Source organism: Rattus norvegicus, chromosome 9 (assembly GCF_036323735.1).
Source record: "Rattus norvegicus strain BN/NHsdMcwi chromosome 9, GRCr8, whole genome shotgun sequence".
Taxonomy (NCBI): domain Eukaryota; kingdom Metazoa; phylum Chordata; class Mammalia; order Rodentia; family Muridae; genus Rattus; species Rattus norvegicus.
The window spans coordinates 106,299,974-106,372,062 of record NC_086027.1 but is presented as its reverse complement, the minus strand read 5'-3'; the positions used below and the strand labels follow the sequence as shown (position 1 = coordinate 106,372,062).

Genomic DNA, 72,089 nt, shown 5'->3' with positions numbered 1-72,089 from the left:
GTAGATAGCTTCCTCTGCATCGTGGCAGAGTTTAGCGATGTGAGCTGAGCCTTGTGAGAGGAAATATCATTGCACATTCTCAGTCCGGTTCAGTCAGAAAGTCTGCATCGTGGAAAGAATAAAAAAGTAGCCAGTAAAGATGTAATGACGGAAAGGGAGAAGAAAGGAAAGGAGGTACCGCCATGCGAGTTCTAAAGACAGACGTGTGGACTAACAGTTCCTTAAACATGAAAAGGTAAGAAAGAGATCCTTCCCGCAAGTCTCAAGAGGAAACGGAAACTCAACATGAATTCAGTTATGGGACTCTGACATTCAGAATTATAAATTGATACGTTCTTGTTATTTTATAAAAACAGCCAATGAAAGCCTCCTAATTGGTTACAACTGTTAGAGAAGGTGCTTCGGTGACAATATCACACATGTAAGCGCTGCTGATAACGTATCTGCATGACCTTTAACTCACATTAATTATGATGGTGTGTTATCTATAAAGACATGAAATTCAACATCTATCACCTCATTCTCCCTCACAGCTCTTCCAAATTGATGGTTCACGGATGTCATGTGTCAAAGCAGTAGATGTCTGTTCACACCAATTTGGTCACTATGACATTCATTTAATCCATTCAGCCTTAACAGCACTAGTTCAGTTCCATGACCAGGGAGACAGGAGGTTTGGTGCACAGTGATTCATTCACGTGTTTTCCTTTAAAGTGCTGCTTAGCCCAAATGGGAAAGAGAGAGGGCATGAAGCCTCAATTGGTTGACAAGCTCATGCATACCTATTTATTTTTTCCAACTGCAAGAACATCATTATAAACTGTGGAAAAATTACAATTTTTCCACTTAATATTTGTTTCAAAGTCACCCTCTTGCTCTTCATAAAGCCTACTATAATCTGATAAATCGGTTTAATTTTTAGAAAATGAACCATTTGGCAGGTAACGTCTCATTTCTTCCTTCCCTCAGGCAAAGAAACAGAATATGGTTTCCTTTATGCAAAAATATATATAGGTAATAAATATGGAATACAAATTATTTTTCATATCTATTGGCCCACTGGGCATTATTCATTAATGTTGAAGTAGTAATCAACTGAATTCCTAGATTTAATTTATTTATTAATATAGAAAAATCAAACTTAGGGAAAAATATTAAAAAGGTGTTTGCCTTGGGACAGTCACTTGTCTGCTACAAAACCATTTCTTTATATCAAGCTGAAGTAACAGTTTCTGGACAGCTAGTAAAACATGTAGAAATGTTGAACATGTGGTAATACGATTCTTTAATAATGATGCCAACTGTTTCTAAGATGGAAAAATTGGCTTCACGTTCACAATTACAAAGATGCAAAACAGGATTAAACCCAAGATTGCTGATCTAAATGATTTCCAAATTATTTAAACAATTGATGTCCTTACTACGGGGACATTGATGAAGCACAATGAAGGTATCTTACCATGAAATAATTCTTGTTCTGCTGGATAAATTACAACATTCCCAACATAGTCCCACACTGCTCTTTATCCTCAGTATCCCTGCACAATGCGAGCATTCTAGAAGATGTGTAGTTTATATGTAACAAAATGATACTCAGTATACATACAACATATTGTTATTTAATTTTATGTTAATTATATAATGGAGTTTTCATTAAATCACTTTCAATCATATGTTTAATATGCCTTACCTTAGGATGTGTGTGAGTGAGTGAGTGAGTGAGTGTGTGTGTGTGTGTGTGTGTGTGTGTGTGTGTGTGTGTTTACAGAACACTAGGGTCTCCAAAAATCTTAATAACCTAATTTACTTTTATGAATGGATGAATATGTAGAGAATATGTAGAGTCCATCCTCCTGGAAGGGTAGTCATGTGGTAGCCAGAGAAGTCATGTGGAAGCCAGGTAACTTCATCCATTGCTCATGTTATTCCCTTGAGGCAGTGTCTCTCATTAAACTGAAAGACCACTGTTTCTAGTAGATTCATTGGCAGGAGAGCTCCTGGGAGCAGCTGTCTCTGCCCGTCTACTGCTGGTGTCTCAGTGAGACACAGAAACGTAGAGCCAAAGCTTTTTATCTGGATGTTTGGACTGAAGCCCAGGACCTTGTGCTTGCAATCATGTTACCTGACTCAGTAAGCTATCTCCATATCCCTGTTGACAAAGTGTTACATATTGAGGAGACTAGAAACAAAAGAAATTAAGGAATTCTACTAACCTGAGGCTTGCATTTAGTTGTAGGATAAGAAAGGAATGGCAGCAAACCTTAAGATGTTATAAAATATCGTGCTGTAGCATGGCTGGTGTGTGTTGAAATAATAACCCACATGGTAACAGTATTAGAATAGAAAATGTCATAAGGAGATAAGACTCTGCCCTCATGGGATTAGTATTCACTCAAGAAGAACCAGATTGCTAGATCCCTCGTTCTGCCACATGTCCACGCAAGGAAAACTCCATATATGAGCCTAGAAACAGAGTCTCACCAGACATTAAATATTCTAGCACCTTAATCTTTGAGCCCCTAAATTCTGAAACATTGGAAAATAGTATATACAATTAGCCGGTACATAAAATTTTGTAAAAGTAGCCTGAATGGACTGAAACACCAAGGATAAATGAATTAACGAAAATAAAATAGTGGTATAAATTGGGTGAATGTAAAAAGAGATCTCTTATAGACAGGCTACATAAAGTATTTCTGAGAAAATGACATTGGACCTAAAACATGCTTAAAGAGAGATGATGAAAATTATCTGGAGTTCAGTATTCCAACAAAGAAGAGGTGAAATAGACACCAGCTCAGGATGATGTAAATTAGGCTTCTCCCTCTGCCAAGTCTGCTTGGTTCCCCATACAGAAGGACAGCTAAACATCTGTCTCCCATATTCCTTCTAACTTCATGTTAGCTCAGACACTATTTCAAGATCACAAGAACCACTGGATCAGGAAACATGAAGAAGTGCTGTAGTTGAATCCGGTCTATATCTTTATCAGCTTTCAGGTAGCTGTTTTGAGAATGAATTAGAAGAGGAGGCAGGACAGGAAATCGTAAATATGACCATTATGTTTCATTGCATGGCAGCAGAGATCAATCGAGTACTACTATTTTGGGTAGAACCTATAGGTTTTGGACAATAAATAAGACATAAGGACTCAGAGGGAACTGATTTGGCTAATTGCTACATTTTCCGCAAAACAACTTTAATGTTGTGGTACAGGAAGCAGCCTATTACATTTATGCGTTACAATGTGGTTTTTTCTACTACAGGTACCATTCATGCTAACGACTGGAGATGTCCCTATGATGTGTCAGTTATTTCACTGACATAGTGGTGGTTTGGGTTGGTTCTAGATGGCTCATTTGTTAGGTATGTTTATTCAAAACAAATATTTCTACTCCTCATTGTAGAACGTCACGGAGAGGGTTGCTAATTGCTTGGTAACTTTAGCCAGTATTTAGAAATAGTTTAGTATGCAAAATATCTTCTGGGTTGTTTAGTTAGTAAAATTTTGAATTTTTCTAATACACAGACAGTTCACTTCTCCATGCCTACTCTGACACAGTATATAGTTTGCAAGCCAAACACTTTCTTACCTTTAAACAAATTCTTGGAAAGGTAATAAGATTGCATGTTCTTCATACAAAACTCAAAAACTTACTTAAAAATAGGTCATAAAGATTATCTAAGGTTCAGTATTCCAGCAAGTAAGAGGTAAAATAGATATGAATTCAGGATGCATCAAATTAGGCTTCTTCTTGTGGCAAATCTAGAGAAATAGGATTCATGATATACGTTTATAATAACAGGGCAATTTCTTTGATAAACAAAATTCCTTCAGAGAATTTCCCATTTGATGTGACATATTTTATACATCTATTCATGATTTTCCCTCCTGAACATCCATCAAAATGATGAGATGGTAGCTTTGAAGGAAGACAAGGTTAAAACAATGAAATAAGAATTGGTAATGGATATCAACAGATGTTCTGGAAAGGAAAAAATGAGTAAGTTGTAACGTGCCTGATTGTTGACAGAGACCAAAGATGCTATATCTCACACTGAGGCACACAGACCCCTTCAGCAGAGCACGAGAGGGTCCTATGGACACTTAAAACCCTCAGCCAATAGAACTTTCTGAGTGGCGCTGAAAGCCAGAGTATGTTTCACAACTTGCCCAACAATCTACATCCTTAGCCCCAGACCCTTCCCTCAGACTGCTAGGCAACAGCTTCTGTAAAGAAATGGAAGACTTCGTTCATCAAAAAGTTAGACCAACTTAGAAAATAGGGAACGTTGATAGAAGACCACACCAAGAACAATAAAGCTGAAATTCACACACTGAACAGCGAGTTCATAATCTTCTCTTAGCTTGACTTTTACTGCACCAGTAGCAGTTACCTATTTAAGGAGTGAATTAACATTAGAAGAAAAAGGTCAACAAAAGAAAGACAGGTATGACCCCCAATAAAACTCCCAAGTCTCTTTGTATGTACTTTTAACCCACACTTCCTAGATTAAAAACATCAGACACTTTCCAAACAGTTTCGTAAACCATACTCCTACATTTGAGTATGTTAGGGAGCCCAACAATGTGAGAAAGGAGACAGAAGACTTGACAGAAATAGATACATTGGAAGGCAGCAGTATATATCCATACACTTAATCTAAGGCCAGATTGGAGCTAAAAGGTTTACTGATTTAAAAAAGAAAAGAAGGGGCTGGGGATTTAGCTCAGTGGTAGAGCGCTTGCCTAGGAAGCACAAGGCCCTGGGTTCGGTCCCCAGCTCCGAAAAAAAAAGAACCAAAAAAAAAAAAAAAAAAAAAAGAAAGGTACTTAAAAAAGAAAAGAAAAAGAATGTTTCCCGTCCACCTCTCTCAGTCTACTTTTTTTTTTTTATTATTAACTTGAGTATTTCTTATATACATTTCAAGTGTTATTCCCTTTCCCGGTTTCCGGGCAAACATCACCCTCCCCTCTCCCCTTCCTTATGGATGTTCCCTTATCCACCTTCCCCCCATTGCCGCCCTCCCCCCAACAGTCTAGTTCACTGGGGGTTCAGTCTTAGCAGGACCCAGGGCTTCCCCTTCCACTGGTGCCCTTACTAGGATATTCATTGCTACCTATGAGGTCAGAGTCCAGGGTCAGTCCATGTATAGTCTTTAGGTAGTGGCTTAGTCCCTGGAAGCTCTGGTTGCTTGGCATTGTTGTACATATGGGGTCTCGAGCCCCTTCAAGCTCTTCCAGTTCTTTCTCTGATTCCTTCAACAGGGGTTCTATCTCAGTTCAGTGGTTTGCTGCTGGCATTTGCCTCTGTATTTGCTGTATTCTGGCTGTGTCTCTCAGGAGCGATCTACATCCGGCTCCTGTCAGCCTGCACTTCTTTGCTTCATCCATCTTGTCTATTTGGGTAGCTGTATATGTATGGGCCACATATGGGGCAGGCTCTGAAGGTGTTCCTTCAGTCTCTGTTTTAATCTTTGCCTCTCTATTCCCTGCCAAGGGTATTCTTGTTCCCCTTTTAAAGAAGGAGTGAAGCATTCACATTTTGATCATCCGTCTTGAGTTTTGTTTGTTCTAGGGATCTAGGGTAATTCAAGCATTTGGGCTAATAGCCACTTATCAGTGAGTGCATACCATGTTTGTCTTTCTGTGATTGGGTTAGCTCACTCAGGATGATATTTTCCAGTTCCAACCATTTGCCTACAAATATCATAAAGTCATTGTTTTTGATAGCTGAGTAATATTCCATTGTGTAGATGTACCACATTTTCTGTATCCATTCCTCTGTTGAAGGGCATCTAGGTTCTTTCCAGCTTCTGGCTATTATAAATAAGGCTGCGATGAACATAGTGGAGCACGTGTCTTTTTTATATGTTGGGGCATCTTTTGGGTATATGCCCAAGAGAGGTATAGCTGGATCCTCAGGCAGTTCAATGTCCAATTTTCTGAGGAACCTCCAGACTGATTTCCAGAATGGTTTTACCAGTCTGCAATCCCACCAACAATGGAGGAGTGTTCCTCTTTCTCCACATCCTCTCCAGCATCTGCTGTCACCTGAGTTTTTGATCTTAGCCATTCTCACTGGTGTGAGGTGAAATCTCAGGGTGGTTTTGATTTGCATTTCCCTTATGACTAAAGATGTTGAACATTTCTTTAGGTATTTCTCAGCCATTCAGCATTCCTCAGCTGTGAATTCTTTGTTTAGCTTTGAACCCCATTTTTAATAGGGTTATTTGTCTCCCTGCGGTCTAACTTCTTGAGTTCTTTATATATTTTGGATATAAGGCCTCTATCTGTTGTAGGATTGGTAAAGATCTTTTCCCAATCTGTTGGTTGCCGTTTTGTCCTAACCACAGTGTCCTTTGCCTTACAGAAGCTTTGCAGTTTTATGAGATCCCATTTGTCGATTCTTGATCTTAGAGCATAAGCCATTGGTGTTTTGTTCAGGAAATTTTTTCCAGTGCCCATGTGTTCCAGATTCTTCCCTAGTTTTTCTTCTATTAGTTTGAGTGTGTCTGGTTTGATGTGGAGGTCCTTGATCCACTTGGACTTAAGCTTTGTACAGGGTGATAAGCATGGATCGATCTGCATTCTTCTACATGTTGACCTCCAGTTGAACCAGCACCATTTGCTGAAAATGCTATCTTTTTTCCATTGGATGGTTTTGACTCCTTTGTCAAAAATCAAGTGACCATAGGTGTGTGGGTTCATTTCTGGGTCTTCAATTCTATTCCATTGGTCTATCTGTCTGTCTCTGTACCAATACCATGCAGTTTTTATCACTATTGCTCTGTAATACTGCTTGAGTTCAGGGATAGTGATTCCCCCTGAAGTCCTTTTATTGTTGAGGATAGTTTTAGCTATCCTGGGTTTTTTGTTATTCCAGATGAATTTGCAAATTGTTCTGTCTAACTCTTTGAAGAATTGGATTGGTATTTTGATGGGGATTGCATTGAATCTGTAGATCGCTTTTGGTAAAATGGCCATTTTTACTATATTAATCCTGCCAATCCATGAGCATGGGAGATCTTTCCATCTTCTGAGGTCTTCTTCAATTTCTTTCTTCAGTGTCTTGAAGTTCTTATTGTACAGATCTTTTACTTGCTTGGTTAAAGTCACACCGAGGTACTTTATATTATTTGGGTCTATTATGAAGGGTGTCGTTTCCCTAATTTCTTTCTCGGCTTGTTTCTCTTTTGTCTAGAGGAAGGCTACTGATTTATTTGAGTTAATTTTATACCCAGCCACTTTGCTGAAGTTGTTTATCAGCTTTAGTAGTTCTCTGGTGGAACTTTTGGGATCACTTAAATAAACTATCAGATCATCTACAAATAGTAATATTTTGACTTCTTCTTTTCCGATCTGTATCCCCTTGACCTCCTTTTGTTGTCTGATTGCTCTGGCTAGAACTTCAGGAACTATATTGAATAAGTAGGGAGAGAGTGGGCAGCCTAGTCTAGTCCCTGATTTTAGTGGGATTGCTTCAAGTTTCTCTCCATTTAGTTTAATGTTAGCAACTGGTTTGCTGTATATGGCTTTTACTATGTTTATGTATGGACCTTGAATTCCTATTCTTTCAAGGACTTTTATCATGAAGGGGTGTTGAATTTTGTCAAATGCTTTCTTAGCATCTAATGAAATGATCATGTGGTTTTGTTCTTTCAGTTTCTTCATATAATGGATCACGTTGATGGTTTTCCGTATATTAAACCATCCCTGCATGCCTGGGATGAAGCCTACTTGATCATGGTGGATGATTGTTTTGATGTGCTCTTGGATTTGGTTTGCCAGAATTTTATTGAGTATTTTTGCATCGATATTCATAAGGGAAATTGGTCTGAAGTTCTCTTTCTTTGTTGGGTCTTTGTGTGGTTTAGGTATAAGAGTAATTGTGGCTGCATAGAAGGAATTCGGGAGTGGTCCATCTGTTTCAATTTTGTGGAATAGTTTGGATAATATTGGTATGAGGTCTTCTATGAAGATTTGATAGAATTCTGCACTAAACCCGTCTGGACCTGGGCTCTTTTTGGTTGGGAGACCTTTAATGACTGCTTCTATTTCCTTAGGAGTTATGGGGTTGTTTAACTGGTTTATCTGTTCCTGATTTAACTTCGATACCTGGTATCTGTCTAGGAAATTGTCCATTTCCTGAAGATTTTCAAGTTTTGTTCAATATAGGCTTTTATAGTAAGATCTGATGATTTTTTGAATTTCCTCTGAATCTGTAGTTATGTCTCCCTTTTCATTTCTGATTTTGTTAATTTGGACACACTCTCTGTATCCTCTCGTTAGTCTGGCTAAGGGTTTATCTATCTTGTTGATTTTCTCAAAGAACCAACTTTTGGTTCTGTTGATTCTTTCTATGGTCCTTTTTGTTTCTACTTGGTTGATTTCAGCTCTGAGTTTGATTATTTCCTGCCTTCTACTCCTCCTGGGTGTATTTGCTACTTTTTGTTCTAGAGATTTTAGGTGTGCTGTCAAGCTGCTGACATATGCTCTTTCCTGTTTCTTTCTGCAGGCACTCAGCGCTATGAGTCTTCCTCTTAGCACAGCTTTCATTATGTCCCATAAGTTTGGGTATGTTGTACCTTCATTTTCATTAAATTCTAAAAAGTTTTTAATTTCTTTCTTTATTTCTTCCTTGACCAGGTTATCATTGATTAGAGCATTGTTCAATTTCTACGTGTATGTGGGCATTCTTCCCTTATTGTTATTGAAGACCAGTTTTAGGCCGTGGTGGTCTGATAGCAAGCATGGGATTATTTCTATCTTTCTGTACCTGTTGAGGCCCGGTTTTTGACCAATTATATGGTCAATTTTGGAGAAAGTACCATGAGGAGCTGAGAAGAAGGTATATCCTTTTGCTTTAGGATAGAATGTTCTATAAATATCCGTTAAGTCCATTTGGCTCATGACTTCTCTTAGTCTGTCTACGTCTCTGTTTAATTTCTGTTTCCATGATCTGTCCATTGATGAGAGTGGGGTGTTGAAATCTCCTACTATTATTGTGTGAGGTGCAATGTGTGTTTTGAGCTTTAGTAAGGTTTCTTTTACGTATGTAGGTGCCCTTGTGTTTGGGGCATAGATATTTAGGATTGAGAGTTCATCTTGGTGGATTTTTCCTTTGATGAATATCAAGTGTCCTTCCTTATCTTTTTTGATGAATTTTAGTTGAAAATTGATTTTATTTGATATTAGAATGGCTACTCCAGCTTGCTTCTCCCGACCATTTGCTTGGAAAGTTGTTTTCCAGCCTTTCACTCTGAGGTAGTGTCTGTCTTTGTCTCTGAGGTGTGTTTCCTGTAGGCAGCAGAATGCAGGGTCCTCGTTGCGTATCCAGTTTGTTAATCTATGTCTTTTTATTGGGGAGTTGAGGCCATTGATGTTGAGAGATATTAAGGAATAGTGATTATTGCTTCCTGTTATATTCATATTTGGATATGAGGTTATGTTTGTGTGCTTTTCTTCTCTTTGTTTTGTTGCCAAGACGATTAGTTTCTTGCTTCTTCTAGGGTATAGCTTGCCTCCTTATGTTGGGCTTTACCATTTATTATCCTTTGTAGTGCTGGATTTGTAGAAAGATATTATGTAAATTTGGTTTTGTCATGGAATATCTTGGTTTCTCCATCTATGTTAATTGAGAGTTTTGCAGGATACAGTAAGCTGGGCTGGCATTTGTGTTCTCTTAGGGTCTGTATGACATCAGTCCAGGATCTTCTGGCCTTCATAGTTTCTGGCGAGAAGTCTGGTGTGATTCTGATAGGTCTCCCTTTATATGTTACTTGACCTTTTTCCCTTACTGCTTTTAATATTCTTTCTTTATTTTGTGCGTTTGGTGTTTTGACTATTATGTGACGGGAGGTGTTTCTTTTCTGGTCCAATCTATTTGGAGTTCTGTAGGCTTCTTGTATGCCTATGGGTATCTCTTTTTTTAGGTTAGGGAAGTTTTCTTCTATGATTTTGTTGAAGATATTTACTGGTCCTTTGAGCTGGGAGTCTTCGCTCTCTTCTATACCTATTATCCTTAGGTTTGATCTTCTCATTGAGTCCTGGATTTCCTGTATGTTTTGGACCAGTAGCTTTTTCCGCTTTACATTATCTTTGACAGTTGAGTCAATGATTTCTATGGAATCTTCTGCTCCTGAGATTCTCTCTTCCATCTCTTGTATTCTGTTGGTGAAGCTTGTATCTACAGCTCCTTGTCTCTTCTTTTGGTTTTCTATATCCAGGGTTGTTTCCATGTGTTCTTTCTTGATTGCTTCTATTTCCATTTTTAATTCCTTCAACTGTTTGATTGTGTTTTCCTGGAATTCTTTCAGGGATTTTTGTGTCTCCTCTCTATGGGCTTCTACTTGTTTATTTATGTTTTCCTGGAATTCTTTCAGGCATTTTTGCGATTCCTCTCTATAGGCTTCTACTTGTTCTCTAAGGGAGTTCTTCATGTCTTTCTTGAAGTCCTCCAGCATCATGATCAAATATGATTTTGAAACTAGATCTTGCTTTTCTGGTTTGTTTGGATATTCCATGTTTGTTTTTGTGGGAGATCTGGGCTCTGATGGTGCCATGTAGTCTTGGTTTCTGTTGCTTGGGTTCCTGCGCTTGCTTCTCGCCATCAGATTATCTCTAGTGTTACTTTGTTCTGCTATTTCTGACAGTGGCTGGACTGCCCTATAAGCCTGTGTGTCAGGAGTGCTGTAGACCTGTTTTCCTGTTTTCTTTCAGCCTGTTATGGGGACAGAGAGTTCTGCTTTCGGGCGTGTAGTTTTTCCTCTCTACAGGTCTTCAGCTGTTCCTGTGGGCCTGTGTCTTGAGTTCACCAGACAGGTCACTTGCAGGAGTAAAGTTGGTCTTACCTGTGGTCCCGAGGCTCAAGTTCGCTCGCGGGGTGCTGCCCACGAGCTCTCTGAGGCGGCAACAACCAGGAAGATCTGCGCTGCCGTTTCCGGGAGCTTCAGTGCACCAGGGTTCCAGATGGCGTTTGGTGTTTTCCTCTGGTGTCCGAGATGTGTGTGCAGAGTGCAGTCTCTTCTGGTTTCCCAGGCGTGTCTGCCTCTCTGAAGGTTTAGCTCTCCCTCCCACGGGATTTGGGTGCAGAGAACTGTTTATCCGGTCTCTCAGTCTACTTTTTAAAAGCAAAAGCAAGTAAAATAGTGTTTGCTTGAGAGAAAAAAGTAGTTATTTAATTTTTTAAAATAAGATACTTCTGCAAGGATCCTAAAATAGAAATAATCTATAAAATTTGACATAGAGCGACTAAATATAAACTTCAGTTAAAATCTTGGAAGGTTTAGCTGACTCAAGCTTGCATAAAAAAATTTGAAAAGTGAAAAGAATGAGGAAATAGAATAAGGAAATTATGGGTCAAGGTAAGAGATTCTGGAATGAAAAATGATAAGCAGTTGTTCCTACAGCTGATGTTTAGCTACTGTGCTTTAGCTGTTTGTTGTTGATGTTGTTGTTGTTGTTGTTGTTGTTGTTGTGATAAAATACATGACAAAAACCGACTTGAAGAAGAACCAGAAATCGCCTCATGTTTCCAGAAGGATGAATGGAGGCATCAATGTGAGAAGGCTCGACAGAAGGTATTAAGTGCGCAGAAGCAGGAGGAGAAGCCAGCTCGTCTGATCTTCCTCGAAACACAGGAAGGAGGGAGTCAGAGCAGGAAGTAGACCTATAAAATAGAGCAGGCTAGAAACCCTCAGAGCATGTTCCCAGTGACGCACTTCCTCCTACAAGGAGAGCCTTCGTACAGATTCTGTAGGCTCCTCATGCAATGGCACTAACTTGGGATCAGATGTTTAAATACAGGACCCTACCAGGGACATTTCTTGTTTACTACATTGGAAACAATTATGAAACTATGGACTACACTGAATGCAGGAAAATATATCAGCAAAACCCAGAATGTTTATTTAATAGATAATCTACATGATGCAGTCTCTACCAATAATAGCTATGAGACATGCTTTAAAAAATAGTAACAAGAGCTGGGTGTGGTAGGATAGCCCTCTAAACCCAGGCAATGGGAGGCAGAGGTAGGAAAATCCCTGAGAGCTCAAGTTCAGCCTGCTCTGCATAGCAAGTTCCATGCCAGCCAGGGCTACAGAGTGAGACCTTGACGCTAAACAAAAACAAAACAAACAAAATTCCGAGGAAAGACTGAACATTAAAACTATGATTTTATAATTAGCTAAATTGGGGGATGTATAAAAGGCCATGATTAGCAAGTCAGTTTAGCCTCTTTACCTGCATTTATGGAATCTACTAGAAAAGAGAGCCAACAAATGGAGGTAGAATGAAGAGAGAGGAAGTAGAAAATAAGGAAAACCGGAAACAGATTACAAAGGGAAATGGAAAGAATGTTTGATTTTTAAAGTAAAGGCTCATGAACACAGTGTGCTTCAGACTCGGTAAACAACTCACGCCATTTGCAAGAAGAGTGCAGGGAGCAGCCAGGACGAAAGGGATTGTACATAGAACCAGGTTAGTGTAGAGGTGGGCAGCCACGCACCCACCTCAGAGTGCGTATCAATGCAGACTGGAAACGGGCTGCACAAAACATCTTGTGCACAGAGTGAAGCAGGAGGGCTGCCTCAGACACTTTCTGATTTAAAAAAAAATGCCACTGAATCACTGAGAGAGAGAGAGAGAGAGAGAGAGAGAGAGAGAGAGAGAGAGAGAGAGAGAGGCAGAGAGAGACAGCGAGAGAGAGACAGAGAGAGAGAGACAGAGATAGAGAGAGACAGAGAGAGAGAACAAGAGAGAGAGCATAATGTTATTCCTCTGAGAATCAAGATTTGGATGCATGCCGTGAGAAATCGCTGCCACTTGTTTTAAATAAGCAGATATTAGTATTACTGAGATAAAAATTAGAAATAACATTTTGAAAGTGCGAGAGTCAGACATTAAACCCCATTGTTCCTGTTTTGATTGCAGCTTGTAACGGCATTATTTTAATCTATTGATACTGCTTTAATGTCGTGATCTGCGACATGATTAAAATTTGATCAGTGGAGATTCATGATGAGCAAGTTATTTTTCCCAAATCCTAAAAGCATCTTTTTTGTCTTTGTCAATTTCTTTTAGAAAATAAAATCAAAAATAAATAGGGCTGATTACGGAGTATTAAGAACAGATGGATAATGTTCCCATCAGGAAGTGGACCAAATGGACATCTTCCCCCCCCCCCTCCTCCCTTTTTAACGCTCATCATCTGCACTGGATGTGAGAACAAGCAAATATACATATTCATAATGCGGATATTGACAACATTTCTAGAGTACAGGTTCAAAATAAAAGGGACAGTTTTATTTTCCTTCCAGGGACTCTATACAAATGACAAAGCAATCTTCACATTTCTTAATGAGATCCCAAGGTAGGCATGATGGTCTCGAAGGTGAAACAGTTGAATAGCTGAATTTAAACTAAAAGTTTCTTCCCCTTTTTTCTGTTTTAGAACCTTCTTGTGTTTAAAGAAAGAGTGTGGTGGACATCATAGAAATAGGGCATTTTCACATTTTTGGGAACATCAAGATTTATTATCAGGAGTACAGCATTGATTAATGAGATCACAATGAATACCGAAGGGAGCGAAGAGATTTGTTGCTTATTACAGAGAATAGTCATATTTGTTTTGGTTTCTTGCTGTGGGTCCACAAAACCAGGGTCATTACTTTCTGAATGAAATATTGCATATATTAATGAGAGGGCATTTGGTGATCCCCAGCTCCCCGGATTATCATCTATGCAATGTGACTTGGGGAGAGAACTGAGTGAATTGTTTAGGACTCTAGAATACTTGAAGTGATAGCATTGCCCAGGGCAAGACACTGTCCCCTCAGGCCACAACTTCATTGTATAACTGGAAATGTCCCTCAGGCCTCACTTGAATCCCTCTCTATCCCAGATTTATTTAGCTCCCTGCTTTTGGTGGGTCAAGGGGTTATTGTGCTATGAATATACATTCATTTCTGCCTTCCATGTGACTTATATTGGGTGAATAAAATCATATACTTAAATTTCAATTCATTTAACTTAGCAGAATGCTTTGCTCTCTATCCAAGGACATAAATTTAAAAGGACACAGGAGCAAATGGTGGATACAAATGCTGGGGAAGCTTAAGTTTATTTTACTAGAACTTAATTAAGAGAATTAAGGATGTAGAGGAAGCAACTGCTTCCAACCCATGCACTCCCAACTGAGACTTAATTTCAACTTCCTGAAGTATTCCACTGTTATAGTCTCTGCCTTATTTGACTTCATAAGTGTGTAATATATTACCTGTTTTATTCCTATTATTTCAAATATTTCTCTCATAAACGCACACACAGCCACTAAGTAGATTTCTAGAAATCTTGTATCAAAATGATTATTTTCCAGCCCTACTAAACAAAATTTCAAGGCCCCTAACAATGACTTTATGATTTATTCAAGAAGTAGAAGAGAAAATTATGTGGCTAAGTTGTAGGGGGTTATATTTGTTTGATTGTTTGTTTGGCTGACATCTTAAACCAAATATTTATATCTAAGAGGAAGAAAATTGTCAGCCTCAAATAATCACAATGAAAATAAATGTAAGTCTTTAACTACACGTGGTAAAACTAAAATTACATGATATGTATTTAGGAAATAGCCAACGAAGAAATAAAGTGTTCAGTCATCAATCAGAACCCACAACATCCACAAAAGTGTCATGACATTGGAAATCTGTTATTGCAGGTACTGGGGACTGGGGGATTTTTATCTTACTCATTATAGCTTCATCACTAAACAAACCAGAGCTCTTACACTGTCAGTGTATGACAGGACTTGTGACATGAATTGACATTCAACTTGAGTGTCTAAGACCTTACTGCCCTTGGATCCATTTAGTCCTGGAGAACTGCTTCTCCTGAGGGAAATCTGCTAATGCTAGCCTCCCTACCCAGCTGTAAACAGGTAGGTGCATTGAACCATCTTCATCCCAAAGTGCCTGAACATACTTGGGGTGGAATGTGTTTCATGTAAATTTTGTCTGTGAAGTAGGAAACACACACACACACACACACACACACACACACACACACACACACACACTCATCTATTTTATAAACTTGATCTTATTTTATCATACTTTTTTCTCAGTCTGCTAAAAATGGAAGTGACCAAGACAAGACACTTTGCTGAACAAACTCCAACTCTCATCTCTCTTAGATGCTTGTTGTTTGGAAGTGGATGGAAGGAGATTTGTCACACACCAGCTTACGCTTCCCCATGGGAGAATTATGGCACCAAAGTACAAGAGAAGGGGGTCCCACTACATGAGATAAGCAAATCAAAGTGAATATCAGAAGGAAGTGAACATTCCAAGAGAGAACTCCCAAAGATCAACCCCAACATCTGATCATCCAGTTCCTGTCAGGATTCCCTGTCTGTAGCATTTTGCCATCTTCTTAACAAGCTCCCACAAATTTGAAGGTTCCAAAACAGAAATACAGAAATACTTAAGACTAATGAAATGTAAGAGAGAGAGAATGAATTCAAAAGTATTCAGAGAAAGCGTAAATTGCCTTAAGGTAGGAGAACAAGGGCGCTCACTAATGTCTAAGGGAATCCTTGTTCTCTGAAGATTCTGATTTCTTAGTTAAACTCCCAATGAGAAACACTCTTGACCTCTTTGTTATGCCATTCTATGTGTGTTTACTAAATATCTAGTGTTGGGAAGCAGTCGAATATATATATGCTAGATGCATATACTCTATCCCATCAAAGAACTTAGATCCTAAGAACCACAATGTTTTGTTTTGTAAACTCAAAGAATCTTAGGATAGAGCAAAGGCAAGAATTTTCTATTACCTGAAGGGAGGTTCCTGCTGGTGTGATTCTACAATGTCAGTAAATATTTGAACTAGGATACTTTAGGATGTCTATGGTATACTGCAAATTAATCAGGCCCGTGGGAGGTTAATAGAATCCCAAGCAGGAATGAGGCCTACGTTCTACAATGTGATTAGTAAATAGTTAAAAATCAGATGTAGCTATATTTGCAGAACTGTGGAAATGGGGGAGGGGGCAGTATTTCCTCCAGAAGCATAAATAATATTCACAGGACCAAGAAAATACCCAGCAACTGCTGTGGGGAGTTTGGGTTCTAATGAAAGGCAGCTGCTGAAGAAAGCTTTGGAGTGGACAGGGATTACACTGTTCATACCAAGATTGTCTCAGATAATTTACAAGGCAGGAAGTCAAAGAAAAGTTACACAAGTTTTGATGTAGCCAATCTGTCTCCAAGGGATAATCACGATGGTCGTACGTAGAAGTTTTCCTCTTCCGGTACCCAAGATCTCATTTTACAGCCAGATGAAACAAGTTACATTTCCAACCAGATGAAACAAGGTCAATCTAATGGAGGCATTCTCCAGCTGAATTTCTCTATTCTGAGGTATACAGAGCTGACTGCCAAAATTGGGTGAATTTGGTATGCTTTTAAGAATACTAACAAAACATTTACTTACTCCGTCCAAGCAAAAGTATTCTCATTAATCATTACAAATGCCTCATCTATTCAAATTAGTTGAAGCTTTCGGTTACAAGTTGAACTTAACATCTGAACACAGGCATCAATTTAAGGTCCTTCTAAGCACAGACTTTCCCTTTGGTGATTCCTAGCACAATCTCAGTCTTCTTTTGCTCACTTTATGTAACTCCTGGCACACAGGAGTGTGCCAGGATTCCTTTATCTGCAAGTTAATGACACTGGTTTTTACCATTAATGGGAGAAATACTTTGAGTGTAAGCATATAAGTAGGGCTGATTTTTTTTTTTTACATTTTCCAGATGCTTGAGAATTTTAGCACCAGCTTCATGGGAGCTTCCAAAAGTAACTTTGCCCAATCATAGGCATTTCAGACGATGTAAAGGCAAAGATTTTTTTTTATGTGTGTGTGTGTGTGTGTGTGTGTGTGTGTGTGTGTTAGAAAATTCATCTGCAACAGTGAGACTTCTCCTGTTATCTAAGCTGACTCATGCTCTAATCTCTCACATTTCCCTGGTTACCATGACAGAGAGAAAAGAACATGGCTGTGTGCATCACTACTTAAATGCTTCCCTCTCTGAGTGGTTCATTTCTTTTTATTTCTTCCCCTGTCGTTTTGTTTTGGACATTGCATGTATTTACATTTCAAACGTTATCCCCTCCCCCATCCCATTCCCCCTCCCTCCTCCCCCTCCCCCTGCTTCTATGAAGGTGCTCTCCTCCATCCACTCCCACTTCATCGCCTTGGCGTTCCTGTACACTGAGTTATCAAGCCTTCACAGGATCAAGGGCTTCTCCTATTGATGCCAGACAATGCCACTCTCTGCTACATATGTGGCTGTGTACTCTTTGGTTGGTGGTTTAGTCCCTGGGAGCTCTGGGGGACCGGGTGGGGTTGGGGGGCTTTGGTTAGTTGATATTGTTCTTCCTATGCGGTTACAAAGCCCTTCAACTCCTTCAATCCTTTCTCTAACTTCTCCAATGGGGTCCCTGTGCTCAGTCTGATGGTTATCTTAAAGTATCCTAATCTGTATCAGTAAGGCTCTAGCAGAGCCTCTCAGGAAACATCCATATCAGGCTCCTGTCAGCATGCATTTCTTGGTATCAGCAATAGTGACTGAGTTTGGTGGTTACATATGGGATGGATCCCCATGTATGGCAGTGTCTGGATGGCCTTTCCTTCAGTTTCTGCTCCACGCTTTGTATCTATATTTCCTCCTGTATTTTGTTCCTCATTCTAAGAAGGACTGAAGCATCCACTTTATTCTCTCTTCTTCTTGAGCTTCATATGGACTGTGAATTGTTTCTTGGGTATTCTGAGCTTTTGGGCTAATATCCACTTATCAGTGAGTGCATATCATGTGTGTTCTTCTGGGTTACCTCACTCATGATATTTTCTAGTTCCATCCATCTGCCTAAGAATTTCATATAGTTGTTGTTTTCAATAGCTGAGTAGTACGCCATTGTGTGAATGTACCACATTTTTGTATCCATTTCTGTTGAAGGGCATCTGGGTTCTTTCCAGCTTCTGGTTATTATAAGTAAGGCTGCTATGAACATAGTGGAGCACGTGTCTTTGTTGTATGTTGGAGCATCTTTTGGGTATATGCCCAGGAGAGGTATAGCTGGATCCTCAGGTAGTTCAATGTCCAATTTTCTGAGAAACCACCAGACTGATTTCCAGAGTGGTTGTACCAGTCTGCGATCCCACCAACAATGGAGGAGCAAAGAAGATTGCTGAATGTCTGTAACTATAATTACTATTTTAATAAGATGACATGGTAAGTTTATATGTAGCAGAAGAGCTGGTTGATCAACAATCAGAAAAGCAGGTGAAATTGTGGTTGCTGCCTGGAAGGCCCGCGTGTGAATTTTTCTGGTTTAAGCATCACAGGGAATCATGAAGCAATGTTTGTTTTTGTTGTTGTTGTTGCTGCTGCTGCTGCTGCTGCTTTTGGGTTTTGTGTGTGTGTGTGTGTGTGTGTGTGTGTGTGTGTGTGTGTGTCACTCACAGTGAGGTATAATGTCACCCAGAGGATATAAGAGGATATAATCACCTACTTGTAGAAAGAGTCAACTACAAAACAAAACAAAACAAAACAAAACACCATGTGGATGATGTAAATAAGTAATAGAGAAGGGTGACACCAGGACAGTAAGGCAGAATAATCAGGGTCCACATGGAGAGAAAGTATGGGATTTAACATTTTTTTTGTCTACAGATCTGAGAAGATAATTTCAGGAGACTCAAAATGCTAAAGCAACCTCTACAGTGGTTTAATATCAGAGTACATGGTTATGAAATGACAGCTGTTTTCAACTACAACCCCAACATTCTGCAAACAGTGAAAGGAAGAGGAAAACATGATCCATTTTATAAATTACAGGGGGACAGTCTGGAGACAGAAAGAATGATACTGTTCTCCATCATTAAAAAGAGGAATAAACTGGGGATGAATTGTAGCCAGCCAGTGAGAGAAGACAGGGCCATCTTCACTGCTCACAGAAAGGAAACAGGAAGAGAGGTAACTATGAAGGCAGGGCTTGTGGTTAAAGGGAAGGAAAATCAGCAAGGCTCAGACAAACTTGATGGGCTCTGTTATTTGTTGTTGGTTGTTGTTCTTGTTTTAAAACAAGAAAGTGAAATTATGGAAAGGTTGCGGATTAGGAGATGAGATTCGAGATTTGAAGGAATTTAAATGCTAAAAGCAAACTATACTTAAAAATTTAGTGGATGGACAAGGGGATTTTGCAGTGAATCAAAATACACAGAACCACAACTCCAAGTCAAAGGCAGAGGGTCATCACATTGTTGGTGTTGCCTAGAGGCAAATGTGGAGAATCCTGAACAAGCAAGGATTTGAGCACAGTCAAATACAGGAAGAACAGAAATAAGAGAGGACCTGGTCTATTAGATGTCTCTTGGAGAACAGATTCTGCAGTGAGCATGGGAACTATCTGACCTGGGGGACATCTGAAACAGAGGACAGCAATGTGGCAATACCAAAGTCGTGGCTACCTTCTTCAGGATCATCTTCCCAGAGCTTTATAAACATCAAAACTGGGAAAACTGATACAGAAATTGTATGGAAAAATAAACAAACAGATGTTCACCACCACTGGATATCTTGTTACATTTTTAGAACATTTGTGGGAAGCCTTAAACTCACTACAGAGTGAGAAATATTAGACATCACCATCTAAACAGTAGCAACTGATTATCAGCTGTCGTCACAATTAACCACGGTTGGAAGGCAAGATTAATCAGTTCACGTCCCCTCTTTACCCAACATACTTTATGATATAAATCATGATCGGTGGAAATTATTAATTTTCTAAGGACCCTGGAACACCATGGATAATGATAGGTGCATGGGATGTGTTCCCTAAAGTAGATTTACTCACAAAATATTTTTGATGCATATTAAATGCTTGGGCATCATTATTAAGGGATTCAAACAGGCATTGGCCACGAAAGTCTTTATATAGAAATCATTAAAAGGTTTTTTTAACACTTGTCCAAGGAATAAAAGATATCAAGAAGTCATCATCAAAAGAATAACCTCCACAAGGGATGGCATGGAAAAGTAAGGAGGAAAACCTAATCGACTCGTTTCCTTGAACTAATCATTTTTCTTTTCAAAGTTCCAGTTGGATATAGAAAATTAAAAAATCCACAAATACTAAGGGGATAATGAAAAATGAATAATCCATACATTCTAAGTACATGTTTTATACTATACTGCTATAATTGGTACATTTTATAATTAGGCATTAATATTTATATTTTCCTATGCCACCCCTTAGTTAACAAAGGTGCGATATGGGCATGTCTATAATCCATTAGTTGGAAGACAGAAATTTGGATGAAAAAAAATCAAGATCATCATTCTCTATATAGTAAATGCCAGACCAACTTACACCACATGAAACTGTATTTTTTAAAAGTTAAGTAACAAATAAACATAAATTTTATTGTGACTATGCACAGTAAAAACCACACTGTGTATAGTATTCTACACTATGGTCAGGATTTTATAAGGGATCTTTGATATACCTCCTATGAAAAAGTAGATAGGGGGCATCACAGGTAAAACAGAAGGGGCTACAAGTCAGATAGTACATCAAACATGAAAAACTATTTGAGAAGAGAAACACAGAGGAGAGTGAGACAAGGAAAGAGACAAAGACAGACAGACTGACAGACAAGCAGGAAGGCAGTCACGTAGACAGGAAGAGACTGAGAGACACCGGGGAGAGGGTATTTGAATATATATCCATATTTTGGTATATTGTTCTATTGTTTATTGTTTTGTTTAGCTTGCTTGGTTGCTTATTTTAGACTTAGTTTCTCAGGCTGAGTCATGCACTTTCATGCAGGTTGACCCCTATATGTAACAGCTCCATTCTCAGCTTTCCAGGTTATGGGATTACAGGCATGTACCTCTATGCCCAGTACACTTTATAAAACGTGTAGTATATTAAAAAGCAAAATTAATTCCTTTGTGTCAATACTTTTTAGAGGCACAGTGTTTTGTTTTACTTGACTAATTTCAGCTTCAGACATGCTTAGGTTCAGAGGCTCAAACTAAATAATTGGTATCTCTTTATTTACCATCGTTTGACACGGTGCTGTTCATGATAACTGTATTTTAAACATGACATCTCTATGTTTCAGGCATGAGCATTTCCAGCATTGCGTCCTTCTAAAATAAGGTAAGAAGATCTTCCTAACAGTTCCTAGCAGAATTCCATCTGGAGTCAACTCCTGCATCTATTTTCTTCCTGTGCCAGTCTCTGAACTTGCAGTCAGAGGTAAAGAATCTCTCCAAGCCTTTTCCAACATCACAGGCTGGAGTTGGGATAATGTCATCAGGGCTATGTGGACTAAGAGAAGGGTGGTTATCACGGGAAAATACATAGGCTGTCATAAGGTTCTAGATTAGTCTTCTGCCAAGTTAGAGGAAAATGCAGAATCTGTGGAAAATGAAAATATTTTGTGAAAATAACCATGGGTACAAAAATCAATTGGAGCATAGACTTGATAATATTAACAACTATTGCATACATACACATACATATTCATGTACACATTTATAAGTGTATGTGTCTATAGTAAAGAAGTAATCTGTGTTATTTCTTTCCAAATGTACAGCCCATGAAATATGATATACTCTGGCCCAATTTTATATAAGGAATAGAAATCTTTTCTCTTCGAAAATTTTATGAATGCAAATAGTAAACTTTGACCAACACTAAGTAGCCGTTTTCTACATTCCATTTCTTCCTTTCCCTCGCCCCTCAATATTTTCCCTCCCAACTTCATGTGGTAACTTGTTTCCAAACACTCTGAGCAAACATAGAGCTGGCAGTATGTTATGACAGTAGAACCATCTGCTGGATCGTGAGTAGTCTCTTAGGGGTCACATACCTGAGGAAACTGATACTTCTTCCCCCCCCCCAGCAGATATCAGTTGTCAATAGCCCTTCAGAACCTATGGGTAGGGCTTCCCTATCCTATCCATGTTGGGACTTTGGCTCATATGATTTTGTACAGATCTTGTACATGTCATCACAGCTTTTGCGAGTCTATGTGTACAAATAGCATTGTCATGGCCAGCAAACACTGAGTTACACACCCCATTTAATAATATGATCCACGAGGCCTGTGGGGATGTAATATACGTGTCCCATTTAGGGGTAAGCAATCTACAATCTAAACCTTGACTAGCTGTGGGTCTCTTTAATAATTACCAACTACTACACAACAAAATTCTCTCAAGAGGATTGGTAGATGTAATTCTCTATGGATATAAAAATAAGAACTTAGAGGACAGTATTACAATGTCCATCCATTTGTCAGAATAATAATATATATTCCGTGGTGGCCTATGACCTAGCCAGCTACATGTGTTTGACACATAGTTGATGTGTGTGTGTGGGGTGGGGTGGGGAGGGGAGGGGTGTTGAGAATATATAGCCTTGACACATGTCCAATCTACCTCTCCCTCTCCCTCCCCCTTTCCCCTTCTCTCCCTGACTGAAACAGTCAACACAAAGATATAGACTTGTTTATGCATTCTTTCACACCAACAAAGATAACAAATATATTATCAGAATATCTATAGAACTTTTAAAAAGAAAAAAATAACTGTTTTGGCTTTGTTTGTCCCCAACGTTAGGCTCTACACTGGCTGATCCATAAATTTTTCTGGTGTTTATTTTTATTTTACTTCATCTACATGAATAAAATCCTTGCCCTTTTAAGACAATAATGCTGTTGAATCATTTTCTAGCTTCAAATAACTTCTGATCACAGCCCCTTGGGGTGCTGATAGAGTAATAGCAGCCTTCTCCCTGGCATATCAAATGCGATCACCTGTCTCTGCTGATGTTACTGCAGCCTGTAACACACACACACACACACACACACACACACACACACACATACACACACACATCATTTCAACTTAACCTGAGAAAAATCTGTCACTAGGCCTTGCCATGTGCACTTGCAATGAGGTATAAAATAGTGTTCCTTTGCAAGTGACTCTCCTGGCATTTATCCTTCTAAGCGCACTGTCCACCACAAAATGCTGAGCACAGAGTCATGTCTTTTTGATGACTCACCCCACAACCTGAAATTCTTCAGCGAGCCTAACAAACCTGTGCGTGTGCCTGTTGTACCTGTTCTGGTATGTGTCATTCACTCTCTAATTCCATTGCGTCATCTGAACTATGGAGCAGGGGGATTGCTAATATGCATCCTACAAACTTCTTAGGAGGATGAAATAAGAAACTACAGCCCTGACTTGAGAGAAGCAAAGCAGACCATATGGCAGTCGCTCAAGCAAACTAATGTTTATCACTACAGGAATTACCACGTGATCATCCTCATCATTGTTCAGAGTTGTGCCGTGCTGTCATGGAATAGGCAGAAGCATTTAAGGCCATCTCAGCCTTCACATGCAAACTGCAGTCAGATTTCAAGTTTCCTGAGTTCAGCCTTCTGCCTCCTGTTTCAGTCCTCTCTAAAATAGATTGGCACTTGATCTGTGGCCATCCGAAGTGATGGCGTGCGCCTCCGTCTGCAGATGCGCTACTAAATGGAAAATTTGACGAGCGTTTCTGAAAGAGAAGTTAAATTGTTTTCTGGGTGGAGCTGCCCTTAGCGAAGCAAAAAGCAACAACTAAAGGTTCTCGCCCATATGGATCCATTTGTATCAACAAGAGAAGCAAACTAAGGAAAATGCCACAGAGACCAAAAATCAGTTACGGGTTGTTCTTTGATTGCTATTTTGACCTAGAATCTTTTAATGCTAAAATTAATTGTTGAGCTTAAGTTTCCAGATTTTTTTAATCATGTATTTCTTTTATATCTTTGAATGTTCTTCCATCTCCCATGTATCACTAATTCACACACACACACACACACACACACACACACACACACACCCCTACACAGATATCTTAATAAAATATTCATGACCAAAAATGCCATGGACAAGAGAAGCAATGTCTTGTTTCCCCTGCTCAAATCTCTCTCCAGATGATAATCTTAGATGTCATTTTATAAAGTCCTTATATGCATTTAAGATGAAGACTTCTTGTTTAAGCACTTTGAGATTTCCCAGATGTTTATTCCTTTTTTTCGACCATTCTAATTTGTATGTGTCATAGGTTATAACATTAGAGAAGTCACAAGGTTGAGACATCTTCTTAGTACCTTAAATTCAGAAGGAAAATTTAAAAATACATACTATTTAAATAGATTTTCCAGTGAAGTACAAAGAGTGAGTCTTCTTGGCAAACATTAACTAAAAACTTATTTCAAAAAGAATATGCTCTTAATTTGTATGTATGTTGGACAATCCTTATGCCACATGCTGAAGATATATGCTATTTCCTCTTGAATTATTGCAAAATGTCAGGTCAGGGTATGAGACTATGTTAGATGAGCCAAACAGATTTTATAGCTTTGTCAAAGGTGTCTAGAAACCAACTTCGGTTGCCTGTTTTGCTTTTGTGGGTCATGGAAGAAAATGGTTTACTTAAGCTTATACTTCCAGATGGTATCTGTCATTGAGAGAAAGGGAGGCAGAGCCAGAATGCAGAAACAATGGAGGAATGCTGTTTGCTGACTCACTCACTAGCTCATGCCTTCATTCAATGTATTTTATCCAACCCAGGATCACCCTAAGAAATAGTACCATCCATACAGGCCCCCATTTCTAAGTTAATATTTGCTGAATAGCTAGAAACTGTATAGTTTGATGTTGGTGAAGTAAAATATGTTTTCTGCACATATACATTCTACGATATGTATATCATATCAGTTGCTATATGCATCTCTTTAAAGATTTGTCACTTCAAAAGTATTTTTTAATTTAAAATATATTAATTGCTCTCTATTGTGCAATTGATCTCCAAAACATTTTACTCCTGTCTACCTGTAATTCAAAACCCATTCATCAACCTCACTAGCCCCTCTATTTCATTTGTCCAGTCACTATCAAACAGTCTTACCTAGACTCAAGATATGAGTAACATTATGTAGTGAATACAAATTAGATAGGTAGATAGACAATTAGATAGATAGATAGATAGATATATAGATAGATATATAGATAGATAGATAGATAGATAGATAGATGGATAGATAGATAATAGATGGATAGATAATATATAGATAAAATGTAGATACATAGATATGAGATAGATAGAAAGATAGATGATAGATAGATAGATAGATAGATAGATAGATGATAGATAGATAGATGATAGAAAGATAATACATATGTAGATACATAGATGTGTAGTTGGATAGATGGATAAATAATAGATCTAATAGATATATAGATAGATGATAAATGATAGATAGATAGATAGATAGATAGATAGATAGATAGATAGATAGATAGAGTCAATGTGTGACACTAGGTGGATACTATTATATAGCCAAACTATGATAAATATTTTGTATACTTTTGTAGGGTTTTACTTTCCATTTTATCTAACACAGGAAAGAAAGGTTATCTTAATTTCTAAAAATAACATAACAGAAATTGATGAAAAGTAAACACTAAAGATTTTGAATGGGAAGAACACCACTGCAGGAAACAGTCATTCAGAACCTGTGAAGCATCTGCAATTGAAACTCTATCTGTTGCCACTGCCAAGAGGAGAACAGAGAATTAAGAAATGAAGTCATTGAAAAATATAAAGAGGAAGCAACTAAAATCTTCCTTCGTAACTTGGAAGTCTGAAAATTCTAACAAAGGGAAAATGAGAATCTGTGGGCTTTGAACACACAAAAACAGGAGCATGGAGCGAACCCCCCAATCACCTCTAGCTCTCATTGCCCTGAATCCCAATTACCACAGGCCAGATTTCCATGCTCATGAGCCTTGTCTTCAAAGGCTGTACAGTGCACAATGAAGACCTAAAGATATCCACAGCAGAAGGAACAGTGCAACCAAGTCCATCCGGAGTAAAGAACGTGGGCTATAAACTATCAAACATAGAGAATAACAGGAGATACCAGAAGCTGGAGAATCAGGAAACTGAGAACACACTGCTTAAATGTTACAATGTTGCAGTTATAAAATAATAGTCTGTAGTCCTAAGGCACAGTCTGTGTGACAATGGCTGTACTAATGTGTGACAATCACCACAAAGCACATACATCAGCAAGTTGTGTGAAATCATCTTATACATCTTTGGTGGTTTGAAAGAAAATGTCCCCATAGGCCCATAGATGGCACTATTAGGAGATGTGGCCTTGTTGCAGTAGGTATGACCTTGTTAGAGTAAGTAGTCACTGGGGACTGACTCAGATGCTCAAGCCATGCCCAGGCATCAAGACATAGCACTCTCAGCTACCTCTCTAGCACCCCGCTTGCTTTCACATCACCATGCTTTCCACCATGACAATAATGGATTGAAGCTCTGATCTAAAAGCCAGCCGAGATTAAATGTTTTCTTGTATAGGGGTTGCAGTGGTCATGGGGTCTCCTTACAACAACAGAACCCTGACTTAGGCAGTATCTTATATGCAGTAATTGTCTCTTATATTCCTAAAGGCATTTTGGATGGTTAATTTCTGAATAACATTTAGCTCATCATACTTAATCTACAATAACATAACTATAGAGTTTTAGGATATGGACTAAGAAACAGATATCAAAGGAATAAGTCCGAGTAATTGGACATGAAATGGAACAGGCCATCTAAGAATGTGACTAATGGATAAAATTGAGGAACCGGTTCACGTGGAGGAAGAACGGCAAACCAGGGTAGCAATCCAAGTGATCAATCTAGATGCCTTACTATATACAAACATGATTCTCCCTCTGGGTTCATAAAATTCAGAACTATATAATCTTGGGAAGTAAAATAGCTTACTTCTTGTGCAACTTGGCCAAATAAAAGACATTTTTGTCAAAATCAAAAAATGAGAAAAATCCCTCACTCACTCAACATTATTGCATTTTGTGAGACTGGATGTTTTCGCAGAGGATCACGTTACATTCTTCTCTTGGGGCCTGATCAGGTGAGCTAGTTATCATGGATGTCGTACAATGGCGCCATCATATGTGGCTCCCAATGACGAAGTGTGTCTGCTGAGTCATGTGAGTGACAACCATGCACCACTAACGTGGGTACAAACCAGTAAAATCCAGACCTGTTCGTCGTTTTCCTCTCGTTTCGTTTCCCATGATTCTCCAAGAGAAAAGCTCTCTAGACTTTCCCTCTAGCTCTTGTCTCCTGTTTGGTGTTATCTCCACTACCATGAACATTGCAGTTTCCAACCCCAGAGTTACATGTTTGATGGGGTTTTATATAGCTCTACCCAACTTATTATTAATTCATTAAGGCCTCTTAGACTTTGCCAGTGTTCTTTCTGTTCCCCTAGTGCCAAAGTATAGAACTTTACACATCCTCCTAGAGACTTGAGAATGGAAATAAATGTATTGCCAAATACATATGAAATTGAGACAAGAGTAGGAGAATAGGGAGGTAAAATGAGGAAAAAAACAATAGCTCTTGGCCATAAGTTTAATTTTTTTTAAACTTAGAGGGTAACTAGAATAGTTAAAATTGCTCCTTCTCAATGTTGATTTCAGAGAAAGGACTTTTATATACATCTAAAATAGCTATACTTTCCTACTACGCTTTGCATTTATTAAAGTTATTAAATAGATGACCTGTATATTCATTGGAAGTCACGTGATTCCTGCCTGCAAGGAAAGTTTTTGACCTTGCAAGAATTAAAACTTTAATATGCGTTTATTTTGTCCTCTAGCAGGGAAAAGGACACATTACCACAACAGACCTCTTGAGTCTCATTTTCAAACTAATGCATTCCAAAATGCATTCAATTTCTAACAAAGAGCAAAGGATAAACAATTAAGCATTACATGTAACAGAACTCTTACCCACCTGCCAACAATTAAACCCAGTAATTAAAAATTGTAGGAGAGTACACATAACCATATCCACCGTCACAGTCACACCACGGTCAAAGGGGGAAATCTTTCCTGGTAAGTTCCTATCTCATTTCCCAGGTTACTTTACTCGACATTAGGCAGACACAAGACTCTGTCAACTCTGTCTCACTTTCTTTATAAAAGAAAAGAACTCCTATCCTGTATCCCATGGGCAGACTATTCTATACAGATGAATGTATTTTGTTATTCAGTTTAATAAGTGTAGTGTTCTGAGCAGATGTTAAAGCTTGAAGCTGGCCAGAGAAAGTGCCAGGGCAGGTGGCAAGAATGCAGGCTTCCCACGTGCTGGGTTTTCTTCTTTGTCTTTGGAAACAGAACTTTCACAGGTTAGAAGGTATTACAGTATTTATAGCCCCTCAAGTCCTCACCAAGGGCTCAAGCTGACAAACTGGGTGCTAATTAGGACAGAACTAGGGGTGGTGATGTGGTTTTATGACATAGGCATCTGGCCAGTAAAGGAGCTAAGAGCAACCACACACTTACAGAAGCACTGCTGATGTAGTTATGTTCCAAGAAAAGAGCAAATGTGAAGCCTGGTTCAAGGGATTGACTTTCCTCAAGAACCAGACTGTCTGGATTTTCAACGGCTATGGTCTTATGTGATCTTTCTAATGAACTAGCTACTCATATCACCATGACCCAAAAGAGTTCCTATAAAGGACACCGCTGAACATGATCTACTTCTCAAACAGGCAAGTTACTACTTGGTCAGATGGAAATCAAAATCCAGCTTGAACAGTGATCAAAATACTGTCCCACAGACTAGAAAACAGGACAATAAAAATCGAAACAGTTAAAAATATTATGTTTTAATCATTAGTAAATTTTTTGTACAATGTTATTGTCTATTTTCCTAATTGAATGAAAATAAATCTGTAAGTTATAAAAATGTTAATCACTTACATTAACTTCAGTGATTTAGGGTTTATGGTTGCTGTAGTAAAAAAGAAAATGTAAGATAAAGAGAAAATAATAAACATTTTTGAAAAGTTGTATCTGTAGAGGTCGCTTCTGTTGCTAGAAAGTGACCCCAGTAGAGTGGTAAGGACACCAACCCACCCACAAAACTTCTGACCCAAAATATACCGTGTCTACAAGAAATGCAGGGGCGGAGGAGAGAGCAAGGACTGAAGGAATAGCCAAGCAACAACCAGACCAACCAGAGACCCATCCCACGGGCAGGCACTAATCCTGACACTATTGATGACACTCTGTTATGCTTGCAGACAGAAGCCTAGCATGGGTGTCCCCTGAGCTTGGTGACTCTCACTGAAGAAGAGTTGGGGGAAGGATTGAGGGCCATGAAGGTGTTAGGAGCAGAAAGACCAGAAGAGTCAACTAACCTGGATGTTTGAGGGGTCTCAGAGACTGAACTGCCAACCAAAAAACGTACGCAGGCTCATAGCTCACTGCTCCCCACTCATATGTAGCAGGTATTCAGCTCAGTCGTCATACGGGTCCTAAACCACTGGAGTGGAGGCTATTTCTAAAGCCTGTCTGTGGAATGTGTTCTTCTAGCTGGGTTGCCATGTCTGGCGCATGGGAGAGGATGCACCCAGCCCTGAAGAGACTTGATGTGCCGAGGTGGGGGGATACCGAAGGAGGGCCTCCACCCTGTCAAAGGTCAAGGGGGGTGTTGAGGTTTCGTCTATTGCTATGAATTGTAATGCAAAATTATACACCTAGAGCTAGGACTGACTTCTCATGCTTATAAGCTTTGGCTGTGCAAACCATGATCCTTCGTTTAAAACTATTGGTTAAATAGAATTGGCTGCAGCCAGTAATTGGAGAGATTAGAGGTAGCTGGGTTAGGAGTGACCACATGGGAAGGGAGAAAGGAGGAGAGGGGAAGAAGGAAAGGAGGAGGAAGCCAGCCTCCATGAGGGGAGAGGAATGAAGAGCCAAGAGAAACAGCAAGTCTAAGGGGTACACCACTGGGAGATAGCCAGACCTGCAGTTACAAGAGCAGATTAGGAGTGACCACTAGTAACTGTCAAAGCCAAATGAAATAGCCATGGTCTGAGTCTCATTTATTTGTAAGTTAGTGAGGGACAAGCTTAAATATTTCTTGCCACAGGGCTGGGAGGAGGACCATGGGAGGAGAGGAAGTGATAGGAATGAAAAAAAAAGAAGGGAAAAGAGAGAGAGAGAGAGAGAGAGAGAGAGAGAGAGAGAATATGAATGTAGACATGATTAAGAATAAGAAGTCGGGGTTGGGGATTTAGCTCAGTGGTAGAGTGCTTGCCTAGAAAGCACAAGGCCCTGGGTTCGGTCCCCAGCTCCAAAAAAAAAAAAAAAAAAAGAATAAGAAGTCAACTTCCATAGATCATACCTGTAAAAGGACACAGGTTTGGTCTTTACAAAGCAACTTCCCTAAACCTGAACTCCACACTTAAACATACGCTATTGTGAAGAGCGGGGTGCTGAGTGATGGCTTTAAACAATTTGTGCAGCCCTTAAATGCATAATAGTTAACATCTGAAGTTCATGTTTTAAAACTGTAGTGTAGAGAACTGCTGTCATGTGAAGTGGGAAAGAAGTCAGAGTGGCAGATTTATTTGTCTGTGGAACAGCAAAAGGATTAATTCTCACTACATACATATATATATATATATATATAATGTAAAATGTAAACACACAAAGTTAGAAAATCTTTTCATTGAATAGATGTTAGTTCAGCTTTTTTATCTATCAAGGACTGTGTTAGGTACTGAATGTCTAGTGTTAGTGTTGAATGAATTAATTATCTACATACAGAACCGTGAGCAACACACTAAAACCTCCCCCTAGAAATTATCATGATTAATGCCACTGATATTTTATTATTCAGTCTTAAACTTTGGAATCTCTGTAATATATTTTATATAGAATGCTTAAATTATCCCCAAAATCCAATCATCATCTTACTTTTTTAATCACAAGCCAATGAAGGAAAAAAATAAAGGCTGGAGTAGTTCAACTGCTGTCAAAAGTCACTAAGGAAATGCAAGGCAGAGGTAGCATTTCAGGTGTCTTCTAAGGGCCGTGCTCTCCCCTGAACATCCTCTGACCAAAGCCTCAAGAATGCGGAAAGCCTCTGTTATGCTTCATTCTCTCTCACTTGAGCTGTCAAGTTCTATGTGGAATTCTTGCCATACAACAACTTGTTCAGTCTTACCTGGATATTGTATCCATTTCTGATCTGTGCTTTTAATAAATGAAAATTTGAAAACCGACTTCTGGTTTTGTCTTAACCCAAACCTTCAGCTAAGGGATGATTGTCAAACTCAAAAACATCAGAATTACCTAAAAAAAAAGGGTTAAACTTGTGCAACTCTTTTCCTCACCTCATTTTGGAAATCTCCGAGTCTGGGATGAAACTTCAAAGACACCGGAATGCCCCTGAGCCTTTTAGATGATTCTGACGTGCATCTACTACTGAGGCCAGATAGCAAATGACCAGCGGAAAAAGCTTTTAAAGCCTGACCCTTTCCCTTCTATCATGTCTTTAAAAAAAATAAAGAAAAAGACCAAAAAACACAACAACAACAAAAATAATGTATGCAAGCAAATTTATAAAAGCTCTAAACAATAAATGTTCAATGATATAATGAAGTATGCAAGTGGGTACTAAACGGGGCTGATCTGTGTAAAATGAAGCCAAATTCCCGGTTGCCTTGTATGTCTGCCTTCTTGTGCTTTCATAGTTAGATGACTGCTGATTTACTACGTCCCGGGAGACTGAAGACTCCAAAGTTTATCATGAAGTAGCCATGATGTTCATACGAAAAGGGACATCAAACACTCTGTGAATTCAAATAAAGTATGTAATTTCCAGAAACTCATCAAAGACTCATCCACAGCCTTCAAAGGCACAGGAAATAAATGTGTTCACAATCAGTTGGATTTCTGATCTTGAATCAATTCTGACTCCTGTCAGATTCCTCTTCTCAATCCAAATGTTTACAAATTGATTCACTTGTCATGCGCAATGGAGACAGCCATTGCAATGTACCATAAAAAAATAGAATATTTCCCTGTACACTACTGGACATATGCACCAAGTGTTGTCAGGGTGACTAAGAAGCAGTCATCTGAGACCTGGCTCGACAGAGAACAAGGTCAAAAAGAAAGAAAAAAAGAAAAAGGTCAGATCTTTAGTAAAATAGCCGTGAGCTGGGAAACATGACCCACGACTCTGCCATGATTAAGTGGTTTACTGTCATTAACCAGTTGACCTTAGGAGGCCATAGAGAAATCAATTAAGCCATTTGGTCTGACCCCAAGGAAATATGGATAAATTCTCTGAAAATCAGTTTCATAAAGATTATTGCTTAATGTGTAATTGGTTTAAAACCTCACTCCAAAAGAGAGGTCTCTTTAGCAATATCATGATAATTGTGTGATAAAGGTTGATGGCCTCATGTCAACAATGACAACATCAGGAGAACCATCAGGTGACATCAGAGTGCCTACAATTTCCTAATTTCGTCATCATGGTCACCTGACATAGCACTAAGCATAACCTGTTTTCCAAAGGAGAATACTAAAAACTAAAACTAAGATTGCAATGTATCCAATGTCACAAAACTCACAAATGGTCTGACCCATTCGTGTGTAAGAAAGTACCTCAGCCCTGTACTGAAAAAAAGTACAGACGGAATGCAAATGCATATGCTGACTCAGGAGATGAGGGAACCAGAGATACTAATCTCAAAAATATCAAGGAGGAAAATGCAAGATTCAGTAAGACCAATAGATCAACGGAATCCTTTTTCTTTTTGTATATTAAAAATGTATTTCCCAAGTAAGACAAAGTAAATATGTTCTCTAGCACAACAGCTGAACAAAAATGGGGAGCAGGGGGCTATGAATTTGGAATAGTTCATTTACTTTTAGCACTGAATACTAATCCACTGTCTGGATGGGCTAGAAAAGTACCTTGATTACTTCCAAGTTTTGGGAAAACAGATACTTTCCATAATGACGTGCACATACATTTTCAATTGACTTGGGCAAGCATCAAACTGTGGCTGCTAAATTATCAGAAATCTTGTCAGAAATGGCCAAACAGTTTTCCATCAGCATGATCAGCCACGATCGAAAGGTCCTATTGCTCTCCATACATACTCATGTCTGTTGGATGGTGCCAGTGATTTAGATGTGGGTCGTTTGGGAGGCTTACATCATCATTTTGTTTTAATTAGTGATGTCTAATCTTACACAATGTGGGACATTCTTTTTATGACAGACACAGCTTAGGAGCAACCCATATCGGAGGGTTCTCATGCTGGCAAGACCGGAGCAGAGTTACAGCATCTTCGCAAAGATAATGAATGAGTTTGTCCTTCCTTCTTTCCTTCCTTCCTTCCTTCCTTCATGACAGAAGAACAAATGTTGTGGTACCAGGTAAGTGTTTACTTGAAGAGAAAAGCTGTGTCCCACGTGCTCAGACCTCTCAAGCCATTATGCTCTCAATCATGACTGAACTGTAAGTAATCAATCAACAGAGGCATCCTGAGTATTCACCCCAGAACAAGTACTTACTTCTATCTTGCATCTTTTCCTGACCTTTTCACTAAGAAGCCTTTAGGGATTTTCTCATAAAATATCTTTAAGAAAATACTTCTAGTAACAAAAAGGTGTTTGTTTTCTGTCTTAGATATTAATCATATGTAACCATATGCAATTTTTGTAGTGTAAGTGTAGAAAGCTACCAGGTTGATAACATATACTTAATTTGACACATAATGATGGGGAGACTTCTGAGAAAGCTGTGGTTGAGCAAAGTTGATTATGCAAGATCATGGCATGTGCTTACAAAGACTGAGGTGGGCGGAGTTCACTAGGATACAAATCTCATGAGGCTATCGGTGTTGGAAACTGTCCTTGCTGCCTACTCAGAAGAAGACAACACAGGAGATAAGTACATAAAAGAACTCTGAGGAAAAACAAACTCTGAAAGTTTGCTTCATAACCTTACAGATTAGATAAAGTCTGACGTAAAGGGGGGAAACAATTCTTTAGCTAGGAGAGAGCTGCTCACTTCACTGCACTCAAGTCTCTCATGCCCTCCGTGGATGAGTGGTTGTGATGGTCCTTTAGCGTCTGTGTAATGATGCCAGACAGGGGCTCATACATGGAACTGCACACATTTCCACACAAGTACTTCTAAAGGACCTTTTCACATAAATGCTTTCTTGAGGACTTTAAAATATTTTAATGAATTTTCATTAAATTTTGTCTGCCCTTGAAATGGTCTTATATTTTTTTACAAAGTGTACTAATTTCTCCTCCCTAAATTAAGTCATCCAATTAAGTGGTTGAAGGTGTGTTGGTAATGAGATTTCTAGATGGAAAACATCATTATAAATTATCTCTTACTCTCTTCTGAACTAAACATTAAAAATAAAGGTCAGATATTTTTTACTGGTTCACAAATATTAGCACCAATACATTGCCCAAAGTCATGACAGAGAAAGTGTAACCATAGCGATTACTAGTACAGGCTTTCCCCAAATACGTTTGAACACAAAACTATACCCAAAATATGCTCCATCATTTGGAATATTTATAAAACAATTCTAATTTTTCATTCATAGTTATGACTTTCTCCCACAATATAAATTACAACCGAGAAGTAAACCAAACCATTGTCAACAAGACAAAACATACCAATGAGAAGTTAAAACTAACCCAAAAATAAATGGCCTGAGAGTCAATACCTCCAAAAGACCTTTCACTCTTCTTTTTCCTAGAATGTTCTTTTCTTTTCCTTGAGAACTTTGTAAATGTCACTTAGTCTATATCTCTCTATCTTAGTTAGAGTTTTACTCTGTGAATAGACACCATAATCAGGGCAATACTTACAAGGACAGCATTTAATTGGGGCTGGCTTACAGTGTCAGTCCAATATCATCAAGGCGGGAACATGGCAGCATCCAGGCAGGCATGGTGCAGGAGGAGCTGAGAGTTCTACATCTTCATCTGAAGGCTGCTAGGAGAAGAATGACTTCCAGGCAGCTAGGACTAGGGTCTTAAAGCCCACACCCACAGTGACACACCTACTCTAACAAGTCCACACTTCTAATCTTGCCACTTCCTGGGCGGAGCATATACGAGCTATCATAAATACACACTCCCATCCCTTCTCTACCTTAAACATCTTCTTCCTTCATGGTTTCTTCTTTAATTATCTGTGTGTGTGTGTGTGTGTGTGTGTGTGTGTGTGTGTGCGCGTGTGTATGTGTTTATGTAATATCAACATATATATATGTAGATGTGTACATATATAAATTATATATCCTACTGATATGTGTGTATGATATACATATATTATATATGTGTATTATATACATATGTGTATGTATGTGTATATACATATATCATATATGTGTATGATAAATACATAACCTAATTAGTCAATTTATATGTACATTAATATGTACAAGTATCAGGGCTAACCACTTGAAGTTGGATATCCAAGTGGAAACACATCACTGGAAAAAGAAAAGTTCCCTCTTAATATCCTTTGACCACTGTAGTTCTTGATCTAGAACAGTAGTTCTCAACCTTCCTCATTCTGCCACGCTTTAATACAGCTTCTCACGCTATGGTGCCTGCCAACCATAAACTTACTTTCCTTCCAGCTTCATGACTGTGCTTTGGTTACTGTTATGAATCAGAATGTAAATAATTTTTGAGATAGAAGGTCTTCCAAAGGGTTACGACACACAGGTTAAAAGCCGCTGACCCCTGTCCATGTCAGCATGTCAGCTTTCGTTACTGTTATGCTGAGCTTGGTCAAGAAACCATATTTTGAGATTTAGTGGGAGCATTTTTTGTCATGCCTAGGAGACACTCTCTAACCACTGAGATCTCAGGCCTCCAGCTCTTATCATCTTTCCACCCCTTCTTATGTGATGATGCCTAAATCTAAGGTATCAGAATTCAACTGAAGAGGGACAAGTTGGGGTTGGGTCCCCGCAGTCCCTTATTCTGTGCATTTTGACCATTGTAGGTCTCTGAAATAATTCACATCTCATGTAAAAACACAAATGATTGTTTTATAAAGGAGGAGAACTACACACACACATACACACACATACACACACATACATACACACACATACACACACACATGCAATGCACATACACACACATACATACACATGCATACACGCACGCAAGTACTGCCCAGGGTATTGAACACTTTTAAAGATATTTCTTAGCCATTTTTACCTCCTCTTTTGAGAACTCTCCGTTCAGATCCACAGTCAATATTTTAATTGGCTCATCTATTTTCTTTATTTTAAATATTTTATGTCCAGAGATTATTGTAGCCCTCACTTCTTACCAAAGAATTCTTTTCTGCAAACAATAGTGACCCATGCACACATCCACAACCGGTCAAAATGACGGTGATGAAGCGTTTGTGGGGTGCCCACAGAGTAAGTTGTATGTCTCTTATCTTTAGCAAGGTATATGCTACTTCAGTCCTTCTGTGTAGAGAGGAAGAAAAGAAAGAAATGTAAATAATAGTGAAAGAGGCAGCCTAAGAGTTCCTCAGCATTTGTAAGTGTATATTGTACACCATAGGACTAGAAATATTATATAAGATATTTTACTTCTCTAGGTTACCATGAAGTATAAAACAAATTATCATTTAACACATTCATTTTAAAAGCCTTAAAAAGTTAAAAATATAAATCAAACTAACACTATATACATAGTGACATATATCCATATATATTCACACACAAAATACATATACATATATGGATATGTGTGTGTGTATGTGAATAATGAAGGAGGAAAACACAAACTTTCCAAAACCCAAACAAGTAAAAGAGAACAGTTGGACACAGTTAGAGGGAGTTAGTCATAGTCTTTCATACTTGTATTTCCAGTACTGGAAAAGAGTGAGGTAAGAGAATTGACATGAATCTAAGACTAGAGAAGACAGTATATTCAGTTATAGGTGACCCTGGGTTACTAAGCAATACCCTGTTACAGAAGGAAAGAGAAAGAGAAGAAATAAGGTGGGGAAGACACAAAGGCAGGGAAGGAAAGGATGAAGGAAAGCTGACAGGAGGAAGAACAGAAGTATACAGAAGCAACAGAAAACAATGTTTAAGGATAAAGAACGAACTTAAGACACCAGACACTGTATGTTTCCACAAAAACCTTAACACCATACATGTTGACAAGATGCAGAATCTAGTCAATTAATTTTTCCAAACCTCCCTGTGAGTTCTTACATACTGTCACTCTGCCTACAGGAGAACCCCCCAACACATACCCAAAACATAGTTTCAGTGCTGAGTGAGCTAATTTGACATCATGTGACAAAATTGTGTCATATTCTGTTCACTGATTCACTACAGATCAGAAAATTATTCCTAATTCAAGATTGGCATGTAATTTCTGGGAATAAGTAGTATTTATTAATGAAATAAATACATACATAAGGTACAGCATGTTGTTATCATATATTAAATAAATTAACTTAGAGACAGGAACCCCCGTGTCTTCATATATTTTTGCATCTTATTTCTTCTAAATACCCAACTGTTAATCTTCAAAGATATACTTATGTGGTGAGGCATTGAAAATATTTTCTAAAAGAGTTCTTTAACAGGAAATCTGGAAAGGGAGAGATATTTTTGGGGTTGCTTTGTTTTTTGTTTGTTTGTTTGTTTGTTTTGCTTTATTTTGTCATATTGCAAATGCAAGGAGGAAGAAGGGACAAGGTTAATTCAGAACCAGGAATCTCCGAGGCTGGTGCGGGAGCATAGGAAAGTTCACTGGTAGGAAACCAATAGGATGGATAGGAAAACTAAGGAAGGAGACTGACAGCAAGAGGAAGCAGACTGTGAGAAGTGCCCCGCTGTGAGGCAGCTGCAGAAAGCATCTGTAGACACATCTCAGTCACCACCAGGAAGGAGGATCCCTGCCACAAACGCATACAAAAGCAGCTTAACTACCTGTGGCATTTGGTTGAAGGGCATGCACAATGCTCCCCAATCCAGCCTCTAATTACTTTATGACAACTCCAGTTCTGCTCTCCCGGTGGATAACATATGTCAAAGCAGCACTTAGTATTGATTGCAACGTAAGGAAATCCTTTGATCCATCTCTCTTCCAGCCATGTCATGCCTGTCTCATTTCACCCTCGTTTGTCTGAAGGAACAGAGGCAAAAAAAAAAAAATCATTTCCTTTCAAAGAGAGATAAGATGAGGCTCTGATCCATTCATCATGTAACTGGTTTGCTTGCCTTTACTTCTGAGCTGGGAAAAATTCTGTCAACACGGTCCTGTCAGACCGTCGTTACATGCAACAGTAGGTATGGAAGATGCCAACAGCTGGAAGAGTATAATATCTAAACTGGTAGTTGTCATGGCTGGGCTGGCCACCTGCAAGGCTGCACAAGCCATTAGAGTGAGGCGGTGGAGAGGATCAGCCTCCCCAGTTTCTCCATTTTATCCCATCCACAGCTCATCCAAGCTTAATGTAGCAGAAAGGAGACATGGGGAACTCAGAGTGAGAAATCTTGCAAATGGAAAGAAAAATTCTTTACTCTGACAAGTAGAGTTCATAGTTTTGAAAAAAGAAAAAGAAAAATAGAGTGTAGATTTCTAGACACGCGGTACTACCTCTGGCCGTTTAACTCATTCAATCAACTGAATATCAGCCCGCATGGAGGGAGTGCATTTTCTGGGTCAATCGCAGGCACATTTGTGAGGATGGACTGCTGTCCGGAGCCAGGGTCTCCAGGTCAATGATGAGCCAAATGCCGTGGATGGTGCCACTCCCAGAGCTAGTGCTTCTGAGTGCCGGTGCTTTTGAAGTGTGGCCAGCTGAAAGGAGCGAGCAATGGCACAAAGTATAATGGAGCCCACGAGAGGCCGGAGCATAAAATGCACAGACACAATTACCTGATTGTTAGGCCTGCCATTCAATTTCGGGAGTCTACTTTATCTTGACAATGACTTGCTGAGCAGTATTGGAAAGTCGTTAAACTTTCTATGCTACCGAGGCTTTCAATTTATGAAATAAGTTAATAAAAGCAATTTGATATAGAATAGTGTTCCACATAAGCAGGTGTCCTTGAAATCATTCACTTTAAGAGATCAAATGGATTAGCTTCCTATTGACAGCCTCACATGCTAGCACAGAAAGTATCTATCTATGAAGGACAACAACCAGATGCCTAGGACATTCATAAAACCCACATTTGTTGTCGGTAGGTATTGGAGGAGACCTCCTCTCCATTCTTGCTCAGGAAAATTGGGATTTTTTTTTAAATTAGGAAGGATCAAAGGGTCCAACCTTTCAAATAGTCAAAATAGTACAGTTCTTCCTATATTTAGAAGGAAAGAGTCATCCAAAGAATCCACAGTTACCAAGAAGCAAGCAAATAATTGTGGTATAAACCCTTAGGGTGGCTCTGTAAGTAAAGGTACTCACTCCAAGCCTAAAGGCCCATGTTTGATCATCTGGACTACGTCAGAGAAGGAAGAAGAAATTACTCCCACATGTCCTCTGAGCTGCACATGCAAGCCATGGCACATACATGCTCCCCTCATAGAAAAATAAACAGAGAGAGAGAGAGAGAATAACTCATTGTTCTTATAATATCAGTTGACTCACTGCTTAAACATCTGGGCAAGAAAAATCTCAGAAGAAAAAAAAAAAGTTCGAGGAAAGAAGTAATCAACCTAGAAACACAGCATCTGCGGGGCATGAAGAATATTTTGAGGAAGACAAACTTCACGTCTCACACACTTCCACTTCCCCTCATCTGTGACTCTAACCACCTTATGCATGAGGAAAGTATCATGTGTTTTCTTAGGAACACTCCTTCAGCAAAGCTGTCCTCTTCTCAATCACATACAGCTCTTAGTGGCACACCTGATTTGGAGTTAACCAACATTCACCGAGCAGACTTACACTCCTCTCCACAAGAGGGAAGACATATCTGATAGTATAACTGCTCAAATACATCCTAGTGGGAAAGTCACAGGACCTACAGGACAAAACAACCTACTACTCTTATCCTGTTAAACGGCCATCCAGTTAAACAGCGTATATGATTATACACATAGACGGCTGCTGCTCTCAGCTTTTGTGCTGGCTGAAAGTTAATAGACTTGTCACTAGTCAACGCACTAAGAGGTTCAGTGCTCGGCCCTGACTTGGACACCTCTATCACACCATTTGAGATCCAAGTAACATCAGGGAAGAGGGAGTAGAAAGACGCTAAGGACTGGCAAACCAGGAAGTGCTGTGACACACTGCCTCTTGTAGATGACTGTGATCTTGAGTGTTCTGTAGATCTATATGCACAGACCTACAGCTCAAAAGGAAGAAAACACTGACAGTTCTGGGGGGGGGGTCGTGAGTTTGTAGGGAGAAGAGATCAGCACAGTTGGGAAGGAGAGATGGAAGGGTAATAGGGTCTGAATATGATCAAATACATTGTGATCATGCATACGGTTTTTAAAACTAGGAAAGTCAGTACAAGCAAAAGCAATACCCTACACCATAGATGTTTGCATAAATGTTACCACACTTTTAGTCTGAGAGTTGAATGTGGTGATCACCACTGGAAACAAACTTTGGTTGGTTATGACTTGAGTGGACATAATGAGAGAGCCGGTGCTGAAACGAACAGCATTGTCGTAATTTAAATGTGTCTGGATCTGGGCATAAAACTTACTTCACAATGGATCAACACTTGGCCCATACCCCTTACAATTAAGTTCATGGAGCGAATGTTCAAGTGAGACGAGCTCCATCACCTTCCTTAGGTAATAAATGTCTTGAAGACGAAGACCGACAGCCTTTTCCTTCTTATTCCCAACCAACGCTGAATGAACAGAAGAGACTGACTTAGGGCCGCCCTGTGAAAGCACCAGGGTTTGTGCAGTTGTTGGGTTTTTACTTGTTCTGTTCCTCTGCCTGAGTTTTAACATATGTGCCACCTGTGCTCTTGTGGCCTGTTGTTAAAATAAGCTACATAATTACAGGGTTTTGAATTTTTACATTTTCCCATCAAGCCCGCTGTTGATTATATTTGTCAGAATTGAATGCCTGCCCTTTGAAAGGTCGTTTCTAAGGCTCACGCCTGTTTGTTTGTGTGATTAAAGCAAATCTCACCAGCTCTTGGTGTTCAACAACGGCCACTCTTACCCTGTGCAATAAATAAGGCAGCCAAACACCATCTTTCTTCTTTGCTGTGCAGATCAACCTTTCAACGCATGTATACTTTATGCCTTGCCATTTTCACACTTCCAAGCAGGTAATGTGACATATAAAGTCTACAAAGGCAACCTTTTTCAAGTTACTTTTTGAAAGATGATATTATTACACATAAAATATCTTAGGAAGACAATAAATTTTTATAATTGGTTCAGTGAAGTTTTGCTTCTGGTCATAATTTCAAATTTTATAAATATTTAAGAACTAAACAATCCTTTGTTTTTATTTGGCATGATGTAGAGTAATGTGTTATGTAATAATATAATCATTTTAAGAAGACTTGGTGACAGTCTACAATACAGGCATATTATCAGAACATGACATTTGAACACAAACAATAAAAATAAAAGGAGAAACTGAAAACTTGTAAGGTTAAAATAAATTCCTTTTTACAAGAACAGGTATTATTTATAAGAGATGAAGAATGAATTTGACCCTAGGCTTCTGGAGGGCAATTGTGAAAAGAGAATTACCCTTTTTTACTTTAGATATATCATCATATTCCCCATGATACTGCTCAGTTCACGGAGGGCAGGAGAGAGAGAACTATTGGAATAGATTTTTAATACTGCTAGCTATGATCTAATGGAATCAAGTACTGTAACTTGAAGAAGTCAAGGAAGAACCCAGCAGGACTCATAGACTCACTGATATACAGCATCAAAAGAAACAAACGAAAAAATAACAATAACAACAAAACCCCCTCCAATTTAGTGAACAACTATTAAAGTATCCAAGTTAACAATTAGGTCAGTGATCATAGCAAAAAAGTATGCATGCTAAATACATTGTTACAGATACCTAAGCAGAACTCTCTTATGAGGACTGTCCAGTATCTAATTCAGAGTTGTTTTCTGTAGTTGATACAGTTATTACATGACTTTCCTGTGAATTTATAAAGCAAACATCTAGTCAACCCAAAGTACAAGCACTATCCCAAAGAAGCAATTTCACGCAAATCTAGTTTGAGGAGCCAATATGAATAGTGGGATTACTCACAGAAGTCTAGGCAAGAGGCCATTTACAGAGGCAGGAATGACTCAAAAGCACCTCCATCACTGAAGAAGTCCATCCCAGCATTAGTGAGGCCCTGCCGAAGCCATGTGCCTGGAACTCCCCACACAGTTTGTAGTCAGCTTAACCATTTTCCTCCTCTAAGCAGCCGTTTACTGCTCATAAAACCATGGAGAGGCCCTTTGAACCATGTAGTTTTGGAGGCTATCAGGGCTTGGCATGCTTAATAAACTTATTAGACTTTGACGTTTTGTTAGCTTCCTAGCCTATTGGCTTACCCTAACCCTTGCTCTTACTCTCAGGATGTTTCACTTAAGATAAACTGATGTTGTAAGAGACCGATCTCAGCAAGAGCAAGTTCTCAGCTCAAAGGAGATTTATCTGCTCCAGAAGAACAGAATGCAAGGACAAGGGACAAAAATAGGAGATAGAGGAAGCAGGAAAGAAGAAAGGGAACAAGGGAGAGAATGCAGGAATATTTGTCCCTGAGATAGAGAGAAGACAGACATGGCCCACAGGATATAGAGATAAACGAGGAAACCCCGTATTGGGATGAGGTGTTTCGTTTTAATTGGGGATGTTTATTAGGTGAGCTAGGGCTGCATTTGATTGCTGGACTTGAATAACTTGATAGATGGACTCTGATAGACTTGGGAGGAGGAAATTATCAGATAAGGAAATAGACCTCTGCCACTAGCTTTAGGACTTTAATCCAATGGTTTTCAGCAAGGCAGAGAGAATCTGAGAGAAAGGCAGGGTCTGCCAGAGCCATCTGCTCAAGTGCACTGAGTGTCCACCATCAACAATACTCTAAAAACTACAACTACAAATAATTATACTACTTGTCTTGATACCTTAGAAACTGCAAATATGAATGTGTGGCCTTTCTTATAGTTACATTGAAAAGGTAGAGTCTAAAGGCTGGATATAGGAATCAACATTAGAATTTTTTGCACAACTAGAGGCCTAATGCTTTACTAAATGTGCAGTATCCCGTTTCCATCGTCCTGATTTTTTTATGAGTGGGCAATGGTAGCAGTAGTGTGAGTATGAAAACAGACTGTACACTTGAAGTCACACTCAAAGATATACACTGTCTCTCCCAGGAGACATTGCTTAGCAACTTGAGATCTCTGTTTTAATGGTTTCAAAGCAGTAATTACATAGATCTTGGAGCTGATTACAAGCATTACTGAGTAAGAAATTTTATCTGTCCATAAATGACATTTTCACAGTTGAGTAAAGTCTAACATCAGAAACACTTCTTTTTCATGAGTGAAGTTCTAAGGGTTATTGCCTTAATTTTACTGGTGATTGGGACAGTAGTGGCTAGAGGAAGCTTAATTTTCATTGTCACCATCACTGAAGCTATGCATGATTTATTGCTGATGCCAAGAAGTGCACACTGATAGGAGCCTGGTATAGTTGTCCCCTGAGGGGCTCTGCCAGAGCCTGACCAATACAGATGCAGATGCTCACAGCCAACCATTGGACTGAGCCTTGGGACCACAAGCCTTGGAGAGAGTTAGGGGAAGGACTAAAGGAGCTGAAGGGGATTGCAACCCTATAGGAAGAACAACAATATCAACTAACCTGAGCACCCAGAGCTCCCAGGGACTAAACCACCAACCAAAGAGTATACATGAAGAGAGGGATGGTTCCAGCTACATATGCAGCACAGGATTGCCTTACCTGGGATCAATGGGTGGGGAGACCTTTGGTCCTCTGAAGACTCAGTACCCCAGTGTAATAGGACTCTAGAATGGTGAGGTGGGAATGGGGGTTAGTGGGTAGGGGATCACCCTCATAGAGGAAAACGGGAGGAAGGATGGGAGGGTGGTTTGTAGAGGGGAAACCAGGAAAGGGAACATTTGAAATGTAAATAAATAAAAGAACCAATAAAAATGTAAAACATCCTCTTTCTCCACATTCTCCCCAGCATCTGCTGTCACCTGAGTTTTTTATCTTAGTCATTCTGACTGGTGTGAGGTGGAATCTCAGGGTTGTTTTGATTTGCATTTCCCTTATGACTAAGGATGTTGAACATTTCTTTAGGTGCTTTTTGGCCATTCGATAATCCTCAGCTGAGAATGTTTTGTTTAGCTCTGTACCCCATTTTTAATAGCGTTATTTGGCTCTTTGGAGTCTAACTTCTTGAGGTCTTTGTTTATTTTGGATATAAGGCCTCTATCTGTTGTAGGATTGGTAAAGATCCTTTCCCAATCCGTTGGTTGCCGTTTTGTCCTAACCACAGTGTCCTTTGCCTTACAGAAGCTTTGCAGTTTTATGAGGTCCCTTTTGTCAATTCTTCATCTTAGAGCATAAGCCATTGGTGTTTTGCTCAGGAAATTTTCCTCAGTGACCATGTCTTCGAGATTCTTCCCTACTTTTTCTTCTATTAGTTTGAGTGTATCTGGTTTGATATGGAGGCCCATGATCCACTTGGACTTAAGCTTTGTACACGGTCATAAGAATGGTTCGATTTTCATTCTTCTACATGCTGACTTCCAGTTGAACCAGCACTGTTTGTTGAAAATGCTATCTTTCTTCCATTGGGTGGTTTTAGCTCCTTTGTCAAAAATCAAGTGACCATAGGTGTGGAATTGCAAACTGGTACAACCGCTCTGGAAATCAGTCTGGAGGTTCCTCAGAAAATTGTACATTCCACTACCTGAGTACCCAGTTATACCTCTCTTGGGCATATACCCAAAAGATGCTCCAACATATAACAAAGACACATGCTCCACTAGGTTCATAGCAGCCGTATTTATAATAGCTAGAAACTAGAAAGAACCCAGGTGCCCTTCAACAGAGGAATGGATTCAAAAAATGTGGTACATCTATACAATGGAGTACTACTCAGCTATCAAAAACAGTGACTTCATGAAATTCATAGGCAAATGGAATGAACTAGAAAATATCATCCTGAGTGAGGATACTCAATCACAAAAAAATACATTTGGAATGCACTCATTGATAAGTGGATATTAGCCAAAAAGCTCAAATTACCCAAGATGCAATCCACAGACCACAGGAAGCTCAAGAAGAAGAATGACCAAAATGCGGATGCTCCCTCTCCTTCTTAAAAGGGGAAAAAAATATCCATAGGAGGGGATATAGAAGCAGTGACTCAAGGAATGGCCATTCAGAGCCTGACCCACATGTGGCCCATATATGTACAGTCACCAAAACTAGATAAGAATGATGAAGCTAAAAAGTGCATGCTGAAAAGCACTGGATATAGATCTCTCCTGAGAGACACATCCAGAGCATGTCCAATACAGAGGTCAATGCTGGCAGCAAACCACTGAACTGAGAACAGGACCCCATTGGGGGGAATTAGAGAAAGTATTGAAAGAGCTGAAGGAGCTTGCAACCCCTAAAAATAACAATGCCAACCAACCAGAGCGTCCAGGGACTAAACCACTACCGAAAGACTATTCATAGATTGACCGAGGGCTCCAACTGCATATGTAGCATAGAATAGCCTTGTTGGGACACTAGTGTAAGAAAGGGGAAGCCCTTGGTCCTGCCAAGGTTGGATCCCCAGTGCAGGGGAATATGGGGGGGGGGCAATAAGAGGGATATATGGGGGAGTACCCATATGGGGGAGGGGGAGGGGAGGGAATGGGGGCTTATGGACAGGAAACTGGGAAGGGGAATAACATTTGAAATGTAAGTAAAGAAATATACCTAATAAAAATTTCTTTTAAAAAAGGCCTAGAATCTCAATTCCTTTGCCTGAAAACAATTATTATAGAAGAAAAGGGGAGGGAAAGTAAGTCAACTTGTGTTCCACAAATTCCTATAATCCCAAAGAAGATCCAGCTGCCACTTAATATATATTTTCAGCAAATCAACGTATTTTGAGACTATGACAACTGACATTGTGTCATAAAAAGATGACATGTAAAGAGGAGCGTGAGATCCAGCTCATGGAAATTCCAACAGGATGGGGGGAACAGCTGCTACCACCCCTATTGGAGGAGCAGCTGATGGCTTCTGAGAGAGAGGGAGTCACTGTCCTTTGGGGATGGTGACACTGGTAGATTGCTCATGTGCTACTGCTAGAGCACAGTGGATCCTGAATTCAGATCAACTATGCCACCACTTTAAGTAATACTTCATTTTTTTTCTTAGTAATTCCTCAGATGCCTACAAGACCTACATGAACAGGATGGTTGGTGAGCAACTCAGCACAGGATTCTGAGGTGCGGACCAAAGCTGTATGCTGGAACTGAGCGGAAGCGTGGGAAATGAATGTAACTAGGTCAGAATGAGGTCCCCTGGCCAAAAAGATCGTGGTGACATAATAACCCAAATTTAACAAGAGAAAAAGAAAAAGGATCACTGTGTCTGGGTCTTCCTGTATCATGCGTTTATGGATAATGCAGTTCTTTATTTCCCATTAGTAATTGTTACGTTATGCAAATGAGGCAAGAGTCTATACAATTGTTTCAATATCATTGGGTGATGCATGACAGGCAAAGTAAAGGGAATATTCTGAGAGACACTTTACCTCTAATCATTATGGTCAGGACTCAATATAATGTTCACTTTAAAATGCTACAGAGATAAATAACTTTTTCTTAAGAATCAGTTCCATTGTCTGAACAATATTGAGTTAAGTTCCCCTACAAATAAAGAAGAAAACTCTGGGCCATCCAATAAGATACTAAATAAGAAGATACTTGCTAGTATATCTTGGTGCCTAGAAGGGTAAAAAGGACCTGTGATGGAATGTTTTCAACAGTGCTCTGGGGCAATCTTGACTCTACTAACTGCCAACTGCACACCCATGCTATTCATGCATCTGCAGACTATCTTCCGATATCCACTTGGTCAGAATTTAGCCCACTCAGACTTCGTTTTGTGAAGACTCTCATCTTAATTCTTTCTCTTGGCAGTTTTCTGTCTTAGCATCCTTCTTAGCCATAACTTCTCAATTCTCAATCCTAATTCCCAATAGAGAGTCTATCTCAGTCCTCAAATACCTGCTGACATCTGGTATTTCCTTGGTCCCACCAGATGAATAGAGTCCAGAGTCCCACCTGTCAATGCCTTTAGACAGAATATTGAGTTGAGGGAATCTTTTTATCATTATTATTTTTTATTATTATTATTACAGCACAGCTACAATAATAATAAGAAGAAAATAATTGGGGGCTGCAGGAATGACTCGAGGTTAAGAACACTTGCTGCTCTCACAGCGCCCCACATGAAGGCACTCAGCTCTCTGTGACCCCACTCCCACAGGATCCTACACCCTCTTCTGGCCACGACCTGCACTACATACATGTGGCCCACAAGCATACAGACAGGCAAATGGTCATAAACATAAAATAAAAACAAATCACATCTAAAAATAAGTAAGTTATATTTGATATATAACTTGATGGAAACAAAACTAAGTCTGTATTTTATATAATTTAACAAAAAATAGAGATTTACGGCTTAGTATTGAAGAATATCTGTTTCAACATGCACTGGGAAACCACATCGATTTGATCCAAACAATAACCAGCCTTAGTGATACTTAGTGTTTTTCATGTTAAACCCTAATTTAAGAAGCAATTTGTAAAATCAATATGGCATGGAAGGTACCCTGTTAATGAGTTAATGAGTTCTAACATATTTTATTTCATAAACAGAAGTTACTTACCTTTCTGAAACCCCAGCAATATAGAATCACTCTATCATGATATTCAAGTAACCAGAGAAATTAAGTTGTCAAAAAATAGAATTGATGTACTGTATGAATTTCACAACACACTTCATTTTCATTTCATTTTGAAAGAGTGGTTGAGGGTAACAAAAATAAATCAACTTCTTAGCTATGTAAAAATCAATTTTTAACAAGCCTCTGGTTTGAAACTGTCAGCTGAGGAATTCTGTGTCAGAATTTTTAACTTGGATTTAATTACGCTGAAATTTTCCACTCATACTGATTCTAGGTCCTCTAAAAATTCCCAACCATGAATACAAAACAAAAAAATTTCAACTTCCAGGCAAGATAATACCTTTTTAAATATTTCAGCTTCAGATACGTCCATTTGCAAGGGTGTTTCATTTAAAACATCTTACACAAGGAGTCATTAAACACCTACAGGGTAAAGAGGAGGAGATCAAAACCTTCTTGAGGAGAAAGTTTTGTGAAAACTGGACTGCTTCCATTCCTTAGTCAACATCAAAGCTCAGACCCCTGGTTTTCCTTCACCCTAAGTTTAGACACACCTGCTAGATGCTGAATTCTATGTGCATATGTTACAAGGAGCTTCCATTTTCTTTTACACATATTTGTTCTGACATAGAAAACTGACTCATAGAATTTGACAAAATCAACAAAGAGCCTAAAAAGGGATAAACAAAAATTAAAAATTTATCAAAATTACTTTGTCACATGGCCTAATAAACAACCCTAGGCATCCTCAGATAAACGGCAATGTGCTGGCCAGAGTTGTTATTGATATTTATTGAATATCATTATAACAGTATTTATCAGCATCACTATATCCAGTTCATAATACTTTTATTAGTTTTGTGACCTGCTTTTAACTAAAACTAGAAACATTCCGTGGCTGCATAGTCAGTTCCACCTACCAGGATTCATGTGCATATTGTAGGTATGATTTATTTTAAATTTTCATCTTACTGGTGATATAAAATCATATGCTACATTAATGTTCAAACTATCATGAATTTCACAGAAAAATCCAGAATTTTTATTTCTATTTTTTAAAAATATTGTACTCTGGTTTAATTTTGAAATAGAACAATCACCAGAAGCTGAGTATTTATTTCTTTAGACCAAGTCCACCCTCTTCAGTTCTACCGTATTCAGGATTCCCTAATGTTTACTCCAAAATGTTAAATACCAAGACTTATATTTCAGTGACTCTACAATATGACCTATTCATCAATATCACCTAACCATACATTAATTCAACTCCTTGGTGACATCTATCATAGTTAGCAACATCCATTAGGAATGTTCACAGCAAATAAAATTAACACCTAACTAGAATTAATTTAAACTGAACAGTTATGTGTTATCTCTTATGTCAAGAAGTTTTGAACTCGAGGTTCTTAGTTGACCTCATTAAATAGCCCATCAGTTCAGCATTGCTCAAGTTTCCTGTTTAGCCATGACTCCTTCTAATACCTCCGTGCATTGTTTAACTTTATAGCATCAACTTGTACAGGTGTCAGAAAAGTGCAACCAAGTTCAGAGGAAAGAGAGAATCTTCTCTTTCATGTCTCCTGTTATCATTGACAAAAATATTTCCTCAAATGTCTCAAGTTAAATTCTCCTCGCAGCTCATGTTCATGCCAGGGAGGACCAGGCTGAAGAAAATGCATCACATATTCTTTAGTCCAGGTTTTCCAGGAAAGCAGGAAAATCAAGAAGGTATGCATTTGTATTTTACAAAGAAAAAGAAGTAGTTTAAGCAATGGTCTACAGGATCAAGGTGTTTGCCAAATTCAAAATCTAGTGGGAGGATGCTAGAGACTGAAGGAGAGCCAATGCTATTATTGTTCAAGTACCAAAATTATCCAGCAGCAGGATGCTCCCTGCAGAGGTCAGTCATCTGGTCTACCCAGGTCTTCAACTAATTGGAAAAGCTCCACCTTTGGGGATAATGTGCTATATACAAGTTTCCGACCTTGAAATGTTCTCACCAAACTGCTGCCAGAAAAAGGAAAAACAAAAAACTACCATAATCTCTCATCAAATCTGGGCATCATGGCCCAGCCCTGCAAACACATAAATTAAACAATCATGCTTTAGAAAACTCATATCGAAGGAATAAAAAGTGGGAATAGAGAAAAAGCTACTTCAGACTAAAATTGACCTGTTCTGAGAGAAGCCCTGACTCATTGTATGTCTTGACTTCGCAAGGTCAAGGGGAATACTCAATGTGAAAGGAAAAGCATATTTCTAAACATTCAGATGGATAAATGAATTGTTCAATAGGCCTAACAAAAAAAGATGAGCAATGTGGCCATGTCAGACACCACAGCTGTTTGAATTGTCTTCATATACCAAAGTTGACTCATTATCTACTACATAAAATTCTACTTACGTGATAACAATGAAATGGTCTCACGTGTCTCCCTGTCTGTTCAACTGCTGTCAACAGACACTGTGACCAAGGCAACTCTTATAAGGACAATTTTTAATAGGGGCTGGTTTACAGGTTCAGAGGTTCAGTCCATTACTGTTAAGGTGGGAGCATGACAGTACCTAGGCAGGCCTGAGGCAGGAGCTGAGAGTTCTACATCATGTTACAAAGGCAAACAGAAAACTGGCTACCATTTTGCTTAGGAGAGTCTCAACCCACTCCCCCTCCCACGTTGATACACTTCCTCCAACAAGGCCACACCTCCAAATAGTGCCACTCCCCAGGCCACGCATATTCAAACCATCACTCTCCTCAAAGCCTCCCCAATGTTTTCTGTCATTTGTTTTTGTGTGGCTGCGATAATATATTAAGTGATATATGTGGCCCAGTCTCAAAAAGACAAGTACAATTGGTTTTCTCTCATATGTGGATCCTAATATTTAATGTTTGTACATATGCAAATAAGGACTTGTGAGAGTGGATACTAAGCATGAAGCTACATGCTGTGAGATGTGAACAAGAGATGCTGGGAAAGGAAGGGGAGAGTAAATATGTCACATGTGGCATGGACAGGGACATGAGGCTACTGGGATAAGAGGCCCCAGGAGAGCAAGGGGTGTAGGGAAGAAGCAGAAGAGAAAAAAAATAAGTTTTATTTGAAAATAGCGTGAAGACTAATTCATAATTCAATGAAGTTTTAATTTTTTTAAAGTAAAGATTGAAAATAAGTCACTTGCAACTGGATTCTAGAAAAGAAACTGTAGCATTCATTGGAGATAAGCAAACTGTGTGGTGATAGTCTGATGATCTAATGATTCTCGGTTTTTATGTAAACCCTAAACCTAGAATACAGTCAATAACTGTAACAACTTCTTCTACCTGTGCCCCTATTCCCACCACTCCACCACCATTACACATAAGAAATATGTTGTCCTCTCTCCTCAGTTACTACGAAGCTAAAGCCTAACTTGAGCCAGGCTTGGTGAGACAGGCCTTTAATTTCAGCACACAGGAGACAGAAGCAGAAGAATCTTTTGAGTCCAAAGTCAGCCTGGTCTAAAAAAATTGTTCCAGGACAGCCAGAGATACATAGTAAGACAGTCTTCAAACTTACAATCAACTAAAACAAAAACAAAAACCAAATCCCCCAAGTCCAAATTGCCTATATATACCTGAAGTGAAAATATTACCCTGTTCACTCTTCCTTATTATTAGATGTTTGCTGCCATCGCTGACTTATATCATCTTATCTATTTTGATATCTGTCACTATAATTTCTATAAACACTGTATGGATGGAGACCTGAAGTCGATGACTAAGGAGATTATTTTTAAAAACTGACTCACTCCTCTTTGGAAATCTGAGAATCCCCAAAGCTGTTTTAGCTTCTTTAATTTTCTATTTGATTTTCTATTCGATATATCCCAGAGATGAAAACAAACTCCTCCCTTCACCTTGGTGTCACTGTTTATTTCTCTAATTATAGAATAAGCCTTTCAGCTCATTTTCTATACAAAGAGAGAACAACTTTCATTTAATAGACAAAAACGCCCCTTTTTGGGTTACTTGTAAAAATGCACCCTCCTAATGCCTACACTAAGTAACTTAATGTGTGGAGTACAATCCTATCAGAAGTGGGATTAGAAAAAAATAGTGTTTCATCTGGTAATGTGCATCCTGTGAACAGGTGCATGGTTCAGTGCAGCAGGGCCAAATAAATGACACCAGGAAACAACGCATTGCTCCAAATGGACTTCTATGATATGCAAAACATTTTAGAATATTTTCTTTAATTTTTGTAAATATTAGTATATGATTTCAGAAACCATCTGTACATTAACTTCTTGAAGAAGACTCTTAATGCACATTCTCCATTTCTTCCTAATCCACAGGAATAAAATACAAGGATAATTAATATATTTGCAGTTCCCTATAATTTTTCTGTCAGCTCCTTTCATCGGCTTCTGCTTTCTGGTGAATAATTTTATGCAATGAGAAAATGGGCAAAAATAAGAGATATGGATTTGCTCTGCATTTTTTACACCTCTCTAAAACTTTTCTGATATTAACTCATCTGTGATGCATATGTGTGATGTGTGTGTGTGTTTGTGATCGTGCGTGTACGCACACGTGCAAGCATACATGCATATAGTATGATTTTGAATGCCAGAGCTCAAAGCTGAGGGGATTTCTCCATATTTTAGCATCTTAGTTTTTTGAGACAGAATCTCTCTATATCCCTGAATCACAAATCAGCAGGTCTGGTTAGCCAGCAAGCTCCTGGGGTTTTCCTGACTTGGGCTTCTAGCACAGGGGCAACAGGCATTTGATGGAATGCCAAGCTTGTCACAGGGTCCTGGGAATAAAAAAAAACTCAGGTCCTCATGCTTGCCCTGCAGCCATTTTACCCATTAAGCCACATTCTCACCCTTTCTAGCTTTTACTACTTTTAGGTGATACTCCTTGAAGGTCAGTGTTATAGGCATGATTGATATTGGTGATTACAATTCTCTCTGAAACTGCTAAATTATTCAGTTGTATGGATTGTTTTGTCTCACTTTACAAGCAGGCAAATTGAAAAGGATTAAACTCTTCTTGTCTGGGTAAATGACAATAACTTAGTGGTCAACAGCCCAGTTCCCATTGCGACATCTCTTCAGTATAGACTAAACACCCTGATTTATATAGGGTATGCCTAGCCCAAAATTCAGCAAGATGCATGGACCAGTCTTTATAGTATTATTGTGATTTTTAAGAGGAAAGAATTATGAGCATCCTAAGTCCAGGTGTCTTTTAAGGGGGAAAAGGACAGCACCAGGCATCCTCAGAAGGCCAGAGCCAGTCTAGATAAAGGAGGGGCAGTCCGCACTAAAGCAGATATCCCTGCTTGGAAGTTAATCTTGCTGACTGTGTTTCACACGGGACTATTTGTCAACAGATTGCTTTCTGTTCATTATAACCCTCATACTCAGATAGAAGGGAATTGGCCACACCAGTGATGTAAATACATTGTAGGCACGGCCTCCCTTTTCATGATTAATTCTACCAGTGGTACAAATTTGCATGAATGAATGTCAGTGTGTTTTCTGCCCTGAACATTTCCTGCTGTCTTCAGTTCAGCCCCGCTGACATTTATTACAAATAATAGCTAAATATTCCTGATTTAATAGCTGCGGTGGCCCCACATCTGAAGGTGATGTCTGTAATAAAAGCAGACAGGACGAGCTTATAACAAATACTAATCAGATTGTGTTTGCACATGTAATGGATAAGCCTCACACACACACTCAGTCACCAAAAAAAAAAAAAAAATGTACTGGTTACTCTCTAAATACAGCCGCCAAAAAGTCACAGTTCAGGAACATATTGGTTGCTTTATTGCCTTTGTATTGCTCCTCTTCCTCCATCTCCTTTAAGTAACCAAGGGCTCTGAGTACAATCAAGATTGAATATTATCCCCCTTGTTATCAGGGAAAAATAGGGCACTAAACACAGAAGACTAGCTCTGCCCCTTTATTCATCCTTTGTTGCTCCTTCTAAACAAAGGGCATTGTCCCCTGATAAATTCCATTTTCTCCCTCTTATTCAAAGGTAGTTTACACACAAGCTCCAGCAATTCTCACACAATGAAGTGACTGGCAAAGATACAAATAACTTTCAAAGTTCTTTCAACCTGTTGACCCAGATGTCCCTTCTGAAAGATATAAACTAGCCCTCCACACCTCTTACAATTGATAAAGGAGACTGTAAAACCTGGATCACAAAAAGAGGACACACGGTGCCTACTAAAGGCAAGCTTAAAAGCCAATGGGAATAAAAGGTGCTTTTCTCTTTATCCTACCCAAACTTCACAAGCCTGTACATGAAAACTGAAGGTCAAATTAGCATTGTCTTCACCTTGACATTTAAACATGGAGGAATCTCACTCGTGTGGCATTAATTGTGATGATCTTTATGAAAATACAACTTTTCCTATTTTTCCCATTTTTCCCCACTTATCTTTCTGGAATAAATTGTGCAGAAAATTGTACTTAGAGGTGATTGTAGCCACTAAGGTTTTCATGTACACTCTACTGAAATGCATTGTTTGAAAGGCTTTAATTTCTGTGTATATAATTTTTCTGTAGCAGTGGCTACAGACGTCTCCATCACAAAGCACTTAGAGATCTTCCACAGTACCAACTCAGTCAACTCTCACGTGAGGTTTGAATATTCTAGGTGCAGGTAGAGACTGAATGTATAGAGTGTGAGAAAGAGTGTGTGTGTGTGTGTGTGTGTGTGTGTGTGTGTGTGTGTGTGTGAAATGTATGATACATATACGTGTGTGTTTGTATCTGTATGTATATAGTCTTTGAAATTTTCATTATTGTATGCAGTGTCTTTTGATCATGACCATATACCTCAGTTCTCTCCAACTGGCCCTGGGAATCTCTTCCAACCCAGGTCTCGATTCCATATCCTCTTCTTTCTTTCTTTTACGACCAACTTCATGTCCTGCTTCCCTGAATAACCTGAGATGCCATAGATTTTACCACCTTCATTCCCTCTTCCCCTCACAAATGAATGAGGCCAAGGAGCAGAGAATACAAATTGTAGACCAACTGGATCTTCTAAAGCTCTGCCCTGTGCCTCTGCTAGAACAACCTAAGAATCTAGACATCGCCACTTGTGTGACTAGAAATGGGCGCCTCCAGGAAGAGCAAAGGGACAGAATCATAGCAAGAAAAGTTCTGCCACCTTATGCTCAGGGAAGTTTGAACTGTTGATCTTTCCCATTATTTGACAGGGTCTCCCATTCAAAATTTTCACCTTCATTATTATTTTCAAAAGAGGTAGAAAATTAGGCAAAACACACCAGCATGCACCAGGAGTTTTCTCCGGAATCAACAAGGATGTTGACCAGGAAGTGAGTTAAGAAACTACGTTCATTTTACCTCTTCATTTAGGACAGTGTTGCCGAGGAAGGTGACAATACGTTAAAACTCACACTCTGAATTGATTAGAATTGGATTACAGTTCCTGTCACAAGTCCTGGATTGATCTTCTCCTCCACTTACCCCTGCTGCACTTACTTTCTTCTCCGTCACAAGAACCAGTCTCTGTAATTTACTCCATGTACAGCAAAGCCTACTGGGAAACTTTGCTGGCTTTTAAAGCCATACATAGAGCCTTGTGCTTCACAGACAAGCCTGGTGCCATCAGTCTCCGATGCTTCTCTTCGCCTCTGGATGAGAAACAAATCTCGCTCTAAATGACAAAGAACGATTTGATATCCATGTTGCTTATGGTCATGGCCCGAATCCAGAAGTCAGGATGTTGGGTTGCCGAGTCTTATTTCCTGTGCCATGGTTCCACCGTCTCCATCACAAATGGTTACACTCCTCCCAGAGACACAATCAGCCCACTAGGGAGGTGTCCTCCTGCCTTCCACCTTCCACGTATCTCATTTCACTTGCATAGGAATTATAGTCTGCAAATACCGTATATACACTTATCCCCACATCCCCACTGGGCTTCCGTATGGGAATACCATTCTGCAACGCTGCCTCTACCCTTCTCAGATGCACCTGATCCTTTGGACCTGCTCTGAGCTCTTGGAGGCCTTCCTTTCATTTATTGCTTCATAGAAGTTACAAGCACTCCTTCCTATACTCGCGGTATTTCACCAGATGCATTAGACTGTGTGTTTCCTCATTCACGCTCAGACCACACAGTGTATAGCACAGATCCTTATCCTTCGTTGGAAAATAATAGTATATGTATGAAGTTGATGTTTGTTATCCAGATACCATCTACTTCAATTCTTAGCAAAACAATGTTCCTTCTACCATGAACCAGTGTGTCTTTGTATTAGTATGTTAACACTACGGAGGAATAGATGTTACTTTGGTGTCATCAATGTTATGTGAAAACTGAAGAGAAAAAAATGGATTTGAGACTTCACTTTGCTTTAGCTAGCTGAAAATGGATGACCAAGAGTTAAATGTGACAAGAGAGAAGCATGGATCATTAGAAAGCCATGTCAGGACTCACCTGCAAGGGGGCGCGTGCAACTTTGGTTTATAGCTCCACAAAGCAGTATTCTGACGGGCCATCTTGTGGACATGATTTCACCATTAAATGACTGCATCAGTCAGTTATTGGCTAGGAACCCAGGAAACTATCCATTGCTCTTCAGAGCTGGATTAAGGCACTTTTTGATCTGATGTCTTTAGCTGAAAACTGAATGAAAAGAGAATCTGATTCTCAATGTCTTTCCAAGCATTACCCACCAGCTATACGGTTCTGAAGATCCCAGGAATGTTTGTGACAGGAGAGCAATTAGTCACATGTTTCAAGTCTTGTATCTATATAGAAGCGTGAGATGTTAGAAAAAAAAATCTAAGGAGCTGACACCAAGGATCAAAGAAAGAATACCAAAATAATCACACTGAGGCAAAGTTTAAAGCTTATGCTAAAACCTTTAAAGGGTTTATTCAAGGAAGGAAGGTGGGAGGAAGAAAATGGCACACATGAGGCAGAGAGCAAAGTGGATAGACAAATAGACAAGACAGAAGACTAGCACTGCTGTGAACAAAGAAAGGTGTGGAGAAGATGCTCTGGGGTGAAGCAGTGCTAAGCAGGACTCCAACCCCACTGTGGCTGCCCCCTCCACCGCTGCACTGTACCCAGCCACATTCGAGAATATACAGTGGCTCTTACAGCCTCTGTGGCACCCACCATGTCCCCCGTATGTGTTCAAGAAAGCACATATTTGGGCCTTTCCAAGACCACATACTTTTTGAGAGTTAGATCAACTTTCTATAGGGCAGTTAGCCAGACCCAAGCTCAAAAAAAAAAAAAAAAAGTATGATATACTTGAAATCACTAACAATTTCACTGGAGTGCAGATTCGGATTCAGACTCTCTGGAATCAAGGAGGATTTCTGCACCACATAAGGATTCCTGCCATGTATGGCTGTTTCCTGGGCCACACTTCAGAAGGGAAGATCTAAACAATATATCAAATAAAATTTGACCTAAAGAACAGACACATTTAAAAACCCACTGCCTAACACTTAGGTCCTGCTTCCATAAGAGCAATATCTGGTGCAATTTAAATATCCTACTATGTGCAACAACACTTCATATCATCTCTGACATCACAATTCATGTCATTATATTCCCTTGTTTTAGTATTTATCACTTGCCTCTCTCTATTATATTACTGGGTTCCAAAGGAGAAATGTTCACTTCACAGAATTTAATGACCTAAAGTCCTTGTTTCCTTATTGATTACCAAAAGCAAGGTAGCTTTTTTGCGTTAACACCTCAAAATGTCCAATTTAATCTACAAATACTTTATTTTTTTAGCTCAGTGTGTACAGATGATACGGACTGTTTTCTCGTGTCTCATGAAAAGACCATTTTTATTACCCTCCCAGAAATATGCCTCGGATAGAGACATAACGTAAAAGTTCAGGAGCAAAACTGCCCACAATGTGCTGGAAGGTGTCTGCAGCATCTACAGGACAATTGCAGCTGCGTTAAATAAAGCGTCCCTCAACTGCTGAGGAAATTAGCTTTGACACCAGATCATGATTAAATTGCTTGGGCAGCATCCCACAATAGTGTAACTCTGTTCACGTCTTTTAAAACAAAAGCATAATGCTCTAGAATTTTCCATGCCAACTAAACACAGGCATTGGATCTGGAGATATCTCCAAAGGATCATGGGGCTTTGTGGGTAAAGTCGTCCTGAGTCATTTGAATCTGGAGCTTCCATTATTCCAGACATGGTGGCTATTTCGAGAAGCTTCAAGGTCACAAGATACACAGAGCTTAATTGTAGTCACTTCCCTGATGCTTTCAGCAACTGTGTGCTCCTTTTTTATACATTCTGGGCTTTGAAATTCACCCAGCAACTTCGCCATCCCCTCCCCATCCCAATCAGAAGGCTTTCAAGGCAGCCACTCTGCAAAACACGAAATCAGGGAAAAAAGCAGCTAAATCAAACTCAAATAAAAAGCAGTGATAGAAAGCTTCAACAAAGTCCACACAAGGAATCAAGCTTGCTTTTAAACAAAAATATTGACATAGCAATTTAAAATAAATACCAGCCTCATATGCTGAACACTTTATTATTGGCTCACAGGACGGCAAATGCAAAGAACACATTCTTCTCTGAAATACTGCCAAAGGCACACGACTTCAGAGCCAAACATTGTGACATGCTCTTAAGTGGCTTGCATCATGTTGATTGTTGCATTTGGTATAACACAACGCCGGTGTGTTCATTAAGCCTACATTTTTGCAATTAAGGTACATATGTTTCGCTCCTACAAATGTCTGAGAGCCAGGTGGAACGAGTCAATCGCTCTGGTGACATTGAACATTTCTATAACAATGCTGAATTCTAGCTTAGTATTTTACACTCTGCCTATTACAGAGGAAAACAGAATTGCCAATACGTCCTTTTGTGTAAAACTGTAAAAGCTCAGAAGATCTTAGCAAATACTGGCTATGTCATGGTGAAGGTACAGTATAGCAGATGTCTACAAGTATCCTGTTTAAGAGTCTCATTGTAAAAGATCCTTCAAATGCAGCCCTGTTGCCAGTAATTGTGAATTAATTGGCGTCATTGAACTCTGAAGGTCTAACGGAGCACGTCCTCTGATTTGCTGTCACCAAAGCACATTTCATGATAAAATGATGAGTAGGTCTTTGTTCCTTCACTGTCCTTTCAATCTTTAGGTAAAGTGCCTACATACAAAAGTCAAGGAGATTCCAAGCCAATAATTAATTCCCCCTCCAGCATTTAAAGAGCCGAAATTATCAATGGATTTCATTCCAATCTGGAACAAACTGAGTGGACGACAAGAGGCCGACACAGAGTGAAGATGTTGACCCCTGAAGTTAAAACGCTAAGTTTCAGTTCATTGGAAACTTGAAATCCTGCACTCCTGGACAAATGAAATGTTAGGTGTCAAGTAGCTAAACGAAATGCGGCTTTTACAAATAAATCCCAGCCAGGCTGCAGTTGTGTGACCTTGCCCAATCTACCTCTCTGGGTAGAGCACAATATAACTCTCACTGGAATGCCAGGCCACACTAATTAGCTGAAAGCTATATCTGGGGGTGAAAGGGCAATGGGAAGGCAAAACAAAGATTGCTTCAAAATCGTTCTCCCTGTGTTTTCTGGACAGGGGTTCAGAAAGATTGCCTAAAGTGCACAAGCTCCTTTTGATATTTCTGACAGTTAAAGTACCCTAAATTGGAATGTGCTCCCGTATAACAGGATAAAGGAGAAGACAATTGCTACAGAGTGTTGATGGTTAAGAGAATGGTTCCTCCAGCAACTATAAATATCAGTGGAGTTTGTTGAAGTTTCTCTTTAAAACTTTGAAAAATCTTCAGTGCACATATGTACACAGTCTTTCATGTCTAGCCATTCAGTGGTTACCTTCCAGCCTCCGACATCTCACCACCCAGAGTTCAGCACCACTCTTCACAGGACCTGTGCAGAGGTCAGAGGGCACGTCTGTTGGCCAAGTGTCTCCCTGCACTCCCATGGGGAGTTTTGGGATCTAAATCAGTAGGCCTCACAGACAGGGCCCTTACCTACTGAGCCATCATACAAGCCCACATTTTGGTTTTAATTGTCTCAATTAATCTGAGGTACACTTCATTTAGAAGTACTAATCTCTACAAGTAATAACCAATTAAAAAAGCAAGTTAAATATTTCAATAAATCTAAGTGCAAAGGAAAATGATGATCCTAGAATACTGGGGTAGTTTTGAAGTTGCCAAAAACCTCTCAACTGTTAAATGGAGTCCCTATAATATGAGGTATAAAAAAATAATTGAAGTTTTAGAAGACTATGAAAATGCATAACAGGGTATCCAAAGTAATATAACTATGATACCAGAGTAATTCACAGTAGGGCATAAATCTCAAGTAGGAACATACTAGTGCAAAAATAAATAAAGGAAAGAAAGAAATTAAGAAAGGAAAAAAGAAAGAAAGAAAGAAAGAAAGAAAGAGAGAGAGAAAGAAAGAAAGGACAAAACCTTGAATAGAAAAAAAGATGAATGAACCATGCCTATATGTGATGATTGGTTCATCAAAAAAGCAAGCCAAGAAATAACACTTGAGCCCCAGTGCTGGGAACCCGCCTCAGTGACCCTCATATTAGTAACCATAAAGAGATGGGCATGAAAATAAATCTGTCACTCAATCAAAAGTCTAAAGGAAATGAGTTTGAGTACAAAAACTCTCAACCTATACCAGACCAGTGTGAGACAATATGGTCAGGGTGTGAACACAATTTCAATAGGCAACTCTACTTCCAAGCAAACTTTGTCTAGAGCATGAAGTCTGGCTTATCTCTACTTGTTCTAGATTACCAAGAGAGACACCAAAGTAGGAAACATAAAGACAAGTGGATGACAAAGATCATTATAGATATCAAATAAACTATCCAGAAAAACAAAAGAGAGAAAGAGGTGGGCATGGTATCACATCCCTTGACTGGACCCCTAGCATCTGGGAGACAGGCAGGCAGTTGTAAGTTCAAGTCCAGAATGGGACACTAAGCAAAATGAAGGGCCAGGGGAAGAATGAAAAGATTTAATTTATTTTAAAAAAAATCCTATTCAAAATTAACTGAGAATTCTTTGATTAAACTCAAGATCATAAAGTCAAAGAAGAAAAGAAGAAAATCCAAAATCCTCGAAATCAAAAAAAATGAGTTTGGATCATCTGACACTATAGATAACTGCAGAATACTTAATAGGATACTTACTATCTTTCAAAAGCATATTCAAAGTCTTCCATTTGAAGAGTATAAAAGGTCAGGTAAAAAAATTCAGGGAGGTTTAAAGCCATGTAAGAAAGGTGATACAAACCACTGTACCAGTTACATGAAAGGCATGTTTCTTTCCACAAGGGAATATCCCTTTCCCGAGTTTATTTACAGACAACAAATGTGCTTCAAAAATAATACCAGTGGTTTGCAAGACTGCATTATACTTTCCTGGAAAAACATTGTCAACATACCAAAGACATGTATGTATTTGAAAAGTTGCTTTACATAGTACATTTTAGATAGAGAACGAGAAATAGTTACTATTAAAAAAAAATGAAAGTTGGAGCACATTATATTGCCATATGCTAACTTCCTCTTTAAAGCTGAATTATCTGGAACTATCTCTCTGTACTCCCTAATGCAAAATTCTTACATAGCTAACTCAGAAAGCATCTTTGAGCTGTCCATCCAGGAAGTTAGGTTATAATCAGCATCACCTGGTTTCTCCCAGGCAATTCTAAGTGGTTCAAATGTTAGTTGGAAAAAATGTGGTTAAAACGCCTCACATTTCTGATGTGAAAATATTTTCTAAAAACACTTTAGGAGACAACGCTGATGAACAAAACTCCAAGAATATATTTAGTTAAATCAAAGCTTCGGTTATGCGATATCTACTAATCGCTCCTGGGTCAGGGCTTTCCTGCGCATGTGTGGTAAATATGACTACTGTTTCCCGAAAGGTCCCTGCATATTCTTAGTATAATGCCCTTGCTTAGTACCCAAGGTCGAATATTGTGATTGGCAAGTCCCAGCACGCTCTGGAGAAACAGTGTCTAAGCCTTCGAATTCTCCAAAAATGTATCAGCACAGTTCATATAAATATTATCATTTTTTGCAAAGGCTACATTTAATATAATAAGCATTTCCATTCCCAGAATTTTAAAGCTGAAATATAATGAAACATAACACAAACTGTTGACATTTATCTTTCCTGAGCCCAAAGAAAACAGCACCTGTAAGTTTCACTTCCGAGTAATCTCTTCACTTCCGAGATTCACAGTATCCTTAAAGGCTAATAATTAAAGCCATCTAGGCTGTCTTTATTAATAAAGAAAAGAAACATGTTTATTAACTTTATACCAGTCTGGTAGCCTTAATATACAAATAACAAAACTGAGCTAATAGGGGGGTGGATAATATTCCAGTTCACTATTTCATAAGTTTTACAGTAGTATTTAAGGCTTACTTTGGGCTTCCGTGGCCATATCTTATATTAAAAACTATTTCCAAAAAAAAAAGACAGGAGGTTTTGAACTTAGAATATTTTAATTAAAAACCCCACTGCTTGATTTTCACCACATTGCAGCTGCTGATTCTCATATACATAATATGTGGTTATTTTTTCTCACGCCTCTCTTTGTAAGACAGAAGTACTTTTCAAGGAAAAAAAAGTTAGTCCCTCATCTTTTTTTCAAATACCCATTATTGATGAACTTACAGTTCATGACATCGCTAAATACTGCAACCTAAAAATAGCCTCTCTACCAAACACACTTGAGGTTTTGTTTCCTACTGACCAAAAACACTCTGAGGCTAGCCACTTTCACATGAGAAGTTCTCATGTTATTCTCATGGCTGCAGTCGTGTCCAGCTCGTGTCTTCCTCTTGTGGAGCACAGACTCCTTTCCAAAGCCTGATTTGATTCCAATCAACTTGGCCTCTGGCCTGTGGCCTCCAGCCTACACTGAGGTCCTTCCTATTTCTCTGTCCCCTTTGCCGTTACGCCAACCAAATATGATGCAAAGCCAGCTTCCAAACCCTGTAAAGCAAAGGTAAAAAGCTATCTGTGTTCATTCCAGTCAATCATCCAGTAAACAAACTCAGCGCTTTTCAGGTGGCAGGTGCCGTGTGAGGCACTGCGATTAATGAGTCAAGTAAAAAGGCTGACACCGGAAAGTTATTTTCTCATTTAAGTTTTTACAAGTAAACACACAGTGTGCCAGATATTGATTAGAGCCGAGGATATGGATAAAGAGGCCAGTCATACAAGGATCGCTGGCAAGTTATTTGCTTTTCTGTATTGACTTACAAGGAAGACTTTTTCTTAAAAATACAGGAGAGCCCTTCCACACGTGATAGGGAAGCTGCAGCTATAAAATCCAAACAATAAGGTTGCCTAAACAAGGCCTTCTTATGATACCACCAACTGACATGCCAATGTCGATCAATACAGTGCTACTTTCTTGGACCAGCCTGAGGTATAAAAAGGCTCGAAGGCTGCTAATAAAGGTTAATGCCAAGGCCTTCTGCCGGGGCAGTCTCCCACCTCTCTCATCTAACTTGACCTCACTATCAGACCTTTCACTTGGCTAGCTCTATATTCTCTGCTCTGCTCTGATTCAGGTCTTCTCCCCTCCTCTCCATGTCGGCTCACCATTCTCCTGCTTCTGCTTTCTCCTGTGGGTGTTACCCGGAAGTTCCACCCCTACTTCCTGCCCTGCTATTGGCCATTAGCTTTTCGTTACAACCAATCAGCAGTGAAACAACCGTCCATCGCTAGACTGCCATAAAGACGGACAAACACTTACAAAACAGAAAACCTGGTGATGGTCCACAGAAATGACAATACCAAAATACTGCCAGCATTTAGTTTTTTCCCGGTACATAATCACAAGTGAAAATAAACCTTCACACAATGTGAAGAAAGATTACCCCGAGAGATCAGAGTTTTACGGTTATCGAGGAGGTGCAGAAGGGGTTGCAAGTTTCCCTCCTTGGTCTTTCATGTAACCCAACGCAATTGAAAACCAATTGTGGTAAAAGGCTGAGAGCAGACACATTGAAGAAATGGTGGAGAGGAAATTTAAATAAAGGAAGAGTATTCAGGCAAAAAAAAAAAAATTCCTTGGTTTGAAAGCACTATTTAAACTTATGAGAATGAAAACAGTGATAGAAGTTGAATTCCAAACTTGAAGGCAAGGCGAGAAGGGCTGACTAAGGTGGGATGTGGTAGCATCCTAGAAATCCATATAAATGTGTTCTAAGAATGAGAGTGTGCTTACTCTTGTAAAATAAATCGTGAGAGTTAGAACTGATCACCAACGTATCCCCGTAAAAGATTGTTTCAAGATTGTCACTAGGTTAGAAGTTAAATTGGAATAGTCTATGGCATACATATATAGAGGAGCCTTTTCTAGGAAAGTTACTATAAAGGAGATAAAGTTAATGTGAGGTGGATTTTAAAGTATTTTATTGTTGTTTGTAAGGTGGGGCCATCCTGGAAGCAATCTAATAAAAGCAGAAAATGAAGGAAGAGAGGCAAGATCTGCCAGCATAATGTCCTTGAATAGGCCAGAGGGTACAGTCTTGACACTACAGAGTGGTGAATAATGGAGGGGGTATTTAATGATTGTATCTAAGGAACCCATTGTCCCCACAGTGACTGAGGGAGAGAACCTACAGCAGGAGGTACAAGAGGCTGAAAGATATGGTGATGAGAAGACCAAAAATTCTCTTCTGGTTGTGTCTATTTACTGAAAATGCAAAACAAAGAGAAGGAAGAACCATTGAAGATTTGAGGGGACAGGAAGGGGAAAGCCATCTTCTTCCTCTGTCTACTGCACAACACGACCAAGCTCTGCCCTTGCCTGTGCTAATAGAAAAGTGTAAGGAACTACCCACTCTGTTAATTATCCACACCACTGCTCCCCTACATAATAAAGAGGTGACTTCATGTTCCAGAAAAAATTGGCAAAGGGTTGTCTTAGTAGTTTCACCTTGAAAATAGTTCTCCAACGTTACTCAGCACACACATACTTTCCTCCTTTCTCGTCCTCACCCCCTCAGCCTTGCACTAACGTTCTTTCAGCACTCTCCCTGACTTCAGTTTAGGCAAAAGTTTCTCCCTAATGCAGGCACAGAGCTCCTTGAAGATGCATTCATTTGAGAATCAAAACTCTGACTGTAGCCTTCTCGACCTCTTCTCTTTCATCTGATATTTATCACTTCCATCCGTTAGTCATTTTCTTTGTTGTGTCCGCATAGCTCTGCCAATGCTATAAAGACAGGACAAGCATTGAGAAAATGGGAGGGAATCACAAGAAAAAAAAAATCAGGTAGCAATGCCACAGCTCATGGTTGCTTTCATTGTATAATCTTAGGACATAAATACAATGCAGTGCCCACTGTAGATCTTTTTAATCCCCAGACAAAGCATTCTGTGTTTGAATGGAAAGGCAAAGTGAAAACAGCGGGGTGAGGAGCCCTCAGATGTACCTGACACCACTGAGCTACTCTCTGAGCGGCAAAATGCTTACCCTAACAAGAGGAAACTTATACAACCAGTTGGCTAGAGAACTAGGGAATATTCCAGTAACACGTCTGATTTTGAATAAGTCAACATAGTTCCCACACCAAGAATAATGATACTAAGAAAAATTTTGCTAGAAAAATCTGGTAAATTCAACAATATCCTAAAAGCTAGGGCTAGAGGGACTTAAATAACAAAAGGGACTTTTCTTGACCATTCTTAAGATGAGCCTTACATTATCTGTGTCTTATTCATTATTCTGTAGTGTAAATATCTCACCAGAATGAATTTGGTATGATTTGAAGCCATCTTGTGACCTGAAAGTCACAAATGCCTAAGAATAAGAGGTCCCACACTGAAGACAGCAATCTGTCAAAGGAGGAAATTCCTATGATCACCAAGAACAACTACATGACTGACTGAACTTTTCCATCCCGAACCTGAGACATGAAACTAGTAACTTCTAAGGGCAGTATTCTAGAGACCACTTCTTCCTGTGGAACCTAACAAACTGTCTCAAAGGATTGCCATCAGTTCATCACACATGCATTCCCTTTTTATAGACACTAATCCTAATCTTTCATATCAATGAAGTATTCTTTATCCAAAATCTGATATTTCTGAGTCTATGTTGTATTCTAATGAATACTATGTATTTGACTTGTCCATTGCCTCTTAGATATTTTCCATTCTTTTATTATAATATTTTCTATTGATTCTTTGAGAATTTCAAGCAAAGCATTTTTATATATTGATCGTCTACTAACCCCCCTAACCTCCATCCACGTCCATCTTTCAGGAAAGGAGAGAATCGCTTCTCGGCCTTTTGGCTAAGATCAAGTGCAGGAGAGGAGAGAATCTGAGGCACTATGTAAGTCGTATCAAAACAAGGCCTTCATTCTTGGTTGTGACATAATACAGAGTAGTCTGTCTTCAGCAGAAGGTCATTTTTGTGTTTATGTCAGGTAGAATGTGTATGTGACAACACTGCTGAAGAACAGACATTTCGATACAGGCAAGGACTGGTATCATGCATATAGTGAACTTCTACAAATCCATAGAGAAAAAGTGAAAACACGTATGGGCAAACACATAAACAAAAAAGAATATGTAAGTTATAAAAATATGAAAGTTATCGCTGTGTAGTTGGGCAAACTAGCCCATACCGACTGTCGCTATTCTCAGTAGGCAGAGGTAAGAGAAACAATGACAGAGGCCAACATGGTCTGCATAGTGAGTTTAAAGCCTGGAGAAAAATGACTCAAAAAAACAAAACAAAACACACTAAAAAAGAAAAAAACAGGAAAAAAATTAATTTGAAAATACAAATAAAAATTATAAGCAGTCATTATGAAATACACACCTAATGTTTAATAACTAATATTTAAAACTAATAAATAAAAGTTGAGAAGAGAGCAAAACAGCTAACATTAAGCACACTGTTATCCTGAATGCAAATTATATGATCATTTTGGAGAACTACACTAGAGTAAAATTCTTCTCAAAAATATTTACGTGTATTTATGAAAGCACAATTTAATTTCATAACAGTTCATAATGATAAAACTTCAAGGTATTCATGTTGTGGCGAATGGAGAATTTATAAATAAAAGGTCCACTCATGCAATGAGCCATATACAATGGAAATGGCCTACACTCCGATCCTCAAACTCTCCTAACTTCTCAAATATATTAAAGGAAGGAAGTCAGGCACAAGATCACACACCACATCATCCTGTGTCTAAGAAACTCACATTCAAGGCAGCTAACCTATGTCTCTGAGAGCCAAGTGAGGGCTTCATCTAGGTGGAAAGATGTGGAGCCTTGAGGATGAGTAGACAATTATTAAGGCGCTCTTCCTTGATGGGATAGTTAGTCAGCGAACATTGGTCAGCTCTACATTTCTGTTAACTCCCTTTTGTACTTACTATTTCAACAAATGGATATGAAAACGAGAAGTACATGTTCGTCTTCAGTTCTTCATAATCACTATTCTTAATTCAAGAGTCATTTGCTTTTTCCCTCAACTTGAGGAAAAATATTCTCTTACAGACTCCAGCTGTGTATGCTGATCTGTTGCCTATTTCTATTAAATAGTGCATACTCTTTACTATCACAGTGACGCTAAGGATGCTGGACAAAATTCTTAGGGTGCTATACAATATTTAACCTTTCTAAGGGAAATATATAACCCTGTCAACCAACAAACTAGTGAGCACAGTGTTTACATAATTGTGTACGCCATATAACCTCCAAGTTTTTTTTTTAAAAAGGAAGATTGGGTGATATGTGTGCAGTCGGGAAATGATCTTTCCAAATGCCTGAAAACTGAAACCAAGGGTTATCATCTTCTGCACTGGGGGCCTCCTCACCCGAAAGAAGAGTGGACAAAGTGGAACTAATTAAAATATTTATCTAGTCACACACATGCAGAGAGGTGCAGAGAGCATTAGGCTTGGAGTCAGATGGACCTAAATTTAATCTAGCCTCAGCACTTATTAGTGTTTTGAGTGACCTTGGCTAAGTTTTACCCGCAGACGAAGATAATTACATACCTCATGCAGTTTTCATGAGTTATACCTCATGGTGCCTTTCGAGTTTCGGTATACAGTCCAGCACAGGCCAAGTTCTTTCATAAGCATCTGGTACTAAGAATCCTGTACTTTCTTCATAAATATCACATTGGAGTTGTATTGTGTTCACAGTTCTCAAGAAAAATCTATCATCGTCAATATTTCCAAGAGGTTTTTTTGTTTTAATCTTTCAGTGTCTCTATAGTCGTAGGTTTCTTCCACTCACTGTCAAACTCACATATGAAATCATCATTCAATCCTCATCTATTAAGTTGAGCAAAATTGTTTTCCCAAAGTGATCCACCTTTAATCCAGTCATAAAGCGTTAGCCATTCTCAATTTTAATTGACAAATCTAATTACTGTGATGAGTTTATTTATAGTCACTACTCAATATCTATTGATAGTTTCTTGACCTTGAAGAATATCATCCAATTAACATGGCAATATGTGTTAATGGATTTTTAAATTACTTCACACTGGATAAAAGGTGAAAGGGAAAAAGGAAATTCATTTCCAGAAAAAAAGAATCGCGATGGGGAGAGCCAGCCTTATATATTGTGTGCTGAATATGCAATGTAAGGGTTTATTTTGATTTAATTCCATATGAGGAAATTCTGTTATTTGTGCAGTAGTCCATTTAGGGAGTATTTTCAGAAAGATTGCTTAAAGTCAATCAACAAAATGTCTACACCAATCCATGTTTGAGAATATGTTTTCCCTTTTAGAAATTTTCACTATTTTTAATTCATTGCCTCAAAATAGAAACTTAGAACTTGATTGATGTACTAGCAATAATCAACTCCTTAAAACACGTGCAAAACAAAGACCTATCAAACCATATGTTTCACCATGTGCATTAAGCCTGATTTTAGACACGTAGTGAGAAATCACAGACTATTAAATCCATAAGCACTTCAGACACCAGATACTACACTCCTCATTTCCAGAAGGAAAAAAACAAAAAAAAGCAAAACAAACAGATAAAAAACTGAAAATTAAACTGAGAAGTAAAGCGACAAACTTGATCAATTGACCTGTATTTTCTGTTTGGCTTCTCCCTTCTCTTATTACATCATAAGCTTCTCCAAGATGTGTTCCTCATCTTTGACTGTACTCTGCACTAAACTATGCCCCCACTAAAAATTTCAAACATTAACTTTTTAAAATGGGACTGTCTTTGGAAATAGGATCTTGGACAGGGTAATAACATGATACCCATTAAATGGGTAGTCTCGAGGCCAATGTAACTAGTGTTCTGGATGAAGAGATACCAGGGTATGTATGTTCAGAAGAAAGGCCATCATAGCACATAGTAATGAGGGAGCTACCTCAAATCCAAGAGGAATGGCAGCCTCTGGATAGCCAAGCCAGGTGACATGCAGATTGACAAGGACCCCTTAGAACTCTGAAAAGTAAACCTGGGTTGTTTAATGTGCGCAGTCTTCAGTGTTTTTCTATGACAAACTAGGAAGGAAGCAAACTGTCTGTCCCTGCAGGATCTGCCTTTGTAACTAGCACATAGTAGGTACTCTATTTACAGAGGGAGGAAAGGAAGACTGAAGGAATTGCAGAGGAGAAGGGGTGCCGATGATATTGAAATTATTGACTCCAACATAAAAATCTCTATATATTTCTGCCTCTCCAATGAAACCAATGCTACACCTCACAGTTCTAAAAGTGATGGTACTCGTTTTCTCACGTCCCTTGTGAACTCTCAAACTTTCGTGGTTATTTATTTTTTATATACCTGCAGGCCAGTCATGTTATTGGGCATGGGTCCTATATCTACACATTGAAAGTCAGCAGTTATATCTGAAGAGAGAAAAGTAGACTCCAGACCTGCGAGATCTCTATTTTGCTTCCAGCATGTATTTTATGCACTGAGGGGCCTTGCCCGTGCTAAATCATAAGGATTTGCTCCAGATTACTTTGATCTGATATCGGATCTTTCAAAGCTAGGAACAGGAAGGAATGGGAGGGCGTCTTCAATATTGGCTTCTTGTTAGAACGGAATACTTTCAGGCTATAATACATAAGGAAGGGAAAAACTTGCCTCCAGGGCCAAGAAAGCAGTCAGTTACCCGGCATAAAATAAATGGCGATGGATTGTCCAATTGGAAACCACCTCAGGAAAAATGGAGTGTGGCAAGCATGCTCAGTGCGGCTCACTGGACGCGAAGATGATGCAGTCGAGGGCAGCCGAGTACAGTTCCAAAATTGTCCTTTATTATTCTGAAAGATGCCTGTTTAGTAATCTGATCAAAATGATATCCCTTGGGGTTGGGGATTTAGCTCAGTGGTAGAGCGCTTGCCTAGCAAGCACAAAGCCCTGGGTTCGGTCCCCAGCTCCGAAAAAAAGAAAAAAGAAAAAAAAAGATATCCCTTAATACCGTATCTTCCCCCATCTGGAGTATGGGCCATGGGAGGCAGTACTCAGAGCTAATCAAAATGCACGGTAACAGGAGATTTTGTGGGAGACTAAACTGCAGGCCAAGAAACTTAGAAAGTAGGATCATTAAATGGCTGGAAATCAGAGACGTAAATTTCTATCTTTAAGCATCCATGGCTCCTCCTTCAGTCCTCCATGTGCCTATCATCCTTTGGACACCCATGTATTCCTGAAGGGAATATAGTTCTCTAACATAGTTACAAGTACCTTTTGACATGACTATGACCTAACAATTTACTTAGTACTGCAGGAATGGCAACCTTAGGTCTCCCCCTGTTTTCTAAAGAAGCAAACAATGTAAGCAGAAAGGCTGTGTGTGTGTGTGTGTGTGTGTGTGTGTGTGTGTGTGTGTGTGTGTGTGGTCACTCTTGCGGTGTGTCCACATCTATCTTTCTGTGTGTTAATCCTTATAATCCTTACATGTGTGTGATCATGTGTATATGTACATCTAGAAGCACTGGACATCTGTGTGTGTGTATCTGTGTCCATCAAACAAGGCGCAGAGGAAAGAGGGGCTGTGGGCCATGATCTACACTGCTACGTCACCATCCATACATTTAACATGGTCTACAGTTCAACTTCTGACCTCCCCAAATCACCACAAGGTAAATCTTAACAAATGCTAGCTTTGTAGATAAAACTGCATTTGTACAATTGACCACTGGGTTTTGGTTTTTCTTGCTCAATTTAAAAAAATATATATTTTAAATAATATATATGTAATACATTTATATTTAATATAACATTCATATATATTTACTTAATTTCACATTCATATATATTCACTTAATCTGCTTTTAACTTCTGGCAGTTCATCTAAAAAAATTTAAATAGACGGCCACCAATCTAAATACATGCAGGAAAGTTGATATACTGTCAACATCTAAGGAACAGATTAATCCCAGGCCATAATTTCTTCTGAAATTACACTTGGATTTATTATGCAGTTTCCCTTTTTCTCTGTTTCTCTCTGTTTCTCTCTGTTTCTCTCTGTTTCTCTCTCTCTCCTCTCTCTCTCTCTCTCTCTCTCTCTCTCTCTCTCTCTCTCTCTCTCTCTCTTCTATCTAATATAGTATGTAGATGTAGTACACATACTAGAAGTCAGACTAAATGGTCAGATTTTATCTACATTTTACTAGTAGTCTAGTCTTAGGCATGTAGTCGAACTGCCCCGGTCTCAGTTTTCTTCTTCATAAAATCCAGATAATAGGATCACCTTGAAGTTAAAGGAAGGCCTACTGTTACTCACTTATAATTGTTTGTGTGACAAAATGATAACAATATAAGCTACTGCGTATTAGCAAACCTCATACTGTATTAGAATTTGCCATACCCCTCTGACATTTCTTCTCCCCCAAACTACATATGACTTAAAGGTATCTCTTTTGCACTGTAATCATTTAACATAGTCGCTTTCCTGAGGAAAGAAATGTTGGTTGGTTATTTCCTTTCAAAAGAATTCAACATGTATTTAAAAATCATTTTTTTTAAAAAAAAAAAAAAGATGTTTAAAGAAATTGACCGGAAATCAAGGTCACCCTCCTGCTAGTTCTTGGCACTTTCT

General features: G+C 39.0%; 1 long non-coding RNA gene across 4 annotated transcripts; it reads right to left on the bottom strand.

Annotated features, from left to right (window-relative positions):
• Window positions 1-21,111: 21,111 nt before the first annotated feature.
• Window positions 21,112-66,832, bottom strand: LOC108351976 (uncharacterized). 4 transcript variants are annotated; one of them, XR_001839909.3, is made up of 6 exons: window positions 57,278-66,832; window positions 56,439-56,627; window positions 37,991-38,186; window positions 36,361-36,505; window positions 23,397-23,643; window positions 21,112-21,492 (listed from the first exon to the last, which is right to left on the bottom strand). It is a non-coding gene; the product is annotated as an uncharacterized LOC108351976 (long non-coding RNA). The 4 variants fall into 4 exon arrangements; XR_001839908.3 differs by having other exon boundaries at window positions 62,770-66,832; XR_005489350.2 differs by lacking the exon at window positions 23,397-23,643.
• Between the last annotated feature and the right edge of the window lie 5,257 nt (window positions 66,833-72,089).